The sequence below is a fragment of the Vicia villosa genome, linkage group LG2 (genome assembly GCF_029867415.1).
Source record: "Vicia villosa cultivar HV-30 ecotype Madison, WI linkage group LG2, Vvil1.0, whole genome shotgun sequence".
In the NCBI taxonomy this organism is placed as follows: Eukaryota; Viridiplantae; Streptophyta; class Magnoliopsida; order Fabales; family Fabaceae; genus Vicia; species Vicia villosa.
This window is the reverse complement of record NC_081181.1, coordinates 123,957,629-124,029,717: the sequence shown is the minus strand read 5'-3', so window position 1 is coordinate 124,029,717 and position 72,089 is coordinate 123,957,629. Positions and strand designations below refer to the sequence as shown.

The following is a 72,089-nucleotide window of genomic DNA, read 5'->3' as shown; positions in this document are numbered from 1 at the left end:
AGTCGCAATAACTTCAAAGCCACAGATACGGTAAAAATACTGAAGAATCCCCACATTTGCAAACCATTCCGAGTCACGACACTATAGCTCTCCCTAAACCTTTTCGCCTAATACTTACCCATTTTCATTCTAGCGCAATCACATTAAGCTCTTTACCTTAACATTCACATAGTAGGATAACCGATTAGCGACTATGATCCCTGTTTTATCGTTTTTGCAATTGAGGAGTTTTGGTGCGTAAGGTTTTCGACTCCTTTTATTTATCCGTTAACAAATTGCGGGGGATCGAACCGTAGTTCGCCCTACCAAGTTCAGCACCAGAGAAAACTGAACCAATCTGCAGCGGTTGAAATATTATCATGATTATTTTTTTTTACCGGAATCAACACTGTTGGGCTAAACAACCGGGTGAGGATCATCTAACTTAGTTAGGTGTTGCCGTTAGTTAATAAAGTTTAATTAATAGCTTAGGGATTATTCCCTTATATTCATCGGCTTCCTACGTAGTTCATGTCAAGATGGTGCCGACTGCTAAATAAACTACTCGGGGTAATTAAGAAGGTTCAAAGTCTAAGGTTTCGGTAAAGTGAATACTCAAAATGATTCAACAAGCGTGGGGTCCTAAAGTATTTGGACCGTACCTATCTTCAAGCGATTGGTAACTTAAGTACCCTTCGGGTGTTTAGATCTATGCATTTAAATTTTCAAAATTTTGTTATGGTTCAAATAAATGGGGAAGTTCGGACAAACACACGAAATTTGCATTATGAACTCGAAAGTACACAATTTTATTCAAGGGAAATTACGGGAAAGGGAAATTATGCCGGAAAATAAATCTACTAAGAAAAATAAAGGACATAAGGCATAAAATAGATTCTAACTCCCCTATGCTTATTCCAAGCATTGTCCTCAATGCTTATGCTACTGGTCGCCTTGGTCGGGAGGTGGTTGGATGTTAAAGTGATCATAAAGGCCATCCACCCGCATAGAAAGTGCATGCATTTGGTCGCTTAAATCCCACATACCGTCGTTGGTCCAATTGGCATAGTCATGTTGCTCTTGTTGTATTTGTTGTGTCATGTCGGTGTTGTGGCGTACCATTTCGTCGTACATAAAGTCGAGCGTCATGGAGATAGGCCTCATTCTTCCTCCTTGTGTATTTGAGGGACCAACTTGATCTTCGGGTGGCATTTGCATGTTGTCTTGGTTGTTACCACCTTGTTGTTCTAATTCCTCCTCCATTTCGTCCACAGCCACGTTGTCTTCTTGAATGATAGCTCCAGGAGCGGGTGCGTTTAAATCATAGAGCCAGTTATTCAAAAACCTTGGGTTGGTGCGTGCTCTATTTGGTAGTACGATACTTGGGACTTCTCTGTTGCCTACCATCAGCGTATATCCTCCAGCCACTCTGTTCTTAATTAAATGACCGGAACGACAATAGTTGATGTCAAGGAAGGTAGTTGTCAGTGCGGGCATTTCTTCTATAGCCTTCCACAGGTTCAGCTTGATGGCTATGGACGTAACAAGACGCCAATGCAAAATGGAGTAGTTTCGTCTCTTGAAATGAGGCTATGGATATGTTGGAAAATGAAGGAGCTAGCGTTTATCCTCAATTCTTGTGAAAAATAACAGTGCATGATAAACAACTCTCTTGCATTAACTTTGTTGTTGTTGGAACGAGCCATGATGGTGTTGGATAGAATGCGGTGAAAATACCGTATTGTCGGGTTATGAATTTTAGAAGCAAGTAGCTTATCCCATCCAGCAGGGCGTTCACCGGTTAGACTTTCCCATATTCTGAATCCCAATGCCATCCAATTCACGTCGGAGGGAATACAATAGTGTACACCTGGAGTTCGCGGGAAATGGAACATGTCGCTCAACTGCGCTTGAGATAAAGAATATTCATTGTTGAGCAATCGAAAATGGGCGACACCGGATAGGTACATACTGTCACCGGGAGGGGTGATGTATGAAAAGGAACTTAAAAACTCCAAAGTTAGAGATTCAGTGGTAGGGTGCCTCAAATTACAAATGTAATCCAAGTTAGACCACTGCAGCATATCTCCTATATCTTCATATATTCCCAGCCTGCGCATGCACGTCTCATCAGGATATCTCGTAGCAATAACGGAACGTTGGTAAAAGGCTAGGTATCTATCTCTCTGGAGCTCACCGTGTTCACCTTAGCGGAAAACAATTCCGGTGAGGTCCGGCTCTCCCCGATTTAGTTGGACACGTTGGTTTCCTCTTCTAGCCATGGATGTAATTCTTCAAGGTTGATTTGTATAAGGCCAAGGAGAAAAAGTAGGGAGAGTGTTTGAGAAATGAGAAAGTTTGAGAAGTGATGAAGTATTGTGAAGAGAGTAGGAGATATAAAAGGTTGTGGAAAATTAAATGGGGGAGGTTGAATTTTTAAAATTAAATTGGTATTTTGAATTTTGTGGTTTCAATGTTAATAAAAGTGGTGGTTTGAGTGCCATAAATTATAGAGAATCTTGGCAGAAAAGAGGAAAATGAATGGGCAAGTCTGTGATGCTTGTCTGCAAAGCAGACTGAGAAAAATGAAGACAGAAAAAGAAAGAAGAAAAAAAACAAGGGAGTGTCGTGGGGCACCCCACTTCCGAGTGGCAGTATGTCAAAAAAAAAGGGAAAAGTGCCGTTGGGCACTTAAATTAGGAGTGAGTGCCTATGGGCACTCTGATGTCCCTAAATTTTTTTTCTTTCTTTTATCCAGACAGACCAAAACAACAACGCACAACATCACCACATGCAGAACAAAACAATAAATTAACGCACATCATCATCACATGCTAGTTAACAGGTCTTCATGCATTTTTCAAATCATTCATTAATATCTATGCATGCCAAGATTCCAAATTAACTGGTATAGGGAAGAACAATGTCATGCATGCTATGACAAGTTTCAGTTTCAATGTTTGCTGCCAATTAATAGTTTGACCACTATATATGCATGCAATGTAATTGGACCAGTCAATTTAGAGTGAAATACCATATATATATATATATATATATATATATATATATATATATATATATATATATATATATATATATATATATGTATATATATATATATATATATATATATATATATATATAAGATAAAATTATACAGTTTCTTTATAAAAGATAAAAATTAATTAACACAGTATAATTTTACTCAAGTGAAAGGTAAAGAAATTCTCTTCTTTTTTTTCTTTCTGCTATAGTAGATAGTTATTATAATAATATGCATTGTAGTAGCAGGAATATAACAGAGCTATTAAGTCAAAACCACAAACACAAAATTAGCAGACATATGAAAAGTGCAAAATTCAAAATTAACAAAAGAAAAAAAAATTAAATAACTCTGAAAATTAATAATTGAAATAATTCTGAAAATAATTCTAAACTTCCAAAATAAGTACTAAAAACTTCAAAATAAATCCAAAATAGGAACTCCTAACTAAACTTAAAAATAAATAAACTTCATAATGAATCAAAAATAGGAAATCCTAACTAATTCTCCCCCCCCCCCCCCCCCCCCCCCCCCCCCCCCACGCTTAAACGGATAGTGTCCTCAATGTCAAAGCGCGGAAGTAAGAAAACCAAACATTATAAAAACAATCTTCAGCAACGATTAAGAGAGTGAAAATTTTGATTAAGATAATCGAGCTGCTCTGTCACCAAGTCCATAAAACCATGAAAATCCACACGTAGAGTATTAAGCTATCCACGTAAGCCAGTAATCTGATTTTCTAAATTCTGAATAGCAGTGGCAGTATCGAGAGGCGGGGGTCCAGCAACCACTGGAGCAGCAGACTCATGAGAAGGAGTAGGAGGATCAGGAGTCAGGAGGCGGTGCTCAGGAGAAGAAAAGTCATAATAGTGAGGAGGTGAAGTAGGATCGGATTCAGCGTCAGAGATATGATGCTCATAAATCTGGGGAGTCTCAGGTGAAGGAGGGGTAGGTGGATGATTCAGGTCAAACAACCAGTTAGCTCGGTTATGAAGACTTGTGATAAGGTTAGGTAAAACGAATTGGTGCACCACGTCATGGTTAATTAGCAGGTCAAACTCATGTGGTCCTAAACTTCCTATCAGGTGTGTGTTAAAGCAGAAACGGATATTCATAGGACGAATTCCGCCATAGAGGTTTAATCCTAGAAGTGGTTGTCGCATTCCTACGGCATTTGCTATCATGGTAACTAGGCCTCCCATAAGTAAAGGGGTATGATCAGTCTCAATGATACGGACAAAATTGGCGACCATAAAGGTACCAGCATTGACAGGACGATCTTGTGAAGCGCAAAACATAATGAAAAGCTCATCACGGGATACCAAGGAAATGTGTTGCTCTTTTCCAAATAGGGTATGGGCCAGGATCTTATGGAAATACCTAATAGCAGGGTTATGGATGCTCTTTGAGTACATATCTTCATGTTCAGGGTGGTAGTTACCAGTTATACTACCCCAGAAATAGTCAAGCTCATGGTGCTCGAGGAGCTCCTATTCGGTGACAGTGAAAACATCAGGGCCGCTAGGAAAACCTACAAGGTTAGCAAAGTCCCTATGGGTAAAGCGGTAGTCAATACCAAACAACCTAAATCGGATCAAGCCATGGTTAAATCCTAAACCATGGTTAGGCAGATAGTTCAAAGAACTAAGGAACTCAAGGGTAAGCCTACGGTAAGAGCTAAACCTCCTCCTAATGGGTGAAGTATCCCAACCTATCTGGTGCAGCCAGTATAAGACACTCTCTCTAATGCCTAAGGCATTCATAGCACGGTCATCAGCATAAATGGTAGGAGTCATCTCTCTATCCGCTAAAGCCTCAAACCTCCTCACCTGACCTCTTCCCCTGAAAGTGATACTCATGTAGTCTACTCTTTGCATGATGTGAGTAGGCAGTTAAAAGAAATTATCCTGAAAAAGTTTTTTGAGTAGATTTTCATATTAAGTCAGTTATGTTAGTCAGAAGCTGAAGAAGAATAGAATGATGTAGGGTAAAAAGAAAAGGATAAAAGTAAAAAAATAAATGAATTAATAAATAAAAATAAAAGTAATAAAATATAAATTTCAAAAACAGGAGAGAAGAAAAAAAAAGAATAAAATGAAATAAAATAAAGATAAAAATAAAATAAGAAATATGGGTTGCCTCCCACAAAGCGCTTTGTTTAATGTCGGTAGCTCGACACCAGTCAATGATGTTTAAGTGGTAAGCTGGGTGGGAAGTTCTACTAATTTCATACAGTTAGAATATTCTTTGTTATCTACGAAATAGTAGTGTTTTAACCGTTGTCCATTAACTATGAATGGTTCGCTAGATCTACTCTTAATTTCTACAGCTCCACTAGGTAGAACTTTGATTATTTCAAAGGGACCAGACCACCTAGATCTAAGTTTTCCTGGGAAGAGTTTAAGTCGATAATTAAATAAACGTACGATATCTCCTATATTAAATTCTTTTCTCGATATTCGCTTATCATGCCATTTTTTCGTTCTTTCTTTATAGATTCTAGCATTTTCATAAGCGTCTAATCTAAGCTCTTCTAATTCATGAATGTCTAAGATTCGTTTTTCACCAGCGGCAGTCTAATTTAGATTAAGGGTTTTAATGGCCCAATAAGTTTTATGTTCGAGTTCTACCGGGAGGTGACAGGATTTACCATAGACTAATTTAAAAGGTGTGGTTCCGATGGGTGTTTTAAAAGCAGTTCTATATGCCCAAAGGGCCTCAGGTAGCTTAGAAGACCAGTCTTTTCTAGACGTAGCGACCCTTTTTTCTAAAATCTGTTTAATTTCTCTATTTGATACTTCAACTTGTCCACTCGTTTGTGGATGATAAGGTGTCGCTACGCGGTGGCGAACTCCATATTTTAATAGAAGTTTTTCAAGGATTTTTGATATGAAATGTGAGCCACCGTCGCTAATCACTATTCTAGGGATGTCGAATCTAGGAAAGATGATGTTTTTAAAGAGTCGGATTACTACTCGCGTATCGTTTGTAGGAGAGGCGACAGCCTCAATCCATTTCGATACATAGTCCAAAACGACGAGTATGTATTTGTTACCAAATGAAGAAGGAAACCGTCCCATGAAGTCGATTCCCCACACATCAAAAACTTCGACTTCCAAAATGCCTTTCTGAGGCATCTCGTCTCGTCTCGATATATTGCCAGTGCGTTGGCACCGGTCGCAGTTTATAATGGCGACGTGGACGTCTTTCCATAGGGTTGGCCAAAAGAGACCAGCTTGTAAGATTTTAGCACAGGTTTTCGAGGTGCTTGCATGCCCTCCATAAGGGGCAGCATGACAGTGAGAAATTATACTTTCCACTTCCTCTTCAGGGACGCAACAACGGAAAATACCATCGGCTCCTCTCTTGAATAAAAGTGGTTCGTCCCAATAGTATTGTTTTATGTCATGGAAGAATTTCTTCTTTTACTGGTAAGTTAGATCTGGCGGTAATACTTTAGCAGCTAAGTAGTTAACGAAATTAGCGTACCAAGGTAATGTTGTGTTTGCTATAATTGCTTCTGCAATTTTTTCTACTTCGGTGGTATCTTCGTTTAGCGTTTGTTCAACTGAAGCGATGTCTAACTGGGCTAGAAGTATCTCATAAGGGAAATCATCATTGATAGGGACATTATCAGGTTGGATTCCTTCCATTCTCGACAAGTGATCAGCAACCACATTCTCGGTGCCCTTTTTGTCTTTAATTTCAAGATCGAACTCTTGTAAGAGCAGGATCCATCTAAGAAGTCTTGGTTTGGCATCCTTTTTGGTTAATAGGTACCTAACAGCAGCGTGGTCAGTATAGATAATAATTTTCGCTCCCACTAAGTAAGATCGAAATTTGTCTAACGCGAATACGACAGCTAAGAGTTCCTTCTCTGTAGTGGCGTAGTTCATCTGCGCAGGGTCTAAGGTTCTATTAGCGTAATAGATGGCATGAAGCTTCTTATCTTTCCTTTGTCCTAAGACAGCTCCTACGGCATAATCACTCGCGTCACACATTATTTCAAAGGGTTCATTCCAATCTGGTGGTTGCATGATTGGCGCAGATATTAATGCTTGTTTAAGAGTCTGAAAGGCTTCCAGAAATTTCTCATCAAATATGAATTCGGCGTCTTTCATTAATAGCTCAGTTAGGGGTTTGGTTATCTTAGAGAAATCTCTGATAAAACGTTGGTAAAAACCGGCGTGTCCTAAAAAACTTCGTATTTCTCTAACGGTTTTTAGGGGTTGAAGGTTTTCTATGATTTCGATCTTAACTTTATCAACTTCAATCCCTTTATCAGACACGATGTGTCCAAGTACGATTCCTTGTCTTACCATGAAATGGCATTTTTCCCAGTTCAGCACTAAATTGACACTTACGCATCGTTTAAGTACCAGTTCAAGGTTTGAAAGACATCCTTCGAAACTTTCTCCACACACGGAGAAATCATCCATAAATACTTCCATCATGCCGTCTAGAAAATCGGAAAAGATTGACATTATGCACCTTTGGAATGTCGCAGGTGCGTTACACAGTCCGAACGGCATTCGTCGATAAGCGAATGTGCCATAAGGACATGTGAATGTCGTCTTTTCTTGGTCATCAGGGTGGATAGGAATTTGGAAGAATCCTGAGTAACCGTCCAAGTAGCAGAAATGAGAGTGTTTCGCCAACCGTTCGAGCATTTGGTCTATAAATGGTAAAGGAAAATGGTCCTTACGAGTAGCTTTGTTTAGTTTTCTATAATCGATACACATTCGCCATCCAGTTTGAGTACGTTGTGCTATAGATTCGCCTTTAGGGGTTGTAATAACAGTGACACCTCCTTTCTTAGGTACGACATGTACAGGACTTACCCATTTACTGTCGGATATAGGGTATATGATTCCTGCTTCTAACAACTTTTGTACTTCCTTTTTCACTACATCGCTTAGAATTGGGTTAATCCGTCTCTGATGTTCTCTCGAGGTCTTACAGTCTTCCTCGAGCATAATGTGATGCATACAGATAGATGGACTTATTCCTTTTAGATCAGATATGTTATAGCCTAAAGCGGTTGGGTATTTTCTAAGAACATTGAGCAGCTTTTCAGTTTCAATTTGTCCAAGATTAGCGTTAACTATAACAGGTCGATCAAGTTCTTCATCTAGGAATTCATACCTTAAATCTTTGGGTAGTGTCTTAAGTTCTATGGCAGGTTTCTTCGGGCAAGGAATAGGATCAGGAGTTAATGCAAGGCATTCGCTCAGATTATTGTCTTGGTATTCCTCACGCCAGTTATCGTCCTAAAAAATAGGTGGCATTGGTATTTTCAACACTTCAGAACAGGTGTTTTGTTGTTTTTCCAATTCTTTAACGCATTCGTCAATAACGTCCAAGAAACAACACGAATCGTCTTTGGCTGGGGCTTTGAAGAACTGGGAGAGAATAAACTCTACTTTCTCTTCACCTACCTCAAAGTTAGCTTTCCTTTATTCACATCTATAATGGCTCCAGCAGTTGCTAGAAATGGTCTACCTAATATAATAGGGATATTAGAGTCTTCTTTAATGTCCATTATGATGAAGTCAGTGGGGATATAGAATTGTCCTATGCGAACAGGTACATTTTCGAGCATTCCTACGGGAAATTTAACAGATCGATCAGCTAATTGCAAAGATATCCTTGTCGGTCTCAATTCACCTAGTTTGAGTTTTTCACAAATGGATAAAGGCATTAAACTAACACTGGCTCCTAAATCACATAAGGCTTTGTCTATTACGAATTTCCCAATTACACAAGGTATAGAGAAACTACCAGGGTCTTTTAGTTTAGGAGGCATGTTGTTTTGAATTATAGCGCTACACTCAGCAGTTAGCGTAACAATTTCATTCTCTACTATCTTCTTCTTATTGGACAAGATCTCCTTGAGGAACTTAGCATATGAGGGCATTTGGGTAATAGCTTCTGTGAAAGGAATGGTAACATTTAGTTGCTTTAGAAGCTCTACGAATTTCTTAAATTGGCCCTCATTCTTAGACTTAGCAAGTCTTTGAGGATATGGAATCGGTGGTTTATATGGTGGGGGAGGCACATAAGGTTTCTCTTTTTCAGATGCCTCTTCATTCTCATCCTCCTTTTCAGTTTCAGGTTGTTCTCTTGGTTTTTCAGTCGCTTTATCAGGTTTCTGATACATGGTTGGGTTCTGAAGCCTTGGATCGATTGGTCCATCTAACTCAGTTCCACTTTGTAGTGTTATGGCATTAGCATGTCCTTTAGGATTGGGTTGTGGTTGCCCAGGAAATGATCCAATAGGTGCGGAAGTAGTTGCTTGTTGTTGGGCCACTTGAGAAATCTGAGTTTCTAACATCTTATTATGGGTCGCTAGGGCATCTACCCTAGTTGCTAATTGCTTCAGTTGTTCACCGGTGTGAACATTTTGGTTAAGGAAATCCTTATTTTGTTGAGCTTGGGTAGCAATGAAATTTTCCATCATAATTTCGAGGTTAGACTTTCTAGGAACATTAGGCATATTAGGGATGTTAGCAGCAAGTTTTTGATAGCCTGGCGGCACAGCGGGTGCTTGATTCGGTACAAATAGAGCGTTGTTATTTTTGTACGAAAAATTAGGATGATTCTTCCAGCCAGGGTTGTAAGTGTTGGAATACGGATTCCCTTGAGCGTAGTTAACTTGATCAACCGAGACTCCTGCCAAAATAGCACATTCGGGGGCAGCATGTCCAAGAACTCCACATAATTCGCAATTTGGAGTTACAGCAGCCACGGTGGCTGCGGGTGATAAGGTCAAGCTTTCTATCTTTTGGGTAAGGGCATCTACCTTAGCGTTCACTTTGTCTAGGCTACTAATTTCGTACATTCCGCCTTTTGTTTGAGATTTCTCCACAGGAGTTCTTTCGCTTCCCCATTGGTAATGATCTTGAGCCATGTTTTCGATCAGTTGATAAGCTTCGTCATACGGCTTATCCATAAGTGTGCCACCAGCAGCGACATCTATTGACAACCTCGTGTTGTACAACAGTCCATTGTAAAATGTGTGAATGACGAGCCAGTCTTCTAATCCGTGATGTAGGCACATTCGCATCATGTCCTTATATCGCTTCCATGCGTCGAAAAGAGATTCAGTGTCCTTTTGTCAGAATCCATTGATTTGGGCTCGTAATGCAGCTGTTTTGCTAGGAGGAAAATAACGTGCTAAGAAAACAGTCTTCAGTTCTTCCCACGTTGTGACAGAATTTTGTGGCAAGGATTGCAACCAAGCCCAAGCTCTATCTCTCAGGGAGAAAGGAAAAAGACGTAGTCTTATTGCATCGACAGTTACTCCATTGGCTATCACGGTATCAGCAAATTGGATGAACTTTGTCAAATGTTCGTTAGGATCATCGGGAGGAACACCGGAAAATTGACGTTGTTGAATAGCTGATATCAATGACGGCTTCAGCTCGAAATCGTTTCGGTTAATAGCAGGGTTAACGATGCTCTTGTGGGGCTCTAGTTGAGATGGGGTGGAATATTCTCTGAGTGGACGGTTTCGCGGTCCTTCAGCCATTTCTACTTTCGGCTTGAGTTCTTCTTTGGATTCTTGGTCGGAGTCAGATTCTGACTTAGCGGCTGATTCCTTTTCGGAATCTGAGAGGGGAAAGGGAATGTTGTGATCTGAACAGTATTTCCTGATAGCTCGTCTTACGTTAATAAGACGCTCAGGTTCGCTCGTCATTCGTACTAAGGTATCGCTTTTTGAGCGAGTACTTGGCATACAATCGACGTAAAAGGAAAAATAAAATTGGTTGCCTTAGTCTATCGCGCAACGGGTAAATCGCACTATTGACTAAAATCACTCCCCGGCAACGGCGCCAAAAACTTGATTGTGACTTTATATAAGTCAATCAGGATATCACTGCAAGTATACAACTTAGTCGTTAAGTTTTAAAAGATATCGAACCCACAAGGACTGAGGGTCAAATAATACGGTCTTTCGTTGCAATTGGCAGCTAAGGCTTTCAATATTCGTTGGTTTAGAAATGAAACTTAATTAAACTAAGGTAAACAATAATTAATTAATCAGGTGTTTAGACACCGGTGTGCAATAGTCCAACTTCCGGGTTTAGCAACTTAATGGCATATTTTAAATAAATGTAGTCACTTTTCAGAATAAGTTATTCGAGTTAAAAACCTTTACCTCACACTTTCATGTTTATTGACTCAGATTATACTACCAGTCCTAAAGTCCGCTCTCGCTAAATCTTTACAAACTGAAATAATTTTTGAAAGTCGAATAAAATATAATCGCGCTCTCGCTGTATTTAGCGTTGATGTTCGATGACCGCTATCCGGTAAAAAACTCACACTTTTGTTATTTTGATTTTAGACCTTAGGATGTGATTTACTTCCGTAAAAATACGACTCAATATTAAAATAGGAAATCAGAACCAAAGAAATGCTTTGTGGAAATTTAAGCCAAACAGTTACTAAACCTGTCCGTCTGAGACCTTACACACCGGTTCAATAATTTAGCCGGACATATTATATTCTTCAATCAAATAGGAAATAGAATATGAAGAAATTAACACAAGCATAGCAGTAGAATTATTAAACAATGTAAGCATGTAAAAGAAACCTGTAAACTGAATGATTAAACTGAGCTCTATGTTCCAAAGCTTCAAACAGGTTCAAGCAATTCTTCACGTAACAGTACAGCTTCGGAAATTAAATACTTAAACTAAAATAAGTGTAGCAATCCTTCAATGCAAAGAATTACTACTTTGGATGGTGAATTAAAAAGGGAACAAAGGTTCTGTGTGCAGAAATAACACTAGAAGCAAAAACTATAAAACTGAAATTCGGTGCGGAGACGAGAGAGACTTCAGTTGTGATATCTTCTCCTTTTATATGCTTCATAAAATCAGGTTAACTGGTATAATCAGTCTTCCACTTTCCTCATTTTTCGGATGCAGAACCGTCTCACGTTTTGCTGAGAAACAGGCGTAAAAATAGTGGAAAAGGGGTTTGTGCCTAGGGGCACACGTGAGTGCCTAGGGGCACACGTGAGTGCCTAGGGGCACACTTCACAAACTTACATCCAGTTCCGAGAGGCACACTCTGGGTGCCTAGGGGCACACGTGATGTTTTGGCTCCTTGGATCTTTGTTCTGGGCTTTGCACATGGGCTTGGAACTTTTTGTATTTTTTTCTTTTCTTCGTTTTCTTTTTCTTGTTACTAACACCCCTATTGCTCATTATTTCCAATACTCGAGATTTATTTAAAGTTCTTGAAACAAATAACAAAACATCATAAAACCATAATAAAATAAAATAATAACTAATTAAATGTTACGGATTGTGTCGTAATCGAGACTGATAATACGGTATAATTTCGTGTTATCAGTGGTGTTGCCGCCTAATCATTCAAATTTGCATGATGTGTTTCATGTGTCGCAACTTCGGAAGTATATTTCAGATCTGTCTCATATGACTCATATGGATGATATACAAGTATGGGATAATCTTACGGTGGAGACGATTCCTGCACGGATTACGGATCATGAAATGAAGACTCTAAGAGGCAAGGAGATTGCGTTGGTGAAAGTAGTCTGGTCAAGAGCTTCCAGAGAAAGCATGACGTGGGATTAGGAGAGCAAGATGCGGGAATCTTATTCCGAGTTGTTTGAATCAGGTAAATTTTTCGAGGACGAAAATATTCTAAGTGGGAGAGAGTTGTAATGCCCGTTAAATTAATTAATTATTTAATTATTTCAAATTAATTGTCGAAGTTGCAAAATACTGTTATTTGTTAAATAGTTGTTATTAGTATTTTAGTTGATTAATAATATGCTAATAATAATAATTGAGTGAAAGTTATTTAATAGTGGGCTATGTTTGGAGTGTTGACAGTAAAATTAAGGGGCGTGAAGTTAGGCCCAAACTAATATTAAGATAAGAGGTTTTAAGTTAAATAATTGAAATTAGGTTAGTGGTAGGTTTTAGTGGAAATAGCAAACGTGAGAAAGTTGCAGAGAAAGAAGCAAGGTTGATAGAAGAGGCAAAAAGGGTCAGGTTCGACCGGTAAATCATAGAGCGACCTTTAATCCAAGGTAAGGGTAAGGTTCTGACTATATAATGGGTTATATGATGAATAGTATGTAGGAATTAGGTTGTGTAAGAATTGTTGTTGTGTGTTTAATTATTGTTTCAGATTTTAGTTGTTTCAGATTTTGTTGTTTCAAATTTGTACCGATTCTCTGTGTTTCTATATCTGGTTATATTATGTTGTGAAGTGTTGTTCTGGAATGAATTGTGTTGACTGTTATGAAGTTGTGATGCTGTTAAAATATTTCAATTTACCAATTCGATAACAGGGCTGTTAGGAATTTTGTTAGGAAAAGAAAGATTGTAGTTAACCGACTCCAGTTATTATGTGTTGCCTGAGGTTGATGATCGATTGAAAAAAAAAATTAAGAACAAATAAGACTTTGAGTAAACTGGAGAATAATTAATGGGACTAAAATTGTGAGTGGCGAGAGCCACAAATGTAGGAGGCGTCTGCCTCATATAAGAAAAAAAAGAAATAGTGTGGGAGGCGACTGCCTCCACACACTTTAAGGAGGGAGGCGCAAGCCTCATTAGATGAGGCAGGTAGGAGGCGCAAGCCTCACCTCCAGAGAGGATGATCACCAAATTTGGTGAGTGCCTCTCATGAATTCTAGTGCTTTATGATAATATTTTATTATAGTACTTCCTGTACATGCCAATTAGTATACACCAATTCTAAATGAAGTATAATATGTTTACTAGTGGAAGTACACATGGGTAATTGAAAAACAAAATTAAATTATTGTATTCTACAGTAATAGTATTAGAAAATAATTAGTAGAAAAACATAACTGAAAGTAGTACAGTAAGTAGTAGCGAGAGTCAATAGGAAGTGGACTAGCAGAACAATAATAGCAGTAATATTAGGGAAATTCTAATAGCAGGAAAGAGAAGAAAACATCAGTAGTGTGTAGCAGAAAAATTAATTAGCAGAATATAGTTGAACTACCCGAATAATTATACTGAGCGGTTTACGAATATTTTGGTCGAGACCGTAAATTGTATAAGTTGTAGTACATGTATATTACTGCTGTAAATTGCGGGTGGGATGATTGTTGTTGTGTTTCCACTATTAATTGGCAAAGAAATCAAGTTGTAGACTTATGCCAAAGTCGAATCGTTGTTAAGTTGTTGTTGTTGCATTCATCTGTTGTCGCATTCATAACATAAAAGTTGGGAACTTATGCTCTGTGTCATACCCCAAAATTTGCCCTCCTTTTTATCAGGCTTAACGCTTCACAATCATTTGCACCATTTGAATTAATATTCATTTAGAAAATAAAAACATACATCACATGCTTATCTTTGGGCATTTTTGTTTGTTTTTACGATTTAATAATATTTTCAATTTACTAATCCTTTTTGGTTTACAATTTTAATTTCAATTCAATTTAGAATTAAAATTAATATATTATGTTACTCCTAATATTTCTTTTTATTTATAGGTGCAAATAATAAAGATGAGGTCCATTTCAATTCACTAAAGATTCCATTGGGCTCAAGTTGGCACAAGTCCATTGTCATTCTAACCTAATTTTTTGTTATAAATATACCAACAAAATAAACCCTAGAGGGAGAAGACCCTATTCATGTATATATCTACACCTAAAGGAACCCTTATTCCACAGACTGGCTTTCACGTAAAAACAAGAATCCTTATTTTCTAAAGTCAAACTTTTGTTCTCTGCACATATCCCTTACATACACAAAAAAAAACCTCCTTTTGATCGGCCACCATGCTTCATTATCGAGTATACATTAAGCAAACCTACAGCTTTTTCCATGGGATTGCAGCCTCTAGGTGTTGATAGAAGTTTCGAAAAATTCAAGAAAAGGTGAGGATCGGTTCTAGAATTCGGGAGTTTTTCACCAGGTTTTGAAGACAAAGCAACAGTCCTGGGAGTGTTCTGAAGCGAACGCAATCATCCCCCAGCCGTGGAGCATCCGGAATCGTCACCTACATCCACGGTTTGTATCTCGGTTCTGTTACAATTGGTTTCGATCATTTAACCATTACAAATTTGCTTTGAATCCATATTTATGTTAGTTTTGATGTTTGCAACGTACCTGTATAATTTAATTTGAGTTTTAACACATATATGGCAGTATGCCATTGTTGGGGTTTCGGTTGCTCAAAAGAGGGATTTCAATTAGAAACAATTTCATGTCAAATTGATGAGTTCAACGGGTCCGCGAGTTTCCTTTTAGTTAGTCTGGAATATTTTGTGTGTTTACTGATGTTGATGTATAGGTTGTGATGATGAGAGCCTATGGCTACACAGCGATAACCGTAGCCAAAAGTTCAGTTTCTGTTCAGAAGCTCAACGAAGAAGATGAGCATACCAAGGGCGCAGCGTTTTTTTTTAATTTTTTGGCTTATAACATTGTGTATATTACGCTATGAGTGGGTACAGTTGACATCAAGAGATGCTTGGCGTAGTGGAAAGACTGATGCGCTAAAGGCCATCACCTGGAGAGACTCTGGTTCGATCCTTGGCCATGGTCATTATTTTTTACAAATATTCACTGCAGATCTCATGCGGTGCTTACGCTAGTCCATCATATGCCTCATCATACAACCATCTGATCCTTCTCCCTCCAGATCAAAGGGCCCAGAACATGCCAGTCTATGGTGGACTCCCAGAGATCACCACACTGAATCAAGCTGAGTTTGTTTCTAATTTTCTTTTACTTTTAATTATAACTTATTCACTTTTCTGATTTACATATTGTTTTTTTAAAAGAAAAGTTCTTTTTTTTTCAAATATTTCTCTTTTCATGAAATTTGTTCTAATTTTCTTCTTTTTTTTTTTTTTTTTTTTTTTTCATAAAAACAAAAATGATAAATATTTATTTAATATCAATTATTAATAATGTCTTTTATTTGATTAAATGAATTAATTTAATCGCTGATTATTTAATCATCAAGGTTTTTATTAAATGATTAAAAATACATATTAGAGTTAGAGGATTTAATGGAAACCCTATTTTCTCCGATTTTATTAATTAGGTTGAAAACCAGTAATTAATTAATTCGAGTTTTATTTGTTCTATTAACCAGGGTTAATTTGTACTTAATCAGGGTTTGTGAGAATGTTGCCCTACACTAAAAAATATTTCTTTGTGTATTTTTTTTTCTTTCAGGGTTATCCTTCAAATGCCTTCCGAATACGCGCCTGATCCAAAATACGAAGTTAAGCACTCTGTTTAATTTAATTTAAATTCTATTTGGTTTATTTTTAGAATTAGGGTTTGTTCCGCTTTCATCCCTTCTGCCTTGCCTTTTCAGGGTCAACCCTAAAGGCGCCCTATCAATCGTATCAGATCAAATCAGAGCTAAGTACCGTTGCCTATTTTATTATTTCGGATTTAATTATTCTTTATTTTAGGGTTAATTCCATTTTGCCTCCGAACCGTTAATGCACTCACCCTTCTGTTTATTCTTTCTTTTCCAATTTCCAGGGTTCGTCGAATTGCCAGAGCTACGAGTATTGGTAACCCTAAACCCTGATCTATTTTATTTTATGTTTTTATCCCGCTGGTTACAATTCCCCTCTCCTCCGCTGGTTTCATTTTCCCCTCCCCTTTATTGCTTTATATACTGCGTGGTTAGTAATTTAGGGAGTGCAAATTTAAACTGGATTAGAGTCACTAATTACAAGATAAATAACTGAATTGAACCACATGATTGTTGCACACACGCACCCTTTTGGGGTAACCTCTCTGTTGCCTTGTTGCCTGTTGCCTTTGTGTTTGTTTTGCAGAATAAGCCATGTCCCTCGAATACGAGGATACCTCAGCCATGCTGCCTCGATACAAATAAAGGTCATAAGTCCCTAATGATGCTGCCTTCGATACACAAATATGACCTTGACCCTCGGAAGTTGCCTACGGAAAAAGGCTGAGGTATCTTCTGGCTGCCTACGAAAGATGGCTTATTCTGGTCCTTGCCTTAGACTACCTGCCCTTCTATGGCATGGGACAGTCTTATGGCAAAGGATGCTTCGATGACCCTTCAACCTCCAAACGAAAGGCTTCCTGCCCTCTTATGGCAAGGATAGACCCTTTCGTTCTGAAAGGCAAAAAGAGACCTATTATCTGAGTTTAAGGTAATTGCCCCTAACTGCCTTGCAATGCTCAAACCTTTTTATTATATTCTTTCTCATAATTTTTCAAAAGGATAATTTTTCAAAAGGGCAACGCTTATTCACAAGCTAAAGTCCCTATCTCTTTCGTCTACATTTTCTAAACAAACGAGCAAGCAAAGCAATTAAGAGCCCATGGAAAACCATGGATGCAAAGGGTGCCTTACACCTTCCCTTTGCATAAATTACCCCCCGAACTCAGATTTCTTTTAAAAGGTTTTTTCTGTTTCTTTTTGCCTTTCCGAATCTGTTTGGATAAAATAAAAGTCGGTGGCGACTCATGCTTAACCGCAACATTTTTCGATGATAAAAAGTCAGTTCACCGTGTTACAGAACTGGCGACTCTGCTGGGGATTTAATTCGATTAAGAGGGGTTACCTTAAAAGTTTAGGATTCACTTAAATGTTTTCTATTGTTTGTTTTGCTTGTTTTATCTTTGCAGGGCTGTTTTGGGTATTCTGTTGTGTGAAAGATCCTAACCCGGATCTGAGTACCTTAGGTATGTGGCATGAGATCAGGGAGACTGTACGACATGTATCGTTATGGTTGAACTGGTGGCCACCGTTAGTGTGACACTTTGGTTTGTCCTGATGGCCCTTGAATTTGATCGAGGAGACATTTGGCTACCGCGTGGTGTCATGAGCACTAATTCGCCCTTAGAACCTTAGTCGAACTTGACTCTGGCTTATAAGAAGTAGCGAGATGGCTGGCTTTGGATTCCTGACTAAAGTCGGTTGATACTCGATGCTACACTCATTGAGATTGGACTCAAGGGATGCTTTTGGCTGGCCGATTGAGTGCTATGTTGAGACAATGCCCACGAGAAAGATCAGGGATATGAGCATCATAGAACCTGGTTACGTTTTAGGACAGGTTGAACCAACTAAACGAAAGGAAGAAGGGTATATACCTATGAACTTCATGCAAGCCTACCCTTAAGGCAATTGTGTGACTTGTGTGACTTATTTGTGTTTGCTACTAACCTTCGTTTCCCCGCAGGTTTTGTTGAAAGGACTTGTTTGTCCTTACCATCTCACACTAAGTCTAACGAATTGCATTCGCATAACATTCATGACATCATGACATCATAAACATAACATGATTTAACTAACCTTTTCAAGGATCTTAGGGATTTAGGGCGCACAATTCCAGGTACTCTTATCAAGGACTAAATTCCTATCAAGGGGCAAGAGGATTTATTTTCCTCTGGCCACATACCTTCCAATTCAAAGACACAATACCAATCAAGGGGCAAGAGGATTTATTTTCCTCTAGCCATGCATTTTCAAATTCAAAAGTATCCCGAATCAGAGACGATGACCCACTCGATATGATAAGCTTGATTCTCAAAGAAGGACGTTCAAAAACAAAATTTAGAATCCTTCAAACAAAGACGTGACCAACTCATTTTCTAATGCTGCTAACTAGATTCCTAAAGGTCCTTGAAAACATTTCATTTGCATTCATAACATCGCATAACAGGTTTCCTATGATGGATTTCTCATCCTTCCTCGCTGTTTATTTCAGCATCATGAATCTCGAACAATCAGTTAAGGATCTCCAAGCTCAAAACACTGAGTTCCAAGCCTTGATTCTGAATTTGTCCAAGGGGCAAGAAGAGCTGAAAGCCATGCTGACTAAAAAGAAGAAAAAGAAGGGTAAGAAGACTCAGGTGAAAATGCTTAGACCGATCTTGCAACTCAGGGATGCTGAAGCCTCCGAAGAAAGTGATGAGGATGAGCAAGATGATGATGCTAGTATCAAAACCGATGCAAAAAGTAACCACGATTCTGCCAAACTCTCTGAAGAAGAAGAGGAATATTACCATGAGGACGAACATCCCGATGACAAATACAAGATGTTAGAAGAACGCCTGAGAAGCGTAGAAATTCAGAAGATACCTGGGCTGGATTTTGATGAGCTTGGACTTGTTCCTGGGGTCGTTATTCCTCCAAAATTCAAAACTCCCGCCTTTGCTAAGTATGATGGAGTCTCTTGTCCTAAACTACACTTGAGGTCTTATGTAAGGAAGATTCAACCTCACACTGCTGATAAGAGGCTCTGGATCCATTTCTTTCAAGAGAGTTTATCGGGAACTCAACTCGAATGGTATTATCAACTGGAAGGTGCTAGCATCCGTACTTGGGAAGATTTAGTTGTGGCATTCTACAAGCAATACCAATACAACTCTGATCTTGCACCGACTCGCATGCAACTACAAAGCATGTCCATGGGTCCTAAAGAAAGTTTCAAGGAGTATGCTCAAAAATGGAGAGATCTAGCTGGGAGAGTCCAACCTTCCTTGACTGATAGGGAATTGGTGGACATGTTCATGGGCACGCTAACTGGGCCGTTCTATAGTCACTTACTGGGAAGTTCTTCATCTGGATTTACTGATCTCATCTTAACTGGAGAACGTGTGGAGAATGGTATTCGAAGTGGAAAAATCCAAGTGGGTTCATCCTCTGGTACTACAAGGAAGCCATATCAAGGGAGAAATGAGTCTAATGCTATTCATAGTCAAAAGGGCCGTGGTAAGGATGATCAGAATCAGTCTGTTGGTGCCGTCCTCATCTCTGCACCAATATCTCAACAAGCTCCTAGACAAGATTACCAACGCAAGATTGATAAACCAAGGAGACAATTCACTAAGATCAACATTCCCTTATCTCAAGCCCTACAACATCTGCTGAAAGCCAATCTGATCGCCGTAAAGGATCCTCCGAAATTTCCCAACACTGCAAGCCCGTCTTACGATCCCAAAGCTACATGTGCTTACCACTCCAATGCTGCTGGGCATGATGCTGATAGTTGTTGGGCCCTGAGAAACAAAATTCAAGATATGATAGATGCTGGGGAGATCGAGTTCGAAGCTCCTGCAACTCCTAATGTGATCACTGCTCCCATGCCTAATCACAACAAGATTGCTAATACTATGAATGGCTAGAAGGATGAACTCTTTAGATCATTAGATTTACTTTCTCTTGCAATTTCTATTCTGTTTAAACACTCAAATTATGATAGACATTGTTTGTTTTAATAATCATCATCAGAGCATTGCATATGTTTGTCTTGAATAAATTATTTCGCTATCACTCATTTTAAATTATGTCTTTACTTTGCATGTGTTTTGTGATATTCAACTCCTGCTAAGTTGTAAGCCTTTTAAGGGAGGATGACGAGAACGATACCGCAACCTCATACAGTATGCTTTTGAGCGGACTATGCTGATGATGTACAGGCATTGTTTCAGTTCCTAAACAGTGGAGATATAAGGAGGATAATCCCTCGTCAACCCCTTTGAGCCTAAGAAGTAGAAGTTTCTTTCTTGTACTAATTAAAACCCTTGATCATAACCTGGGGCAGGGTAGTTCTCAGTTAATTTGGCTGTGCATTCTATTTTAAGAGAATCATTCAGTACACCTTTCAACAAAGGTTTCAATCACAAACGCTCAGCCGCACACATCAAAGAAGTGTCGGAAATGTCAATCAAAAGACAATGACGGTTCATCAATCATCCAAACAAGGCAGTCAATATCTTTCAAAAAAGAGAAAAAAATGGAAAAAAACATATATACAAAGAAAAGCCTGCTAAGTCAAAAATCAAAAAGAAGACTTAGGCAAAAATCAAGGCGTCCCGCTGACTGTTAACTCAAAAGAGACAGTTCAGGCAAAAGTTAGGGATATCAAAAAGATGAAAAAAGAAGTCAATAAATTCTTGAACAACTCAAAGTTGTGACTACCAAAAGGAAGAAGTGACTGCCATCTCAAAAGTTCTCTCTGCTTGTGAACCGTCATCATTATCAAAGGTGCAAATCCAAAAGTCTCTTGGAACCTGAATGCATAAGTTGAATTAACTGAGCTTAGGACTGAAGATCATCACGAAGAGGGGTGGGTACAATCAAATTTTGAGCCTTTATCCTTTGTTTCTTAAACCGTGAACCAAGCCACGTTACAACCCCTCGAAAGTCCTAACTGAAGCATGGTTAGTTCGAAAGCATACTCTCACCGAAAGGTATCCCGACTCCTTAAGGTTTACCAAAAATGCTGAGTTGATATTTCTTTTTTACAAACATCACATTGTTACAAATATCATGCTTTTACAAATGTCATGCTTTATTACATCCTGTTTTAAATGTTTCAAAAAAAAAAAACTCAAGACAAACGTATGCATTGCATCTCATGAATTCATTATTAAACATATTCTGCTACATAATTTCAAAAGTTAGCATCAGAAAAAACTTGCACAGGGTACAACTAATGACTGAAAGTTATCCCGATAGACAAAATTACTCCGAGAAGCGATGTCTCTACGTATACAAGGGGCATGGCCCGTTTTGCCCAATCAATTTGGGGCAATCAAGTCAAGAGTCGAAGAATCTCTCAAATGCCAAAAAGTCAAGAGGCATACATCGCAAGAGGGTTTCGAACTATGTCACGATCAAATCTGGGGCAATCAAGTCAAGATTCCGAGAATCTCTTATGGATACTCGAGCAATCAGGGGCGCGCATCCAAGTATACCTAAAGATACCCCCCAATCAACATGGGACATTGTCTTGAGCCTATGAGCGCTGGGAGCATATCACCCATAGTGTACCTTTCATAAAGTCCTCGCGAGGCGAATCTTACCAAAGTTCCTGCTAACTGGGGCAAATCTATGCAAGACCAATTTGACATCTTCGATCAACACTCATTGGCACGTTCTAATCAACACAGATCCAGGAATGACAAGTGCTATAATACTGGGGGCAACTCTCAAGACACCCATGTCCCCCCACAGAGCCAGGTTCATAAAATCACATCCCCGCAGAGCCAGGTTCATAAAATCACATCCCCAACAGAGTTGACATCTTCAACACCACCGACACTTTGTTCTTCTCCAACATGGCTTACTAATATCTTTCATCCCCAGTCAGGATCCATCAAATTACTATTCATCCCCAAGCAGAAATTATAAATTCCCAGCTGAGCATCTTCAAGACGAAATCCAAACTACAAAGACTTGGAGATTTATTTTCTCGACTAAATCATATTTGCATACCATATGACACAAACATATTCATACATCGCATACATCACTATATAACAAATCCATAACATACAAAGTTTCTCATTTATTTGTGAGAACTCCATCTCATTCATTACATACATCATGAACATTGCATAAAACTGACATTGTTACCAAGTGAATATTATCCGACAGGTACATTACAAAGATTCAAATCTTATTCAAAGCCTAACGCACGGCACTCCAGACATCTACGGATGCAAATTGGGTAGTCTAACGCACGACTTATCCATCAAAGCCTAACGCACGGCACTCCAGACATCTGAGGATGCAATTGAGAATAGTCTAACGCACGATTTATTCTTCGACCTAACGCACGGTCTTCCAGACATCTACGGATGCAAATTGGGTAGTCTAACGCACGATTTATCCATCAAAGCCTAACGCACGGTTTTCCAGACATCTGAGGATGCAATTAAGAATAATCTAACGCACGATTTATTCTTCGACCTAACGCACGGTCTTCCAGACATCTACGGATGCAAATTGGGTAGTCTAACGCACGACTTATCCATCAACCTAACGCACGGTTTTCCATACATCTGAGGATGCAATTAAGAATAATCTAACGCACGATTTATTCTTCGACCTAACGCACGGTTTTCCAGACATCTGAGGATGCAAATTGGATCTAATCTGACGTACGACACATCCTTCAGCCTAACGCACGGTTCTCTAGACATCTGCTGATGCAAACTAGACCCGGTCTAACGTGTGACTCAACCTAAGTCTATTCCTCAGAAACGGTCTAACGTACGACATATTCTGATTCTCAAAACTATCAAATTGGATGGCATCCTTAAGCCCATCTCCAATAAACTTTCTCTCAAAGCCTGGATGGCATCTTTAAGCCCATCTCCGACAAGAGTCCCTACTTCAGCTAGGGCAAATTTCTGGGTATTCTAGTGTTCAATTCTCTTCTACCTTCAGATTTCGACAGACACATATGCCAGTCTACATCTTCAGATATAAGAAAATTGAACAGGGGCAGCTGTCATACCCCAAAATTTGCCCTCCTTTTTATCAGGCTTAACGCTTCACAATCATTTGCACCATTTGAATTAATATTCATTTAGAAAATAAAAACATACATCACATGCTTATCTTTGGGCATTTTTGTTTGTTTTTACGATTTAATAATATTTTCAATTTACTAATCCTTTTTGGTTTACAATTTTAATTTCAATTCAATTTAGAATTAAAATTAATATATTATGTTACTCCTAATATTTCTTTTTATTTTATAGGTGCAAATAATAAAGATGAGGTCCATTTCAATTCACTAAAGATTCCATTGGGCTCAAGTTGGCACAAGTCCATTGTCATTCTAACCTAATTTTTTGTTATAAATATACCAACAAAATAAACCCTAGAGGGAGAAGACCCTATTCATGTATATATCTACACCTAAAGGAACCCTTATTCCACAGACTGGCTTTCACGTAAAAACAAGAATCCTTATTTTCTAAAGTCAAACTTTTGTTCTCTGCACATATCCCTTACATACACAAAAAAAAACCTCCTTTTGATCGGCCACCATGCTTCATTATCGAGTATACATTAAGCAAACCTACAGCTTTTTCCATGGGATTGCAGCCTCTAGGTGTTGATAGAAGTTTCGAAAAATTCAAGAAAAGGTGAGGATCGGTTCTAGAATTCGGGAGTTTTTCACCAGGTTTTGAAGACAAAGCAACAGTCCTGGGAGTGTTCTGAAGCGAACGCAATCATCCCCCAGCCGTGGAGCATCCGGAATCGTCACCTACATCCACGGTTTGTATCTCGGTTCTGTTACAATTGGTTTCGACCATTACAAATTTGCTTTGAATCCATATTTATGTTAGTTTTGATGTTTGCAACGTACCTGTATAATTTAATTTGAGTTTTAACACATATATGGCAGTATGCCATTGTTGGGGTTTCGGTTGCTCAAAAGAGGGATTTCAATTAGAAACAATTTCATGTCAAATTGATGAGTTCAACGGGTCCGCGAGTTTCCTTTTAGTTAGTCTGGAATATTTTGTGTGTTTACTGATGTTGATGTATAGGTTGTGATGATGAGAGCCTATGGCTACACAACGATAACCGTAGCCAAAAGTTCAGTTTCTGTTCAGAAGCTCAACGAAGAAGATGAGCATACCAAGGGCGCAGCGTTTTTTTTTAATTTTTTGGCTTATAACATTGTGTATATTACGCTATGAGTGGGTACAGTTGACATCAAGAGATGCTTGGCGTAGTGGAAAGACTGATGCGCTAAAGGCCATCACCTGGAGAGACTCTGGTTCGATCCTTGGCCATGGTCATTATTTTTTACAAATATTCACTGCAGATCTCATGCGGTGCTTACGCTAGTCCATCATATGCCTCATCATACAACCATCTGATCCTTCTCCCTCCAGATCAAAGGGCCCAGAACATGCCAGTCTATGGTGGACTCCCAGAGATCACCACACTGAATCAAGCTGAGTTTGTTTCTAATTTTCTTTTACTTTTAATTATAACTTATTCACTTTTCTGATTTACATATTGTTTTTTTAAAAGAAAAGTTCTTTTTTTTTCAAATATTTCTCTTTTCATGAAATTTGTTCTAATTTTCTTCTTTTTTTTTTTTTTTTTTTTTTTTTCATAAAAACAAAAATGATAAATATTTATTTAATATCAATTATTAATAATGTCTTTTATTTGATTAAATGAATTAATTTAATCGCTGATTATTTAATCATCAAGGTTTTTATTAAATGATTAAAAATACATATTAGAGTTAGAGGATTTAATGGAAACCCTATTTTCTCCGATTTTATTAATTAGGTTGAAAACCAGTAATTAATTAATTCGAGTTTTATTTGTTCTATTAACCAGGGTTAATTTGTACTTAATCAGGGTTTGCGAGAATGTTGCCCTACACTAAAAAATATTTCTTTGTGTATTTTTTTTTCTTTCAGGGTTATCCTTCAAATGCCTTCCGAATACGCGCCTGATCCAAAATACGAAGTTAAGCACTCTGTTTAATTTAATTTAAATTCTATTTGGTTTATTTTTAGAATTAGGGTTTGTTCCGCTTTCATCCCTTCTGCCTTGCCTTTTCAGGGTCAACCCTAAAGGCGCCCTATCAATCGTATCAGATCAAATCAGAGCTAAGTACCGTTGCCTATTTTATTATTTCGGATTTAATTATTCTTTATTTTAGGGTTAATTCCATTTTGCCTCCGAACCGTTAATGCACTCACCCTTCTGTTTATTCTTTCTTTTCCAATTTCCAGGGTTCGTCGAATTGCCAGAGCTACGAGTATTGGTAACCCTAAACCCTGATCTATTTTATTTTATGTTTTTATCCCGCTGGTTACAATTCCCCTCTCCTCCGCTGGTTTCATTTTCCCCTCCCCTTTATTGCTTTATATACTGCGTGGTTAGTAATTTAGGGAGTGCAAATTTAAACTGGATTAGAGTCACTAATTACAAGATAAATAACTGAATTGAACCACATGATTGTTGCACACACGCACCCTTTTGGGGTAACCTCTCTGTTGCCTTGTTGCCTGTTGCCTTTGTGTTTGTTTTGCAGAATAAGCCATGTCCCTCGAATACGAGGATACCTCAGCCATGCTGCCTCGATACAAATAAAGGTCATAAGTCCCTAATGATGCTGCCTTCGATACACAAATATGACCTTGACCCTCGGAAGTTGCCTACGGAAAAAGGCTGAGGTATCTTCTGGCTGCCTACGAAAGATGGCTTATTCTGGTCCTTGCCTTAGACTACCTGCCCTTCTATGGCATGGGACAGTCTTATGGCAAAGGATGCTTCGATGACCCTTCAACCTCCAAACGAAAGGCTTCCTGCCCTCTTATGGCAAGGATAGACCCTTTCGTTCTGAAAGGCAAAAAGAGACCTATTATCTGAGTTTAAGGTAATTGCCCCTAACTGCCTTGCAATGCTCAAACCTTTTTATTATATTCTTTCTCATAATTTTTCAAAAGGATAATTTTTCAAAAGGGCAACGCTTATTCACAAGCTAAAGTCCCTATCTCTTTCGTCTACATTTTCTAAACAAACGAGCAAGCAAAGCAATTAAGAGCCCATGGAAAACCATGGATGCAAAGGGTGCCTTACACCTTCCCTTTGCATAAATTACCCCCCGAACTCAGATTTCTTTTAAAAGGTTTTTTCTGTTTCTTTTTGCCTTTCCGAATCTGTTTGGATAAAATAAAAGTCGGTGGCGACTCATGCTTAACCGCAACATTTTTCGATGATAAAAAGTCAGTTCACCGTGTTACACTCTGTAAGTTGGCTTGGACTGGGAAAAGTTGTAAGTTGAAGGCTTATGCCTTGGTGATGCCTCTATTAATTGACAATTATTAAGTTGGAGGCTTTGCTCTATTGGTACCACATGCATGTGCATCGTACGAATCACATTCCAAGTCGCATTTTGAGTTGTTGTGATGATAAAATAGTTGTTATATTTTGTTGTGTTAAACATTGTTTAAAAGTTGCGAAGCGGGGATTTGCATGAACTAATTCTAGTATAGTATTTATCATACATCCAATTATATTGTTTGATATCTCACCCCTTCTATTTGAATGTTACCCCTATGTTGGTAACATGCAGGTAATCCAGAATGAAGGATGTCTACCTTCATTAGTTCGAGTCGGTGTCTTTGCTCTGATACGTAACACTCGGGGGGATAAACGCTTTTGCTCTATTATCGACGTTGTTTCAGTTGTTGCATTTTAGGTTGATTTATTAAAGTACTTAGTTGTTTTTAAAGTTGTTTTGGTTGGATAAAGATGTTACATCATTTGAAGTTGAAGACTTTGATTCCGCTGGGTATTAATTAAAATTTGTTTTATTTTGGAGAGTAAATTAAGTTAACAGTTCATCCGAAAGTTTAACATGTTATGTATCTTTTTGCATGCGATAGTTGCCGTTGTTTTAAGTAGTAAATGTGGCATCTCGATTATATGTTGGAATTTTTGTAACTTTGATTTTGAATATATTCGTCGGATAAAATGGGGTGTTACACATGTTCCATGTCATTTTGGAGTTGTTAAACCAGTTTTGATTATTGTGCAATTGGTGAGACTTCTATGTCAAACCTCTATGTTTTCCCGCAGCGTATTTCAAAAGACTATGTTTTTTGGTTTTTATGATTGGTGGATCATGCGTGACACTCTAATTGGTTGAGTTTATTATTGAATTTTATTATTTTATGTCGAGTTGGGAATTAGGGTGTTACAAGTACCTTGGAATATTTGGTTCTCATGAAAAGTCGTGCCACATCCATCTCAAAACAAGCTATAGTGTTGTCGTCTACACATAAATATTCTCTCATACCTCCTACCAAAGATAGAAAAAACTCATGATTCCAAGCTTGAGCATGTATACCATAGAAACATATCCATGTGACTCTTTCAACGTCAACATTTGATGGTTTCCATGGCCCAACTTGTCTGAACCATAGTTTCAGTCAATCTTTCCCTTCTTTCACCAAAATTTCCAGCTTACCTTCTACCATATCTTCTAAAAGACAAAGGTTGACGCCTATAGGGGTGACTTAAATTGAAAATATCCTTCAATATTGAACGTCTCCTGCATATTGTAAGAGGATCTTGGGTTTTCCACAAACCCAACATAAGCCTTGCAAAGCCTACTCATATCGCTTTCCTCCACGTGAAGGTTGAAAAATCTCCTAGCTTCAGAACCTGAAACATCAACCTTTACTCTCAATTTGACCACATCTGCATATGTATTAGATGTCTTTGGTTTCATTACTTCCTTGAAAGTTCTATCTAAATCTTGATTTAATCCCATATTATCTATGTTTCTTTGAAAGTGATTTATTTGGAAACGGGGGGAGTTTACATAGATTTTTCTTTTTTCAATGATTATGTTGTCCATTATTAACATAAGGATGTCCTCGTCCCTAATGCCGAAAAACCTTACGAAACCATAGTGACTGCCTCTGATGTCCCTTTTGAAGGGGATGGCAACTTCATAAATGTCGCAAAAGCTTCGGAATTCCTCATACATATCTTTAGCGTCATAGTTTTCCAAAAAAGAGATGAAGTAAAACAACGATCTCCTTATTATTTCATTCTTTTCGTGATTATGGTTAAACCTTTCTACGTTATCCTAATATATCTTCTTAATCCTATGCCACCTTACTTGCCATTACTGCTGATGAATTTTTTCATGATAGGTGAAAGTCTTGGGTGAATGCAAAAGAAGAAGGATGTTAGAGAGAGGTTGAAGTCTCTCTGACATATTTTGATATGATCTAATGTTTTAAAATTTGAGGCAAATCAATGATGTAACACATCCTCTTGCAAGGTAACCAAATCTCTTTCCATATCTTTAATAACATTCCAACCTACATTAGAAACATTATAAAATGCCACAGCCACCTTTTTTAGCATAGTTTTAAAAACCGGACCGGACCGGTCGAACCGGGAACCGGCCAGGTAACCGGTCTAGTTCAATAGTTGGATCGGGTATGCCATCAAACCGGTGGGAACCGGTGAAAACCGGAAAAACCGGGAAAACCGGCGGTTTAATTGCTTCTTTTTTTTTAAAACTTTTTTTAAAACTTTTTTTTTTATTTTTTTTAAACTTTTTTTTTTTTAACATTTCTTTTTAACTTTTTTTTTAAAACTTTTTTTTAATATATTTAGTAGTGTATTACTTAAATAGCATTCTCACATAATTTTTTTCGTTAGTGACAAATTAAAAACTTTATTGTCTTTGCTAAAAAAAAAACTTTATTGTCTATTTGTTATCTTTGCTAATAAATTTTCTTAAATAGCATAAACATATTAAACTTTATTTGATTTTCTTTTTAGGAGGATCCTATTTTGAATTAAATTTGGTACACCTTAGAGTTATTTTGTTATAAACTATTCATAAATTAGATTTTGTTTGCAATTAGAATTTGTAATTTTTTACTATTTTGTTATGTGTGATAACTTTGTTTAAAATTTGAATTTAAGTTATGAAATTGTGAATTTATGATATGATATTTTTAAAAAATTTAAAAGCTAGTTATATTTTTTTAGAGACTGAATCATCTGGTTCGACCGGTTTTATACCTATATAATGACAGATCTATTCAACCGAGTTATCCGGTTTAATCCGGTTTGCTCGTGCGGTTCGACCAGTGACCCAGTGGTTCGACCGATAAACCAGTGGCCCAGTACCCTCACCGGTTCGATGACCGGTCCGGTTTTTAAAACACTGTTTTTTAGAAAAAAAAAATAAAAATAAAAATATTGTGGAAATTTGTTATAACAGTTAAAATATCATTTTTATCCTTTGAAAAAAAAAGTATTTACAACTTCAATGCTAGATCCAAGCCTCTTACCCGTTCGGAATACAAATCCGCCAAAACGGTGACTAGAGGACCATTCCGAAACGGCAGCGTTTTTTCCTCGCCTTGACATCCGCGGCGGTGTGAGATCCATTTCACCACCGGCGATCTCACATTCACCGGTGGTTCCCGCGTTTAAATCTCTTCTACCTCATACTCGTGCAATACAAGGTACACTCAATCATGGAGAATCTCTATATTATTCAACATTCTCCTAATTCAATTACTTTGCTAGATTTGTATTAACTTCTAATTCAATCACGCATCACAATATTTCGGAGAGAAGATTCAATCGGCACGAAAACTGAGCTCTGCTTTTGTTTATCTATTCTGGTGAAAGCTCGAAAGATTGGTTCCATATTATGTATGGAACATTTTGGAGTTGAATTTCAAGTAATTTAAAATTGTTAATGTTTGGATTTGTAGTTTAATTAGTAAGTGAATTATGATTGAAAGTTTTGAAATGATTCAATCTATAAGATATCAAGAAGTTTTATCATGATTGCAAGCTCTATTGAAATTTTCAATCTGTATTGCTTATAATAGATTCATGGCTATTAGGTGTTCAATTGCAGCTTATGCTGGTAAAGCGTGTGACACAAGAAGTTGATGGCATCTGGTGAAGATGAAACTGGTGGAATGATGGAGATTCCCGCGGAAGATTCCTCTAGAACGGAGGAGCATTTGTCTGATTCTGATACGAATCATCAAAACAAGGATGGAAGTAATATAAATCTAGTAATGGAAAATGGCTTATCTGATGGCAATGAACGTCAGGCTGATACTTATGATCAGCTTCTACAAATGGTTGTTGACCTGAAATTTCAGAATGAATTTTTGAAGTCTCAGTTTGAGGGGTTTAGCAACGTTAACAGTGTAAGTAGTGACTCTAGTATACAGAAAGGAGCTGGTGGAGTGGAAGATGGGGAATCTGACATTGTGAAAGAGCTCCGGGAAAGGATAGAATCGTTGAATAAAGAATTTCTGGAAGAGAAACAAACGAGAATTGCATCCGAAGAAGCTTTGAAGCACCTTCAAATTTTGTATTCAGATGCAGAAGCTAAAGCCAAAGATCTCTCTGAACAGCTTGTAGAAGGTGTGGTTATGTTTGAGGGCACATGTTTAATAATGAAAGTCAGATATTAATCATGAATGAAAAATTCAACTCATTAAATAACATTTTACCCTGTATATTGTTACTTGTTTGGTAGCTAGTTTTACTTCCAAAACTAATTCTTACTATGCATTTAGTGATGATGAAGCCATACTAACGTAAGGGAATTAATGCTGTTGAAGAAAATTTTATCTTCCTTAGAATGAAAGCATTGTTTTACTTTCTTGTGTAGCTCAAAATAAGTCAGAACGTGAAATAAAAGATCGCGATGAGAAGTACTCTGAACTTGATGCTAAGTTAAATAGGCTTCACAAAAGGGCAAAACAACGCATTCAAGAGGTTCAAAAGGTGAAATATTGCTATATTCTTTTCTGTCTCGTTAATATGTTTTTAAGTTGATATTGTCCTCGTTTCTTTGAAGTAATGCTACTTGCACAATCTCTTATAATAAATTGTGCTCAAACTTCTAATCAAGTGGGCTGCTTAAACTTCTCTAACCCTAGGTCATGTATCGGCATCATTAGTTTATGTGAATGGTAGACTTTTTTTACCTTTGCTTTCTTATATGATTGGAATTTTGATATGGGACTGAACTATTTGCTTATAATGATGAACCCTGCCCCCCAAAATTATTATATTATCACAAATAAAAGTAAGGATGTTCTTGTTTAGTGCTTCAACAAAACCTCTCGAAGCAATTTACCGAGGCACTTAACTGGATTATTTTCTATGTGCTTATATGTAAGTGAGTTCATATCTTGGTTTGAGAAAATTTCATTTGCAGGAAAAAGATGATCTTGAGGCACGATTCTCCGAGGTAAATGAATCTGCCGAGCGAGCATCATCCCAACAGTCAGCATTGCAACAAGAGTTAGAGCGCACAAGGAAACAAGCAAATGAGGCATTGAAAGCGATGGATAATGATAGGCAACAGCTAAGAAGTGCAAACAACAAGTAAATACACTAATTCACTTTTCATCATATTGATTGATAAATAAACACATTCGTTAATTGAAAATTTGTGCATCTTTAGGTGTGTCAGGAGAAGCTATATTCTGTTTTATTTTATACTATATGATCTATTTGTGTATTAATAAGATATGCTTATGATAGGAGTTTACCCAAGCATTACTGTTATTTGCTTCGCAAGGATCAGATCACACCTAAAACTATCACATTCCCTTTTATTCCATCTCTTCTTTATTCGTGTGTAACATGTTGCACTTCTTTTTTCACGGAGCATACTGTCAATTTTGTCCTCCTAAGATTAAGGTGTCACCACAGTAGTGCTCTAAATTTTTTTGCATCAGATCAATCTCCTTAAAGATTATTGTGTCACCACAATAATCCTTTAAAGAATTTTTCAACAAATTAGTGCCATAGAGACAAAGTTGTAAGCAGACTCATACATAGAAAAGCTGAGACAAAGGGACATATTTAGGAAAAACTTAGTATCTTATAAGGATAGATTTGGTGAAATAATTCTGTGAAATACCAATATGGTGACACTTTAATCTTTGAAGGGCTAATTTAATAAGTAATGACAAAAATATTTAGAAAACAAATATTACGATAACCTAATTTTCAGAGGAACAAATTAAGGCTTTATTCTTTTTTAAATTATGAAATATGGAGTAACACACCACAGGAGAATTTTTGTATTAGGGATTGTGTCTCTGCATGTATTATATAAATATACTTTCAAAAGAAATTCCAATCTCTCCTGTTTGTGGAGAAAGCTAATGATTTTGCTCCAAATAGCACATTAACTCCTGATTTCAACTGACTGTGCTATGTGGGAATCATTAGAAAGCAACCTTATCTTAAATTGATATTGAATTTTTTCCTTGAAGGTTTCTTGAAATCTGCCTATCGGCTAACAAAACGTTTTTGATGTGTCTAAATAAACTAATTCTATATTTTTATGGAAAGGGTTGAATTCAAAGCACTCATCCCTATTTGTAATAATAATTATTGGTTAAAAAATGTGTTTCCCAGACTTCGAGATACCATTGAGGAATTACGGCGTTCATTGGAACCTAAAGAGAATGCTCTTGAGGCATTGCAGTTGTCACTTGCAGAAAAAGAACAGGTACGTACAAATTATCCATTTATTTTAATTGGGGAAGTGTTTATATGATTTGGATCTCCTGTATGTATATTATGTGTAGTTATTCAGTCTTACTGGTAACAGATTATAACTTATGTCTTTGTATCTTGTGTACGTTTGCATCTTTAACTTGACTCATACACTATTTATAGCTGTAAACAAAATAATCGATGCTTTACATTTTATTAAATAATATTTGGTAAACATGCTGTTTTACCCAACTTATTTTTGCTGCCTCTGCCCAACCACAACTTTGTATTTAGGTTGTAGTCAATAGAGACTTTAGCAGCCGCCAATTTTATAACATTAATAGTTGGGTATCATAAAATTTGACAACTCAGATGCTGGAAGATTCAAAAGGATTGCTTCAAGCTTCCGATGAAAAAAGGCAAGTTGCACTAACTGAGCTCTCTGCTAAGCATCAAAAGGTATGTGTGTGTATTTTTTTGTTTCTCTTTTAGGATGACTGTGTAACCTTTCATCAAATTCCTTATTTTTTCTGAAAAGAAAGTGATATTCTTAATCTCTACTATGAAGTTTGTATACTGTTGCACCTTGGCTTCAATTCAGTGTTTGTTTCCTGCAGAATATAGAGAGTTTGGAGGCTCAACTCAATGATGCTTTGTCTGATAGAAGTAAGGCAGATGAATCCATTTCTTCACTGCAGGTGAATTTTATGATCATGAGCTTTATTTCTTCACTAGGGGTGAAGAGTGTTGATAAACCATATGCTAGGAAATAGCCACACGTGGCTTTATTTTTCATTTCATGCTTAGCTTCCTTAGTGAATAGCTCTATTTTTACATAGAGGTCTACAAAAGCTAGACAACCGGACCATTTATAGGCAAGCCTGGGCCTGAAAACTAACAGTCAATTTAGATTTGGTAAAGTCAGACTATACTTTCAAAAAAACCTGCTAAGCCTTGAATTTATTTGACTTTGAAGAATGAGCTCCACAAGCTGAAGGGTTCCTTATTTCTAGACATTCCATTCATGTGCTTGTCATACTTGCATATTTGACTTACATTTAACTTCTTTCTGATTGTTAAATATAGAATCCCTGGACTCATTTTACTGGCAGAAGTTATATTAATTGTAATAAGATAATATATTTTTTCCTGAATTAATTAGTGGTGCCAATATTTTATCCAAAAATAATATGGTACAACTTACTCCTTATATATGAATGCATGTGTTCTTGGACATGTCTGAAGTTTCTGGCTGATGGGTTGATCATGCTTAATCGACTAATGCCTTCAGGTTCTAGTGGCAGAAAAAGAATCTAGAATTGCAGAGATGGAGGCAGCATCAACTGGGGAAGTAGCACGACTCAGAGCAGCCATGGAAAGCGTGAAGGGGGAGATTTCTCACTTAAAACAGGAACATGTATGATTCTGGATTTCAATATGTATAAATTAGTATTTCATTGTGTTTTGGAGCTTTCTTCCTCTTTCCTCTTCTCCCTGAGCAAGAGAGTTTGTTTTGCCGTGATATTATGTAGTATGTACGCCTGGCATAGTTTTGGGTTTTGATGTTTGAGCCACTAAATGAGTTCATAAAGCATAAATCCAATTTTAAAATTAAAATGAATTTAAATTGTCTGTCTGTACAATGACTTGTCCTCCTATTCAATAAGGCTGTCTCAGTGATTAGGGTGGAGGAGTTAAAGAGTGGACTGGTAAGGAGGTTGAACTTTCTATCCCCACCCATAACATAACGCCAACATACTAACATTTTCCATTACAAAAAAATAAAAATCCCATCATGCGTAACTTACTGTTACGCAATTATTGTGCATAATTTTCTGTCTTGATTACAGAACTTTTACCTGGAGATTTCCAGAGCTGCAATTGATTGATTATAAGTGATCATGTGACACCTATATGCAAATTTAGATGATGCATTGACTTCTACATTACATGTTTGAGATGGAAGAATGAGTTACTTAAATAATGATTGAGCTATCCCTTTAAGATATACATGTAAAATCAGGAATGAAATCATCCCCAATGCGTTGACTTGTTTGAAGTCTGTTAACAGAAGTGCATGCCTTAGATGATTAAATCACAATTAAATTCTTATACAATTTATCTTGCAGAAGATGTTTTGAATTTTATCTTGTACAATTTTTCTTGTACGATAAAATCAGGACTAAAATCACCTGCAATGCCGTTGACTTGTTTGAAATTTATTAACAGAAATGCATGCCTTAGATGATTAAATCACAGTTAAATTGTTGTGAGATTTTTCTTGCAGTAGATGTTTTGAATTTTTCCTTTTGTTAAGTTAATGTTAGCATTGTTATAAATCTTACCTTTATTTGTGAAAGAAAATTATGGTATATCCAGGTTTAGATGCCTTTTGCTGTAGTCATTTTTTTGCATAGGTGATAAATATGTGTATTTAAAGAGAACTTGGAATATTTAGAAACTTGGAGGTCTTAATGTTACACACTTATTGGTTGCTTTAATCAATGATTTGGTGTGTTCAGGAAAAAGAAAGGGAAAGCTGGGAGGCTGCATCTCAGGCACTTAAAGCGAAGCTTCAAATTGCTGAGAGCAACTGTATACGTGCAGAAGTTGAAGTGGCAAAAATACGAAGTACATATTTATCCTTCTATAAACTTTTTCATATTCATTTTAAAATAGATTTTTATGTTTTTGGCAATGGCCAGGTCAGCTTGAATCAGAGGTATCTGCACAAGCCAAGATCCTCACTATGAGAGATGCTGAACTGTTAGCTGCCAAAGAAGAGGTTCTAATTAATCTTTTGTTAGACTTCTCATATGACTTGTAATAGAACAATAAAACTCAGATAACAAATGAACACAGAAAATAATGGAAAAGCTCTGTAACAGTATTGTATAGATGGACAATTACAGAAAAATATAAAGTATGAAAGGTTCCCTTACAAAGTGAAATTCATGATCTCACCCCTTTACCAAAATAACAGAACCAGTATATTTTCTCACTCATTTTTCCACTATATACTAACAGAATCATGCTTCCCCCCCCTGCCACCTCATCATTCATTATTCAAGTTCCTATCAGTCTAAGCAATTATGTTTTTAAGTAGCAATTATTATTATAATATTAAGAGTGGTTAGTGGGGAATTATTATGTTATTAGGAGCAATTACATTTTATTAATTATGTAGGTTTATGTTTAGAATAAATAGGGGAAGATAGATGGGTGTTCATTATCGTAGAATTTGACAGGAAAAGGGCCATTTTGGCATTTGGGTAGGTGCATACCCTTGAAGTTCTACGGTATCATTCTATAGGTCAAAGGGATTTTCCTATTTTCTTATATATCAGTTGGTTTTTATCATCTTTATTACAAGTTAGCTCGTAGAAAACTAAACACATTGAATTGTGTTGATTTGTAGTTTGTCTATATATCTTAAAGAATGCTGATAGTTTTTGTCTTATCTCTGGAGTTGGGTAAGAATTACTAAAGTGTTATTTGTCAGAAAAATACACTCTGAGGAGAAAACTTTAGTTATGATGATATACACACTTTTATGTTAATGCAAGACTGCATTGAAGGTCAACTTGAGCCCCTATCTTCTCTAATCCTACTCTCTCTTTAATTACCACAACTTATTTATTGATTATTTCGTATATATCTCAGCGTCATATTTGTGAAAACCCAAGTTAAGAGAATATCCTGTCGGCAGCATCAATTTTATCTTGAAGGTGAAAATTGGTTTAATTACAAGCAATAACAAGAAAATAGAGAGGATGTAAATCATAGGATTGCTGCGGGGTGAATTTAATGGAGGAGTGCATTGTGTTTTATTTGCTTAATTATAGTGAAGTACTATTTAAATTTTAAGGAGGAATTCTATCACACAATTATACTATTTGTAATGTGTTAGACCTCTCATTAGGTAGCCGTTGCTAATTACTTACAAGTGACATGGTTTAATTATCTTGGGATCATTGTACAAAATAACAAGAAAGTAGAGGATGTAAATCATAGGATTGCTGCGGGGTGAATTTAATGGAGCAGTGTATTGTGTTTTATTTGCTACAGAAAAGTAGTGAATTACTATTTAAATTTTAAGGAGAAATTCTATCATACAATTATACTATTTGTAATGTATTAGACCCTCTCATTAGGTAGCAGTTGCTAATTACTATCATAATGTTGTATACAACTGAACAATGGGTAGAGAAACCAAGAAAAGATGCTAAAGGTTGGTGAGATGAGAATGTTATGATGAATGAGACAATGAGTGGACTTGCCAAACAAGATAGGATGCACCTATTGAGGAAAAAGTTGTAGAATCTCGCCTTAAATAGTTTAGGCATGTACTGAGAAATGCTGTAGAGGACCTAGTAAGGAAAGTACATTCACATGAAGGGTAGTCTAACAGTAAAGTAGAAGGAAGTCAATAAAAACTACAGTAGTATAGGACAAACCATTAAGGATCTAGATTTAAATGGTTTGTCCTTAGACATGATTTGTGATATGACAATATTGGTATGCTCCAGGAAGGCAGGGAGCCAGTCCTACTTAATGAAAAAGTGCTTTTGTTATTGTAATTGTTGACTTTGTCGGTCATATAGCATTGCAGTTTTGGGAGAGGACCCCCTTTCTAAGCTGTATCCGGTATTCTTCTGTAATAGGTTATAGGTTACAATATAGTCATTGCTCCACTGAACCTGCTATTTTTATCACTTCATATATATTTCATTACAATACAGCCTTTCATGGACAGGTGTTCATGGAAATATGGCTTGTACTCAAACCTTGCTCTTGAGTGGCTGTTGATTTGACCCTTAGCTACATAACGTGTGAAGATTAGACACTTGATTTACATTGCATGGCTGATATATGATGCGTTTTGCACCTCTGCAGATCAGCAGTCTTGAGAGGGATTTTTCTTCATACAAGGCTCGTGCACATGCACTTCTTCTAAAGAAGGATGCAGACCTGGTTGCAGCTAAAGACTCTGAACAACTCAAAGCTCTTGAGGAGGCTCTTAAAGTACATGTTTATCATAGTCTTATGAAGAGGACATTGTTCGACTAAAATATATACATTTGCCAATCACATTCTCTATTGTCTACAGGAGGCTGAAAATGAAGTATCATCAATAACAGAAGAAAGGGATAGAGTTCTTCAAGATCTTCAATCGGCCATGGCCAATAATGAGAAAGAACTTGCAGAAAGGTATCATTATTATTGATAAATCAATAAATCATTGAATATTAACTCCCTTGTATTATTATTATTATTGTTATTATTGTTATTATTATTAATATTAATATTAATATTAATATTAATATTATTATTATTATTATTATTATTATTATTATTATTATTATTATTATTATTATTATAATTTTAATAATTATTATTATCTTATATGTCGCCTTAAAGACTATAAAGATGACAAACATACAACTGGAAACAAAAGCCAGATCACAAGTACCAGATGTTTTGAAAATCTTGCTTTTTGCCATTGATTTGTGCTATGGTTTGGGGATTAATACTAGTTACCTTTTTGCTGTTCAGTGTGGAGTACTCACAACCTCTCATTTTATTAATTTCAGAGACACTGCCATTGAAAGTGTCAAGCAACAGATAAGGAGTTTAGAAATAAAGCTCGACTCAGTTACTGCTCAGCACCTTAAAGAGAAAGAGGAATGGGGACTAAGCCTTAAAAATGTAGAAGAAACATGGAGAGGTAATACACACTGATAGTTGGTTAAAAGTTGTTTATGATTTAAATTTTTTGGATTTGCTTGTGCATATGGATTTAGCATTAAAAAGCTACCTTAACTTGAACTTTGCAGTCAGATGCGAGGCAATGAAGGCCGAAAATGAAGCAGCTGCTGCAGAAGATATGCAAAAGGAATTGGAAGATCTCAAACAGAGATGTAAAAAATTGAAGGTAATGTGTAAATTGTTAAACCTGTGCTTGGACTTGATTCCTGCCTCCGTTAGTGTTTTTGCCCATCTTTTTTATTTGGGTGCTAACTGAATCTATAACCTGTAGGAAGAACATGCTTCATTTCATGATCTTGCTGATAGAATGATTGAGGACAAAGATAGTGAAATATCCAGACTTCTAGATGAAAATAAGAATCTCCGCCAGTCTCTTCAATCAAGACCACGTGTATGTTTCTTATTTATTTATGTATTTTCTCAATATCATACAGATCAAAGCATTTGGTATATACTAAACATTTCCATGGTCTTGCATTTTTATTCTTCTGATGCCGCAATGCTCTGATATGATATCAGGCCAGTCAGAATGATCATTACAACACAGGTATTAATTCAATTATAGTATGACAGTATATTTTCCATATGCAGAGTTTCCTTTAAGTTTTTCCTCGAGGTGATGATTAGTTGTTTATATTGTTGTTAGTGTAATCGTAAAGTCTATCATTTAGCGGTGATGTTTGACACTCTTTCTTCAACTGTTATGTACAGCCTTGCATCAATTGGATTCAAGTAATTTAAGTCCCTCAGATGCTGAACATCAAATTCTGGTATAGCATTCTGTAATTGCAGTTTTTTGTTTAATTCTATTTATCTCTAATACCTTTTTGAGATAGTTTTTAAGTATCCAGTTAGAAATTTGTGTATGGCAATTCGGTGAACTATGAGGAAGAAGATGCTAATCTCTTAGTTGCCTTAGTTACAGGACTCTGTTTCCTCCATTCTTTTTATTTGTTTTGGCCTTTAGGGGTGGGGGTGATGAAACTGGAAGAGATATTTTTTATTCAAGATATATAAGAAAATTTCTTTCATACCATATCTTCTCGCATCTATTCAGCACACTTTGGGGAATCCATTCCTGAGTTTTTGTTTTGATGTTTGTCACAATTTCAGATTTTGGCTAGACAACAGGCCCAAAGAGAGGAAGAGCTAGCACAGTCGCAGCGCCATATTTTAGCTCTTCAAGTACGTCTAAGTTTTTTTAAAGAATATTAGTCTCTAATTGTCCCCCATCCCTTTTCTTCTGTAATACTATATAATATATTACTGCTAATTCAGGAAGAAATTGAGGAGCTTGAACATGAAAATCGTCTCCACAGCCAACAGGTATATATGTCTTGCTGGAGTTTACTAAGATTTATTTGTATTTCCATTTGAAGAAATGAAAAGAGCAGCTGTACAAGGTCAATGTTTGTTTCTTTGATTGGAATACTGATTTCCTAGTTTAAATTAAAACTGAAGTTTCACAGTTGTACTTGTTTGTACTGTAACTTTCTCACAGGAAAAATATTATCATGCTACATAATTTTTAAACTTGTGACTTTTTGAAAAATGAATAAATGATCATTCTTTGGATTTGTGATTCAATTAATTTAGTTACATGTGTAAGCATACATCAACCTGCACATGAATTTTCAAATATTATGACTGTAGGAGGCAATGTTGAAGTCTGAGCTTCGCAACATGGAAAGAGCGAAGAAAAGGGAAGGTGTAGATATGACATATTTAAAAAATATTATCTTAAAGCTTCTAGAGACAGGTATTAATTTATCTTAAAAAATAAGTAAAGGTGTCCCCTTTTTGTTTTTTATCTCCTTTGCGTTTTCTAACTAATATTATGAAGCAAACTTAATCGATAGAAAATTTTTCTGTGGTCAGGTGAAGTGGAAGTATTACTACCAGTTATTGGAATGCTGCTTCAGTTTAGTCCAGAAGAGGTAATGTTGTCATCATCTACCTTTGCATCTAAACTCTTGGTAGAGAGATAGGAATGGAAATTTATGGGAGAAGTCATATATTTTGCAAATGATAATGGTGCTCCTTTTGCAATGCCCATCTCCAAAATTATCTTTAAGGGCTTCTATTAAGAATCAGTTTCATGTAACGTTAAGTTGCAAAAATCATTTGGCTAATACTAAATATCCTCCAGTGTAGGCTCATCAGTGGGCACTACACTTGTTACAATATGTGAAACATATCTCAATATTTTAACAACCCTGAAAGAATCTTCAAATATTTACTATAAATGCGGGCTTCTGTATAATAGGAGTTTCAAGTATACTCTCAAGTATTCAATTGGATAGTTAGTAATTTTGTTCAAAACAGTATCTTTCAAGTTTCAAAAGTTTTTCCTTATGTATCTTTTGTCTCCGATTATCCTGATATCATCTAAAATATTACCCTAATTTTTCCTTGATTTTTTTACATATCATCTAAAATGTTTACCCCATTTTTTCCTTAATTTTTTTACATATCATCTAAAATGTTTACCCCTTAGAATATAATATTTTAACCAAAAGTTCAGTTATGTTGATGAGTGAAAAGGAAACAATTTTCTGTTTATTGATGGTGAACGCAGATACAGAAATGTCAACAGACATATCAAAACTCAACAGATGCTGCGCCAACTCCTGCAAGTGAAACATCAGGATCTGGGCTCTCTCTTTTCTCAAGATTCTCATTTTCCTAATGGCATAAATGGGAGTGATGGAGAATTCTTTTGTTGACATTAGAGTATCCAGCTTTAGTGGAGTATGTTTGCTTACACACTGTTTGCTGAGAAAGCAGGTTTGTATTTGTAAATTAGAAAATATATCTTGGTTACAAAAGCAATGGTGCAATGCAATAATTTGGTAGCTGACAGCCTGTAAAGAAACATTGAGGATTATATACAACAAATATCACAATGGGGAGGGAGAATGCACATGATGTTTTGCTTATCCATCTTTTTTTGGGTAAAATGCTTGTTATCTGGCCTAGGGAGCTACGATATAATTCATTTTTAACGATTGATTGTGTTGAGTCAAAGCTTTTTAGCTAGAAAGTTGTATCATATTTCTTGATATATGAATTTTCAACATGACAGTGCCAATGGCATGAGAATTTTCATTTTTTGATATATGAAAGTTGTATCATATTTGATGTCATAACTACAAGGCAGTTTTAGTATCATTGAAATTTCCCGAAGAAATGCTTGTTCATCGGTACATTAGACATTATGTTTATTGCATTTTGAGTCGGAATTGTATCATTATTATAGGTCAGCTGGGACTTTTTAACTGCTTATCTGAGCTTTTGCAAGAGGTTGATGCTGCAGGCACTTGAACTGCTGCTTGGCAAGTAAATGTTGTTTGGTATTATAAGCACTTGATTTCCATGTAGAAAGGATCACATGTATGTCAATTTTGTGATATGGTGGAAACCAGAGTTGAAAGGGAACATGTGCACAATTAGCTACTCGCTTTTAACTATAATAAAATATGGAGTTCAAAAGAGTATATTAGCGATGAGTAAAAATGGTGTGCATGCTGTTAATAACAAATTTCAAGGGCATTTAGCTTTTCTGCATTCTGTGCATTGAAGCTAAACATCGTTCCTTTGTCTCTAAATTGTTTTACGTATAAATACTTCAAGCTGTCGTTTGAATGGTTGATATGCTGTCACTTGTTCCTACAGATAAATCATGAAACCTAATTCACAATTACAATCATTAAGAATACCCATCCACAAAGAAATGGCATAAAATCATACATAGATGATGTTTGTTATATGGTGAGATCAAGTGGCATTATCTCAAGAAACTCGGAATCTAAAGCCCTCTAGTTTTTTTCTCTTTTTACTCAATTACACGTACAACTCAATTACACCTGACTGATTGCTTGACATGGTCACCAACCCACTCTGAGAAGAGTTGCGAACAAAGAAATTAGAATTACTTAGGAAAAAAGAAATACATAATTAGATTCTACACACTAATTATATTTTATTATTCATTGTCAAGATGTTAAATTTGACTCAATTATCTGTAAATAACTATTGAAAAAGTAAATAGGTCTTAGTCCAATCTAGAGCAAAATTAAATGATAAAATTAAAAATAATTACAAGATATAAGAGCATGAATATCGATAAATTTTTATTGTTCTTTCACATATCCCTTAGTAATTGTTTGTACCGTGCTTTAGTTTGCAAGTGTCTTTGCACAACAATGCATTTGCACTTAAATTGGGGTAAAGAAAATGGAATCATTACAGACTTTTTGATATATTGTATGAATATTTAAAAAATATAGAGGAGTTTAAATAATTGAGAAGTATGAAATAATATAAAATATTTAGTAGAATTTTATTTAAAAAACTCAAATAATTTTTTTTGGATGTGGGTGCCTAAGTGAACTATTACAAGTTGCGTATAATATTGATTATATACACAAATTCAAAAATAAATGAATTATTTAATTACACAAGCTGAGAAAGCCATATTACTCCTAAAATAGTACTAGTACGAGGGAACTATGTGAAGAATATGACAAAATAAATACAATGTTAGGTGATCAGCTTTGTTTTTTTTTGTTGGTATAAAAACAAACTTTGCATGCTTTTGTCCTTTTTTTTCTTTCATCCACGTGCTTGTATTTTTAATCTCGAATTTGTATAAATTAATTCGTATGACAATTTCGTACTATATGACCCATGTAAACAAAATCAAGTCCATCATTGAAAGTTCTGATTGTTTCAATAAACAACTTGCCACAACCAGAATAAGAACTGATACATGGTTTTCAATGATACATGAGTCTATTAAAACATCTACACACCAAGAACCTGGGTGCCACAATCAACAGAATCACAACTTGCACCATGTTTATTTATCCACAAGAACTATTCCTTTCCTCGGACTCTTTTCTAGTATACATCAAGGTATTTGCAGTTTGTACATAATTTACCATAATACTTCAAATCCATACAAACTTGTGTAGATAATGAAAACACTAGTTCAACCCAACCCGATTTGAATATCAAAACATGGCATAGACAAGGTAAAAAAACCAAAGAAACCATAAGAAAAAGACCAAAAAAAAAAAAGGGACAAAGACCTATTTTAATCAGCAGAAAAAAACAAACACAAAAAGCTGGTAAATGCAAGTGTTTGTTCTAGACATAATAGTATGAATTAAGATCCTCATCTAAGCATGCTTGGCCTGAAAATCTTTCATGAAAGCAACCAACTTCTCAACTCCAGCCATCGTCATAGCATTATATATAGAAGCTCTCATACCACCAACAGACCTATGTCCCTTAAGTTGAACCATCTTTTCCTTAGCAGCTTCCTTAACAAACTCACCCTCCAATTCCTGTTTCTCCAAAGTAAACGGCACATTCATCAAAGACCTCACAGATTTCTCCACAGGACACCTATAAAACCCCTTACTCTCATCAATAGCATCAAACAGAATCTGAGCTTTCCTCTTGTTATTCTTCTCAACCTCCTTCAAACCACCTTGTTTCAAAAGATCCTCAAAAACCAAACCACACATGTAAATACCATAACAAGGAGGAGTGTTATAAAGTGAACTGTTTTCATCATGTATCTTGTAATCAAGCATCACAGGAGTAAAACTTTGAGCATTCCCAATCAAATCTTTTCTTATGATCACAATTGTTACACCAGAGGGTCCTACATTTTTCTGAGCCCCAGCATAAATAACTCCAAATTTAGATACATCAACAGGCTTTGAACAGAAATTTGAAGACATATCAGCAACCAAAATCCCAGTAGCATTTTCAGGGTTAGGGTAATTACTATCCTTAAACTCAACTCCATGAATAGTTTCATTTGCGCATATATGCAAATATCTAGCATCTGGGTTTTGTTGAAAATCATGAAAAGACGGAATTTTTGTATACTTTTCGGATTTCCCAGACCAGATTACTTTGGGGTTACAATACTTTTGTGCTTCCTTAACTGCTTTGTCACCCCAGGAGCCGGTAACGATGTAATCAACGGTGTCCTTTGGGGTGCAGAGGTTTAAAGGCAAGGCGGCGAATTGGGTGGTGGCGCCGCCTTGGAGGAATAGGACGGAGTAATCAGATGGGATCTGTAAAAGGGTACGTAGATCTGATTCGGCTTTTTGGATTATGGAGAGAAACTCTTTGCCTCTGTGACTCATTTCCATGACGCTCATGCCGGATCCGTTCCAGTTGTAGAGCTCGGATTGGGCTTTGAGGAGGACGTTTTCGGGTAAGGTGGCGGGGCCGGCGGCGAAGTTGAAGACGCGGTCATGTTGGGGTTGGGTGTGGAGAGATGGAGGGTGGGTGGCGTGGGATTGGGTGGCGCAGATGGGTTTGAAGGAGAAAGAGAGAAGCTTGTTGTTGTTGTTTTTGGTGGGGTGGTTGAAGATGGTGGTGTTGTGGAGGAGACGAGTGTGAGGTGAGGTTGCCATTGATATACTCATGATGATGGTAACGTTGAAAATGGAGATGATTGGGAAGAAGAAGAATGTCTAAAAGGATGTATATATATAGTGAAAGTGAAGTGCTACGAAGACGGACCCATAGTACCGGGTACACCGGTTTGAAATTTGATGCCACATGAAATGAAATTCCATAAAGTTTATTAAACAATTTATGAAATTAATATAAGGTTGATTATTTTATTCAAAGCTTACATTAAATGATCTTGATTCTTGAAAAATGATGAATCTAACCTATATACCTCTTTTTTTTTTTCATACTAGAATAAGAGTATAATACTAGTCTTCTTAATATGATTATATTAAATTGTAGAGACATGAAATTGAACCTGCAACATCTACTTATACAAATTTAAAGTAAAATTTCTGTCATTAGAGTCTTTGAAAAAAAAAATTAAAGTCTAGTTACTGAAGAATTAAAAAGATGGATTAAAAAATAAATTGCGAAATTAATAAAATAAAATAAAATAAAAATACAATTAAGTACAATAAAAGTTTGGTTCCAAAAACAATTTAAACTAAGAAATTTAAAAAATAAACAAATAGTGAGACGACAACCATGAGTTTGTGATCTTATTGATAATGATGACCTTGGAGTGTGGAGGAAGGAAGTTATTATGGAAAAGTTTTCGCAGGAGGAGGCCAAGAGGATTGTGAACATTTCACTTACTAGGCTGCCTATAAAAGACGAACTTATTTGGCATTTCGAAAAGAGAGGGGGATTTTTAGTCAAAACAGCTTATCACGGTATGCGCTCACAAGGAGTCTCTCCTTCCGGGCCCCTCTAGTCAGCCTAACCTGAAATTGTGGCAACTGATTTGGAGAGCTCCTATTTGACTAGACAGAGGAATTTCCTTTGGCGTGTCGCGAAGGATATCTTGCCCATTAGAGGTAATCTTTTAAAGAAAGGTATCTCTCTTGATCCTGTGTGTCCGTTTTGTTCTGCTGAGATTGAGACAGTTCATCATCTTTTGATGGAATGCATTTTTTCGAAACAAGTTCTGTTTGTGTCGCCTCTTAGTTACCATATTCCTGCAAATGTTTGTGTGAATCAATGGTTGCAGTCGATGCTGGCTTGTGGTGATGTTAGCAGTGCCCAAATTATTTGTTCCTGTCAATTCAAAATTTGGGCCGCTAGAAATTTGGTGGTTTTTCAGAATAAAAGATGTTGTCCCATTTCTGTGGCCGGTGGTGCTGTTGAGTGTATGCAGGAATTTCGAAGGTCTAATCCTAATCATGGCAGGAAAGGTTCCACGCCTGCTGTGCGGCCCGGCGAGACCTTCCCACTCGATGTTCACATCGCTCGGGTTGATGCTGGTTTCACAAGGGATGGTGCTGTTGTGTTTGGTTGTATTTTTAAAAGCTACTCTATGGCTTTTTTGCTCGCTGCAAGTAAGAAGGACTACATTGAAGTGGAGGCGAGTCTCGCAGAGCTATTGGCTATTCGATGGTGTATCCAACTGGTAGTGGAGATAAAACTTAATAAAGTTGTCTTTCAATTGGATGCACAAGTAGTGGTTGATTGTATTAATTCGATCGTCTGTAATGCTGCCCTCGAGCCCATAACGTGTAGGGTGTTATTACGTAGTTTCACTTTTGGTTCTGTTATCTTTATTCCTAGGCTTTGTAATTCTGATGCGCACAATATGGTGTCGCTAGGAAAGTTGTATGGTTCAAGGACATGGTTAAGTGGTCTTCCGGTGGTGGACTCGTTTGTTCCTGGAGAATCGACTTCTCTACTTTAATGAAAGTATTATTTTACCGTAAAAAAAAAGTTACTTGATGTAATCTTATCAGAGAAATTATGGGCCCGTTTGTTTCAGCTTTAAAAAAATGGATTTTTTCTTTATATTTTTGAAAATAGATTCTTCAAAACCGTTTTTTTCAAAATATTATTCGTTTTTTCTAAAATAAAACATTAATTTTGAAATCTTATAACATAAACGTACATTATTGAAGACCAAAACTTAGTCAAAATCACAATTTTTTCAAAAAATTATATTTCAAAATGATTTTTATGAAAATCTATTTTAAATAACTTCAAAATTAAGTGATTTTTTGAAATTTTGATATCTAAATTTTTTTCCATAAATAGATGAAATACCTAAAATCACATTTTAAGAATAACTATTCAAACAAAATTTTCATTTGAAGCTTTTATAAAAAAATATTTTGTAAAATATTTTTTCACAAAATTATGTAACACTATAAAAATTATTTTTTTTAAAATCAAAACAAACGGGTCCTATATCATACACCAAATTTATACACTTATATCAAATATACTGTTCACAAATACGTGATTTATAGTGTTTTTATTTATTTTAATTTTTTGAACTATTTTTTATTTTATTTTTCAAATTATTTTGGTTAATGAATAGTTAATATGTAGAGTTTGGTTATTGATTATTCTGACATCAAATATTAAATTTTACGTAATAAACTAACTTTGATTAATATTATGTATAAAATTGGTTAATACAATTCATAACTTGCTTAATGAATTCTAAAAAAAAAATAAATAATAAAATAAAGTTTATTAATGAAGTGTAAAAGTTGGTTAATACATTTATAATTTAGTGTTAAAACATAGTTAATAATATGTATTTAATTGATTAATAAAGTAATAAAAGTGATTAATAAATTATAAGTAAAATAAGTAATTAATAATATATATTTTTACAGTTAATATAATTATAAAGTTGATTAATAACATATCCTTATATTATAAATAATATTTTGATGTCAAAATAACATTACTGATCTTATAATCTTATCTTGTATGTATAAAAAAATCACATAGTAATATTTTCTTCGTATTTTGTAATTTAATTTAATAACTTGTATAAATAATTTCTTTTGGAGTTATAAACACTTTGATGGTAGAGTCATACTCCATCCACTAACAACAAATAACTTTAAAAAGAATCGATGCAAAAGTTGTCAAAAAATAATTTTACAAATATTATCTCTCTTTATAAGAAAGGTCGCAATCTCTTCATTTTCCCTTAAAAGAAAAGAAGGTGAAAATGGTATCTAGGAGCATGGAAATGCAATCTAGCAAAGAGTGTGGTTGGTGGAACAGAGTTGGTGTGTGGACTGCACGTCTTTATAATTGTTGAGTAGGAGTGAGTGAGTGAGCAGTTTGTTTCTTGCTTCATCATTTTAAATTAAGTTGTACTGTACTTACTAGTATTATTCTTGTTTTTTGGACTTCAATTATGCATTTTCCAAATCTGGCGGCGTACCACCAACCCCGGAAAACATTGTTGGTACTTGGTAGAATGAATTGAAGAGGTAGTATGAGAAAATAAAACTAAGGCTCCGATTAATTTATCAAAAATATATTTTTTTTTATTTTATATATATATATATATATATATATATATATATATATATATATATATATATATATATATATATATATATATATATATATATATATATATATATATATTGTTCTGGACTGGGCCAAGATTAAGCCCCAATCTACTTTCGGCCCACTTAGCCTTATAGGCCCAAACCACTCTGTGCTCCATAATTGGGCTTATAATGCTCGTCTCCACTATGCCCGACATAATGCTCCTCGCGAGCTGTCTGACGCCCGGCATGGATGCTCCCCGCGAGCATCCTCTCTGCCGAGGACCCTGCTCCTCGTAGGGCTCCTTCATATTCAACCCCCCGAATAACGCGGAGTCCACGTGGTCCCTAAAAGACCGCGTCTCCCATGAACTTCGGAGCAGTTAACCAGGACAAAGGGTACTCACGCACCTCCGATATTTCCGCCTAGGAAACCTGGCAGTCTCCTAATTGGGCCTGGGCATCCAACCCAAATAGCGAGATCATGGCCAAGCGCTGGGGGCTATAAATACCCTATTTCACTAGAGGGTCAGGTATTCACTTCTTTCTAACCTTTAGCTGGTACTTGCACTCCTTTGCTCGTCTTCTTACCTTGGCATCGGAGTACCTTGCAAGTATACCCCCCCTTCACTCTTCGAAGATCCAATTCCGAGCAGCCCGTGACGATCCTTCTGATCAGGTACGATCAGTGGCGCCGTCTGTGGGAATGTAGCTTCCCCTTCTTTAACAAACAAAGATCAAAGCTAATCCATCCTACGATCGTCATGGCTGGCAACAACAACAACGTCAACGACCCAAATCCTGATCCCTTCCACCTGGACGATCTCATTCAAGGTTCCGCCCCCGACGGGACGAATCGACATCGGCGGGAGGAACAACAGCTTACCGCTGACGGGCAAGGAAGACCGAGGCATGAGACCTCGCAACCTAGTAGAAGACAACAACCTCAAAACGTCGAGCAAGCTCAAAACGGTGGCAACGAGCAACTTCAAATTAACAGAAACGAGCTCGCTCTAGTTCAGAACAACGAAACCGACACAAGAGACGGGCAACCCGCCTCCTCCTTCACTCATACCTCCCAGAGGCGGAGAAACTAGCAGGATGACGACCAGGAGCAAGTCGACATCCCCGAAGATGCCGACTCCACCACCGTCCTTTTGCTTGCCGCCCTCAAGAAGACCAATCACCTCATCCGACAACAAAGCGAGCGGATCGACAGGCTGGAAAGGAAGCGACGATCACGATCTCCACCAATGAGACACTACCGATCACGTTCCTACTCGTCCCCCCGTTCCCCGCCAAGGAGCTATCGCCGACGCTCACCATCTTCTTCGCGCTCCCCGCCTAAGAGGTACCGTCGTCAAAGGTCCTACTCCCGCTCTCCTCGGCGAAAAAGGTAGGAAGAACCAGGCCTCCGATGAAGTAAAGACGGGTAGCCCATCGCCCAAACAAGATCGCCGAGGCTCCACCAAGGCTGTACCAAAACCCCACGAACGTCCCTCCCCCGAGGACAATCGTAGGACATCTGGGAAATCACAAGGGAAACCTCGACGAAAACACAATAACCGCGGAGGACATTCGACCTCCCCCGGACCAAGTGACGAGGAAGACTTCCGCAGCCCTCTGTCAGAGGAGATTGGCGAGCCCGCCTGCCCCGAGGAATGGAGAAACCTCCAACCCTGGACCTTTACGACGGGACCACAGACCCCGACGATCATATTCGGAGCATCGAGGCCGTCATGGACTACCACGTGGTCCGAGGGTCCATCAAATGTCGGATCTTTCCGACCACCCTCAAAAAGGGAGCAATGACCTGGTACAGAAATCTTCCTCCCAACTCCATCCACTCTTGGGCAGAACTCAAGAAGCTCTTCTCCAACCACTTCACGGCCTCTCGCCGACAACCAAAATCTGAAGCGACACTCGAAGCTGTCATCCAGGGTACCGACGAACCTCTCCGAGAGTATCTCGATAGGTTCAACAAAGAAGCCGTCCAAGTCCAGACGACTGACCATATGAAAAGGTATCTCCTCGAACAAGGACTCCTCCCGGGGAGCGACTTCAAGAAGGCGATCAAAATTGAGTAAGTCCGCACCATGGACGCCCTCCTCATCAAAGCCCAAGCTTACATTGATTTCGAGGAAGGCGAAGCTTCCGTGAAGAAGGCTTCAAGAGGCAACGACACCGCCCGCAGCGCGATGGTCATCTCCAACGGCGGGGATCCGGGGTCACTCACGATCAGCTCAGTGAAAAGAAAGTTTGACGAGCTGATCACAACCAACTCAGATCTCGGCCCAACCCTCCAGAAGTTCAGAGGCAAATCAGATCCAATCACTTTCTATCTAGAAGAGCTCCCCGGCGGAGCCCCAAACGCCACGACCCCCCTGCTCGTTCGAGCAAGGATGGAAAATTTTAACGTCCGATGAGTCTTGATTGACGAGGGGAGCTCGGTCGACATCATGTACTCCCATCTCTTCAAAACCCTCAAGTTGGACGACTCCCACATCACTCTATATGTAGGCTCCGACCTCCAAGGCTTCAACGGGGCGACCACCAAACCCTGGGGATACGTCGAACTGATTGTCACTTTCGGGGAAGGAGAAGCTTCTAGACAGGTCAAGACGCGGTTTATAGTGATCGACTGCAAGATCCTCTACAACTGTATCATCGTACATCCTACTCTAGCTGAACTCACGGCCGTCCCCTTGACCGTGCACCTAAAGATGAAGTTCTACACGAAAAGAGGACGAGTAGCCACCATCAACGCTGACATTGAAGCAGCCAGGAGGATATTCGATGCGTCGATGAAGGGCTTACAGCTAATCGCTCCTCCCTCCAACTCCAACAAGAAACCAAGAGCCGACGACAAGCCTCCTTAAGAAGATCTCTAGCAACCATCCCACGTCAGCTCGGTCGACCTCGACGCCCGCTTCACGAAAGAAGAACTGAAGAACGGCGAAGAACCACAGCCTAAGACAGCTCACCCCGTCTGACCTATCCCGGACGGCGACTTTGAGCTCGTCCCGCTTGGCGACAACCCTGACAAGGACGTGAAGATCGGCAAGGACATCCCAGATCTGTCGAGGAAACAACTCGTAGCTTGTCTTCGCGCCAACGCAGACCTGTTCGCTTGGAGCGCTGCTGAAATGCCCGGACTCAACCTTGAGGTCGCCTGCCACCTTCTCTCCATTGATCCAGCCGCGAAGGCAGTAGTTCAACGTAGGCATCGGCAGTCTCCCGAGAAAGCGGAGGCTGCCGAGAAAGCTGTAAAAGACCTCCTAGCGGAAAATTTTATTTCCGAGGCCAAGTATTCAACTTGGCTCTCAAACGTTGTACTAGTTAAAAAATCTAATGGAAAATAGAGAATGTGCGTTGATTATACTGATGTTAACCGGGCTTGTCCCAAAGATACTTACCCATTACCTAACATTGACAGACTGGTCGACAACTCGGCCGGTTATAAATTATTGTTTTTTATGGATGCTTATTCAGGTTACAACCAAATCCCCATAGCAAGGTGCGACAAGCAGAGCGCAGCTTTTATGACTGAGTCGGGCAATTACTACTATAACGTAATGCCCTTCGGACTCAAAAACGCTGGAGCCACTTACCAGCGGATGATGAACAAGGTATTCCGAGGAGAGATAGGTGACACCCTCGAGGTATACATGGACGACATGATCGTCAAATCCCGAGAAGACACCGACCACACCATGCATCTCGAACGAGTTCGAGCAAGCCAGGTCCTACAGGATGCGCTTCAACCCGGAGAAGTGCACCTTCGGCGTCCGAGCAGGCAAGTTCCTCGGTTTCTACTTAACCGAAAGAGGAATAGAGGCCAACCCGGATAAATGCCGAGCATTCTCGGAACTCCCCACACCTAACAATAAGAAATCCATCCAAGTCCTAAACGGGATGCTCATGGCACTGTCCCGCTTCGTCGCGAAGTCCGTCCAACACGCCCTCCCATTCTTTAAATTACTACGCAAGGAAGCAACCTTCGAATGGTCCGAGGAATGAGAGCAGGAACTATCCCACCTCAAACGAGTCCTCTCGGAGCCACCCGTCCTCTCCCGGCCGGAAAACAACGAGATCCTATACCTTTACCTAGCCGTCTCTAACGAAGCAGTTAGCGCAGCATTGATTCGGGAAGCCGAAGACCGGCAGAAACCCGTGTACTTCACAAGCAAAGCCCTACAAAGACCCGAGGTGCGATACCAACAAATCGAGAAAGTCGCACTGGCACTAATAATAGCCGCCCGTAGACTAAGGTACTACTTTCTCGCCCATACCATCATTGTTCGAACTGACTAACCGATCAAACAACTACTCGGCCGACCAGATATGGCCGGGAGGATGTTGAAGTGGTCCCTCGAGCTATCCAAGTTCGACGTCCAGTACGAAAACAGGAAAGCGCTGAAAGCCCAGGCACTTGCCGATTTCGTAGCCGAGATGACCGCTATCACCAACTCCCCTCCCCCTATCGAGAATAAATGGACCATCTACGTAGATGGCGCCTCCAGCATCTCGGGAAGCGGAGCCGGCGTCATCCTGGAAAACAACGAAGGACTCATCATTGAAGTATCATTAGTTTTATCTTTCACCACGTCGAACAACCAGGCCGAATACGAAGCCTTCCTGGCGGGCCTTCGACTCGCCGAGGATGTAGGCGCGCGAGAGGTAAAGATCTACACCGATTCCCAACTCGTCGCATCCCAAGTCAACAGCGATTACCAAGCAAAAAATGACGTGCTCGTCGAATACCTCGCACTAGTCAAAAATAAAATGCGAAGCTTTGCAAAGGCTGAGGTCGAGCACATACCTCGGGAGCATAATTCCTGAGCCGACGTCTTGTCCAAACTCGCAAGCACCAGGAAGAAGGGCGGAAACAAATCGGTAATCCAAGAAATCTTGTCAAGGCCAAGTGTAGATAAGAGTGCACCCCACTTACTAGTGCTCGCCATAGGTGACGATCATTGCTGGATGACCCCGGTGTGCAACTTCCTTACGAAAAACGAACTGCCGACCGACGCGAAGGAGGCTTTGGCAATCAAAAGGCGAGCCTGCTCGTACACTATCGTCGAGAACAAGCTGTACCGGCGAGGATTTTCCATTCCTCTCCTCAAATGTGTCGACGCATCGCAAGCGCTCGAGATACTGCAGGAGCTTCACGAGGGGATCAGCGGCCAACACCTCGGCGGCCGATCATTGGAAAGAAAGGCTCTTAGGGCCGGGTATTATTGGCCAACCATGCAAAAAGACGCCAAAGAGCATGCCTAGAAATGCGATAAATGTCAGCGTCATGCCGACGTGCACCTGGCTCCTCCAAACGAGCTTAAGTCTCTATCGTCGCCCTAACCCTTCTCCACCTGGGGAATGGACCTCCTCGGACCATTCCCTGTCGGATCATACCAAAACAAATACCTAGTGGTCGCTGTAGACTACTTCACTAAATGGGTAGAAGCCGAAGCGCTCGCCAAGATCACAGCCCAAAACGTGCTCCGTTTTTACAAACAGAACGTACTCGCTCGGTTCGGGGTACCACAGGCGATAATAACCGACAATGGCACCCAATTCAGTGATAGGAAATTCCAAGAGTTCGTAGCCAATCTCGGCACCAAACAACATTTCACCTTAGTAGAACACCCCCAAACAAACGGGCAGGCCGAAGCAGCCAACGAAGTCATCCTCCGAGGATTGAAACGGAGACTCGGCGAGGCTAAGAAAGCTTGGGTCGAGGAACTACACAGTGTACTCTAGGCATATAGGACGACGCCTCATTCGAGCACTGGCGAAACCCCGTTTAGATTAACCTACGGCACCGAAGCCGTGATCCCCGTGGAAATCCGAGAACCTTCTCGGCGGACCGAGTTACCTCTCGAGGAAGAACTCAACGATGAAGCTATGAGGGAAGAACTCGACATGGTCGAAGAGATCCGAGCAGGGTCTTCCCTCCGAGAAGCCAAATTAAAACAACAAATAGCTCTGCGCCATAACGCCAAAGTTATCAAACGCGAGTTCGAAGTCGGCGCCCTAGTGCTTCGCAAAAACATGAAGGACTCACGCGAGGGCAAACTTGCCCCAAACTGGGAAGGCCCGTACCAAGTTTACGATAAAACCGAGAACGACAGTTATTATCTCGAGAACCTCCTCGGAGAAAAACTTGCTCGACCTTGGAACGCTGAAAAACTCAGACGCTATTATAGCTAGAAATAGCTAACACTCCCTGGTCGCTCCCTCCGAACACGAAGGGCCGACTGAGCACGGACTCGCGTCATGGTACGAACGCGAACACTCCACGACATCAACAGTCGGAACTCACAGCCGAGAGATAAAACCGACCACACGGAGAACACTACACCTAGGCCCCTGTGGTAGTACCTGCACGGCAGAACCCCAGCTCGCGATGGGACCATTCACGCTGCGAGCACGTGGCCCCAACCGTGGTCTCGTACTCGCTCATTGCACACACCTGCTCTGCGCACCCGGGCCGTACCCCGCATGCCCGGTAGCTCAAACCAAGGCCGAGCATAGTCCAATGACAAAATACTTCTAAGTATGACCACTCGCCCGGATTGCGAAACGCAACCCAATCGCATATCCCCTGCAGCAACGAAGATTCTAAACGCAAAAAGAAAAGTTAAAACATAAACAGAACTTGCAAAAGTAAAGCATTAAAAGCCGGCCAAATTGGCCGGCGATATCCGAATATTAGAAAATATGACGGGCACGCAGACCCCAAAAATTATCCGGGCATAACCCAACATACAAACATCAAAGGCGCGCAGGTCAATAAAAGCGCGGGCACGCAGGCCCAAACTAACAAAACTAAGATTCTTCTTCACCATCGGGAGACTCGGGCACCAGCATCCCGTCCACAATCTTTGACGAGAGCCCAATGTTGTCCTCCTTTAAACCCGGGTTCAGAAGCTTCAACTTCCCAACTGCACAGTTGAACCCAGCTTCAGCCATCTCAACAAGGTTTAGCTTCAGCCCATCTATCTTTTCGACAAACTCGGCTCTGGACTTCAGCACAGCCACATCTGCAAACTCCTCGAACGAGGGTGCCCATTCCCGTTGAAGCTCGGCAACCTTTTTCTTCTCCGCCTCAATCTCCTCGTCCTTCTGCTTCAAAACCCCATCAATCTTCTTCTTCAGCTTTTCCCGGTCGGCTTTTAACGTTTTAACCTCATCCTCGTCAAGCTTTCTGCCCGACTCCGCTTTTTTCAAAGCCTCGGCAAAAACCGGGCTACTCCTAGCCAACACTTGAACCATCCCCAAAACCCTCATAACGGTAGCACCATCACTCGCTAGCTGCTTGAGGAGAGCAGGGGATCCCATCTTTTATACCCGGCGGGCTTCGTCCGGAGAGGTTGCCAGAGGAAATTTTTCAATGTAACCTCCGTCTTTGAAGCAAGGAGGAAGCACAAAGGCACGGTCAGGCCCCAGGCTCGACGTCTCTTCACGAGCCGTTTCTGCATGACGAGCCTTCTTTGGAGTCCTTTCAGCGTCCAAGTTCACCCGGGGCGAACCGGCCGAGCCTGTGTTGTCGCCAACACCCCCCGGGCTTTCTTCTCTCGAAGCTTCCTCGCATCTTGGGTTATCATCTTCAAGAGCTTATCTTCCTTCATCGGCATGGTCTCTGAAAAAGAAAACAAACGAGTTAACAATAACATCAGACAAAAGAAGCAAACAAGATAGATAGCCCAAGTATAACCTAACAACGCATGGGCTTCCTCGGGGGTCCGACACGATTACAGGGCCTTCGTATTGATTGCCCGCGGCTCTACCCTCGGCACACCATTCTCGTCCAAGACGGGCTCCCCGGTGTGGACCTCCGATTTTTTTTTAATACCGGGCCATACCTCTGATCTGTAGAGATACGTGAACTGACTCTTTTTTGTCGCTTAATGCTTTCGCATTTTTGAAAATTCACAGAGTCGCCACCAACCTTTTATTTTATCCAATTAAGGAAAGGTTTATAAAAGAAACAGAAAAAAGACCTTTAAGAAATTCTGGGTAAGGGGGTAGGTTATACAAAGGGAAGGTGTTAGCACCCTTTGTATCCATGGTTATCCATGGGCTCTTAAGTTTGCTTAGCTCACTTGTTTTTCGATCACTTTTCAATTGCTCTGAAATTGCTCATATGTGGTTTCAAATACTTTTGTAATTTGAATTTTGTAATGATCCGTGTGTGGATGTATACAAAATGCTTGTTTATCTTTCGAAAGATGTTTTGAAAAGAACGTTAACTTTGTAATAATCCGTGTTTGGATGTATACAAAGTATTGTCTTTTTTTGAAAGTTTTGAAAAATCAACAGTGTATGAGAATTTTGTTTGTTTTGATTTGAGCAAGCAAACTAGGAGGTCTACCCTGAGTTGTAAGGTCTTTATCCTATTTCCTTTAAAAATCTATCCTTTCACCGGATATAAAAGCAAGGTTCGATTTTGTACTCAAAACAGTTGAATTTGACTTTGATTTTGAAAGATTGTAAAAGGGATTACCTGAAGAGGTGCAAGTGTGATTGTGATTGGATTCAGATATTTTATCTTTGAAGTTAGTGATCTAACGGTTCAATTTTATCTTTGACATACACGCAGTTTATATTTGCTGGAAATTAAAGTGCGGAAATGTAAAGTGCGGAAAGTAAATCTACGCTATTACATCGATTGTGCGGGAAATGTAAACTAGCCTATTTACATGAATTTGACATCCTATACATTTATCTAGGAATTTTAAATTGCAAGAAAAATAAAAGGCATGTTTTTGGATTTTTTTTTTATGGTTTGATTTTAATTAATTAATGCATGATTAATTAAATTAAAATGAAGAAAAAGATGAAAATTGATTTAAACCTAGAAATTAAGTTAAATATGTACAAAATATTTGTCAATTAATTTTAAAACAAAACTAATTTTTTTGGAATTTTTGGAATTGATTTGAAATTGATTTAAGCTAATTAAAACATAATTATGCAAATAATTATACAAATAATTAAAACTTAAAAAGAAAATTATTCAAAATATGTACAAAATTAGCTTATAATATATAAACAATATTTAACATGAAGAACAATTTTTTATGATTTTTTTTGATTGGTTAGAATAATTAAAAAGCCAATATATAAATATATACTAATTAATTATGCAAAATATTGAAATTATGAAGAAAAATAAAATATTTTTATTTTCGAAAATAATATATTATTTAAGAAGTCTAAAAATATTTTTTGTGTATTTTTTGGATTTTTAAAACTATTTTAAATTAATTTAACAAAGAAATTAAAATAAAATAGAAAATAAAATAGAAAATAAAAGGATACTGATCCTGTGTGGTAATCAGTGAGGGCGCATGGTGGGGAAGAGTGATCTGGCGCGTTGAATCATTCATTAAATGAGATCAGATGGTCCAGAAATTGAGGCACGTGGTGATCAGTACACCTGCAAAGCACTGGATTAGTGGAAAGTTTAAAAACACGCGCGCGCTTCTGGACCAATGAGGGGGAGACACCTCATCGTCTTCAACCTTCAGACAAGGCCTTTTACAGCGCTTTTGTAAAAAAGCGCTATTGTAAGTGAACCCTAAATCTGCAAAATAACGAATAGGGTCAAACAAGCATAGAAATCAAGCGCGATGGTACCATTGGATTCGTCTTGTTCCACTGAATGTAACCCTGCCCTTAATTTGTTTTAATTTTGGCCCTAATGAAGAACCCTAATTTTGAGCTAAGAAAACCCTAAAATGGTATATGCTACAAACATCCATTAAAATCCAATTGAAGCTCCAGAAACGACCAGAGCTTCAAACCAAACACAATTATGCATCTACATCTTGTTAAATATGCGTGTGTTATGAGATATAAGTTGGTTTTAGTTTGAACAAACCGTGGCCTATATAGCTCGATTCAGTGATGTTTAGGACTTGCAATTGATTGGAATAGTTTCAGTGAAGCTCAGAGATGATGTTTGAATGCTTAGTTTTTATTGAAATGGACTGAAATTAAAAACTCGAATTTGAATTTTCTTTGAATTTTTTTAAGTGATTACAAGTGTATATGAGCAAGGCTTTGTTTCTGATTCGTGTCCCCTTATTACTGAAGTGCTATAGCCTATTTATAAGCATTAGAGTGCTTAGAAACTAAGCCAAAAGCATTGATGAGTTTTTTTGGAATCTTGACTTTTTCAACATTGGTAGCTTTGCCTTTAAGCCACCATGGCTTGATTTTCTTCTTCTCCTCTGCTGTACTTTGCTTTGGGACAGAGTTGAATGAGTCATGCTTGGAATACAAGCTATTCTTTATCCATTTCATTTTCTTTTTTTTTTTTAATTTTAATCTTAAAATAAGATAAAATTATGCCAAAAATGGATAAAAAATGATGTGGGCTTAGTCTTGGTCGTGGGAGGCCCATATCATCATGGAAATGATGTTTGAATGCTGAAAACTTGGCCCCATTTGGAAAAAACACATTTTTGAGCAATGTTGATTTCATGCATTTTCCCAAAATTTAGCCAACTTCAACAAGGTGTAAATCCTTCAATTTTTGTCATATGAAGGAGATCTTGCACTTTTTAGAAACCTCAAAGAGTCCTCTAACCAATGTCTTTGGTTTCATGTCAAAATGATTTTTGAAGCTCCTTGTGTGTCCTTTTGAAAAAAGTGTCTTTTTGTTGACTTTGAAAATGACCTGTAATGTCTTTGATCATATTTTTCAAATGGTGAATCCAATGACCATGGGATCAATGGCATTTGAAAGATAATTGAATTTCCTTCAAAACAAGCTTTGGTTTGAATTTTTTGGATGAAGGATGAGAGAGTTATGATCAGTCAAAGTTGAGTTGACTTTTCAGGCAAAAACCCTAATTTTGAATCTTAGGGTTTTGTTGATTTTTGATCTTTCCTTGATGAATTATGATCATCCAATGATCAAATGATGAATCCTTTGACAAAATATGGACTTTGACAAAAAATTTCATTTTTGACTGTCTGTTGACTTTTTTGGTCAAACGGGTCGTCTGTTGACTGTTTGAGCTGCTGACGGTGCGTCTGAGTGAATTGAAGTTTGAAAATTTGTATGATGGTACTTTGAGATATATGGATGTGTATGAAATCCATTTGAGCTCTCAAAAACTTGTTGCTCCTGTAAAAACAAGAAGAACCCTGATTAGGGACTGTTTGTGTAGGAGACAGTTAAGCGTACCTGATTTTTGTGCAGTGTTGAGTCTCTGCTAATCGCGTGATATTCAGAGGACTTCTAGCACAAAAGATCTTGGAATTTTGAATTGTGAAAGATTGATTTGATTGATGGTACAAAACACTGAGAATTGTACTGCCAGCAGTTTGGCTGTCAACTGACTGTCCAGGTATTGATGCAGCAGTTAGAGTGAAAAATCAACAGTCAAAGTTAATTTTATTTTTTGTTATTTTTGTTTTTTTGTTTTATGTGAAAAATGAAAGTTTATTTACATGACTTGTTAAAAAAACATAGACATAATAAATAACTAATATTTACGGTATGCGGGCAAAATTACCGATAATAACCCTGAAAATCATTTAATGCACAGAAATAGGAATATTTGACTGGCAGAAAACACACAAAATATTATCTTAGTAATTAAGCAATATTATGACAAATAGTACAACATTTAATACTGACAGTAAAATATCACATACTATATTGAACAGTACGATGAATAAACGGTACATTTAAGAAATAAGAAATACGGCAAATTTTAAGAATGACGATTAATGACCCATGCTATGAACAATAACATGTAGATGATTGGGAGTGCAACCATTGCAGGTCCACACTCTTCAGGACTATGCAGGCAGAAGAAAGTCATGATCACCGTAGCAATGGTGATGACTGTAAGAAATAGTGTCTCTATCCACTTTGCCATTCTTGTTAGGGAAGAAGAGAAAATAGATATGAGGTAGGAATTTGAAAGATGAGTTGGAATTTGATGTGAGATTTTATGGAAGAAAATGAGAGGTATTTATAGAATGGAAAGAAGGAAAGAGACGTTGGGGAATGATGTGATTCCGTACAAAAGGAAAATTTGAGTGGAAGTAAGATTTGAAAGAAAGAGTATGATAGTGTTGGGAAAAAGAGAGATTTGATTTTTGAAAAAGAGATTTGAAAAGATTTTTGCAAATATTGGAATATAGTACAAAAACTAGCGGGAAACAAAAGATAATAATAATCTACTTGTTACCAGTACAGTCTGAGTTTCCTGATTCTGCGCCTGCAAAAAGATTTAACTCTGTACCAATTGTGTCAGTACCATTTATCTGTAAATAAATAAATAGCATGTGTGAAGTAATAAACAGTATTTGGCGTTTGCGTACGAATAAATTCAACTGCAAGCCAAATTACTGTATAAGAAAAATTCTAAAAACTAAGTATTTCATATGTCAGGATATTTGTTGAAATAAAAATCCATGATTATATGAGACTCTTAATTTTCAGATTGGAGTTTTCTTGAAAAATATGTGGGCAAATTTTGGGGTATAACACCCGGTCCTCGTCACCCACCAGGACATTGTGAAACTCTCCACATATTTAAAAAGAACCGAGTACGAGGCTGAATCCTGCTCGTCCAGTTCCTCGTCTTCCCAATCATAATTTTTAGGAGGAGCCGAGAAGTGGCCCTTCCACCAAAAGAATGGGAGCGAGGTACATAACTCCTTCACTACCTACCCATTCTCGTCCCTCTCCGGGGCACCAGCTTCATCTCGCACCTCCACTAAATCCGACAAAGCAGAGTAAGCCGCCGGGCTGTGTGGACGGACGAGGAAGTAACGGTCTTTGAAATCTTTCACTGAGTCAGTATACATCTTGAAAAGTTTTCTGTCAGCATTCCTAAACGAGACCCAACTGTAACGCCCATCCGCCGTCTGCCTTTGGACTCGGAAGCAGCGGCCGAACAAAGCTGTCGTGGCGCCAATATCCAAATAATTACAGACAATCTCGAATGCCCGCATGAAAGCAGAGGCGTTCGGATGCAGTTGAGATGGCTCTAGGGCGAGAAACGCCAGCAAGGAAGTTTGAAAACCAGAAAAGGGCAGACAAAAACCGAGCTCCTTAAACACGTATTCATACATGGCAAAACTATCCCCGTCGAAATGAGAACACACGCGCTCGTCACGAGACGGGAAACCTACTTGAAAATTCAACTCGTCACTGTCTCCCCGGGCCTCGATTTCACTAATTGCCCCGCTTAAAGATTCGGTATATCGGGAGACAACCGACATAGGCTCATCGGCCACCCAATCAAGCTCGACCGCGCATTCATAGCTAAAAAGCGGCATCGGAGAAACGCCCCCCTCGGCGTCAGAGCTGGGTGAATCCTCGTGGACCTCCTCGGCTATGGCCCCGAGAGGCGTACTTTCCACCTCAATTGCTTCAACATCAGAGCTACTTGCTTCCGTGTTATCTGAGCCACCGGCCCAGGAGCCAGATTCCGAGCTGGATCCCGAACTAGACCCCGAATCAGATTCACCTGCATGCAGAAGGAAAAAATAAATTCGAAGGTTCATCAAATCCACCCTTCCACCGCAACACAAGTGAAAGGGTAGAGCAGGAGCGGCAGAGCCCTCGGCTAAACCCCTCATCGAGGACACGCCCGTCCGTCAGCCGAGGACTCACGCCAGAACTTAACAAAGGGGGACATGAATACGGCGATCGAACCCAGGAAGTCACCAAGCATCAACCGGAAATATTGTCCATCCCACAAACTGACCCCCGGGCATCGCTTGGATAACCTGAGGAGAAAGTGACGACTGCAAATAAGGCACAGCCGACGTAGACGGCGAAAACAGCGAAAGTGCGCAATCGCGAGTTCCCGAAACCCTACGGAAAAGGCATGAAACTACAAGCAGATTCGTAAGCATACCTGACGATGACATAGCAAGAATGACGGGAATGAGTTCCTCGGCGGACGGCGGCGCTTTCTGCGAACGGTAGAACGACCAGCTACTCCCGAAGATCACTTATATGGAGCCGAGCGCGCGAACAGAGAGCAAAAAACGCCTAAATGTGGGGGACTCACCCCTTTTTATAGGGAAAAGCTCGGAATGCGAAACGTCACGTCGCCTGACACTGTCTCCCAAGCGTCGCCATCTAGACCCTAGGCAATCATTGCCTATGCCACGTCAGCGCGTGCTATACATTCGCGATCTTTTGCTTTAACCTACGAGCCACTCCATCCGAGCATATCCAATCGACGAGGACCCGTCCTACCGGAGCCGAGCATCATCAAAGTCACAGCTTCTTGACCAGAAAACTCCAACTTGGGGGACTCCTGTTATGGACTGGGCCAAGATGAGGCTCAATCTACTTTCGGCCCACTTAGCCTTATAGGCCTAAACCACTCTGTGCTCCATAATTAGGCTTAGAATGCTCGTCTCCACTATGCCCAGTATAATGCTCCTCGCGAGCTGTCTGACGCCCGGCATGGATGCTCCCCGCGAGCATCCTCTCTGCCGAGGACCCTGCTCCTCGTAGGGCTCCTTCATATTCAATCCTCCGAATAACGCGGAGTCCACGTGGTCCCTAAAAGACCGCGTCTCCCATGAACTTCGGAGCAGTTAACCAGGACAGAGGGCACTCACGCACCTCCGATATTTCCGCCTAGGAAACCTGGCAGTCTCCTAGTTGGGCCTGAGCATCCAACCCAAATAGCGAGATCATGGCCTAGCGCTGGGGGCTATAAATACCCTCTTTCACTAGAGGGTCAGGTATTCACTTCTTTCTAACCTTTAGCTGGTACTTGCACTCCTTTGCTCATCTTCTTACTTTGGCATCGAAGTACCTTGCAGGTACACCCCCCTTCACTCTTTGAAGATCCAGTTCCAAGCAGCCCGTGACGATCCTTCCGATCAGGTACGATTATATATATATATATATATATATATATATATATATATATGAGAAAAAGGAATATATACTGACAATGTAAAATATTTTTACACTGCCAACCAATCACAATCATGTATCCAATTAAAACACAATGTTAATTTTAAAAAACTAATATGACATGGCAAATGTAAGAATTTTGATTGGTTGTATGTGTAAAGTTAGTTTACACTGTCAGTGCACTACCTTTAAACTATATATATATATATATATATATATATATATATATATATATATATATATATATATATATATATATATATATATATATATATATATATACACTGAAAGTGTAAAATAATTTTACACTGTTAACCAATCACGACTATGTTAAGTGTCAAGTCACACTGTTATTTTTAAAAAAGTTATGTGATATGGCTGATTGATGAATCCTAATTGGATGACAGTGTAAAATTATTTTACATGCACTACCTTTAACTTCATGGGTCTTGCTAACCAGTGTCCTCAGAGCAATGGTTAAGCAATCTAAAAAAAGAAAATATTTTATAGAAAGTTTAATATTTCAATTTTCAAGGCATTAAAAATACGCAAATTACCGAGATATATTTACTAGTTTGTAATCTTAACGATCACCAATATTTAAAATAAATTATATTACTGTGTTAAAATTTTAATAATTAAAGCAAGAAAAAAATTCCGGAAATAATATCTTTTTTATGAAAAATTTAAATTCTGAGCATAATAGATAAAAAGAAAATACTGTACTATTTATATGGAACTAATAAATATTATGAGTGATAAATATGATTAAAATATTGTTTATTCATTCATAAGATTAAAATATATTTATCACCAACATTTTAATCTTATTTGATAAAAAAAAGCACATAAATTTTAATCTTATTATTCACTCATAAGATTTATTAATTCCATACAAATAATAATAGTATTAGTAAAAAAATTATGACAACATTTAAATATTAAGCATAAAAATTCTAAAAAAGATTCTCTTATTTTGATAATATTTTAATAATTAAAGAAATAAAAATATTCTTTTGAAAATATATTTTATTTATGGAATTTTTAAATATCAATCATAATTGATAAAAATTCAGTAAGGCGTTCTTAATATGGAGTCAATAAATCTTAAACGTTAATTAAATCTTATGGCTGATATCAATAGTTCTCATTTCTCATAAAAGATATCAGTTCTCACCGGATATGTTATATATATATATATATATATATATATATATATATATATATATATATATATATAACTTCAAAAAACTTTTTACTTGTAGTGAAACGATTAAGTTAATTCTTAAATATTCAATTTTTTTTAATATACTTTGGATCCTCAAATTAAATGGTTTTAATTTTTTATCCTTCTATTTTAAAACTCATTTTTTGATCATGAATTTTTTTTTTATTTGTTGATTTTGTGAATTTTTTTAATTAACTAAGTATTTCAAAAAAATTACATAAATAACTAACATTTCAAAATATCTATAGAAATGATCATTTTTTATTATATTTTGCACATTGTCGCCACCCCCATTGGCGAACACGCCTAATTTGGGGGCAAGTCGCCACTCACATTGGCGACATCATTGAAATATGGGGCAAGTCGTCAATCAATATGGCGAAAACATTGTTTTGGAAATTTTTTCCCCTTATAAATACAAGATTATTCCTCAACTAAAATTCACTCATTTCTTCACCAATTTTCTCTTTTTCTCTGCACATTAAATTTTGGAACATCCATTCCTTTGACCAACTCAAGAGGACTCTGATGTATTTTTTAGAGGGGGAGTACAAACCCGACAAAGTCATCAGAAGGATCTAGAGGTTTAGAACAAGGACCTCGTCTGAGACTGGAGAAAAGGAACGTTGGTGGGATGACATAAAGGCGACATTGATTCCGTTTTAATGATGCATGAATCAGATGACATTGTTTTGTCTGTTGTAATTTCTTAGATTTTAATCGTTGTTGTGCTGTTGTTTTAGTCTTTGTGCTGTTGTTTTAATCGTTGATTTTAGATGACATTTTTTTTTGTTATTGTTTAGGTCTTGTAGCCGTTTGCCATGTATGTTGTAACTCATCTGACTAATGAAAAAAAATCCATTTCATTGGTAAAATAAATTACAAAGAGCAGTGAACCTAAAAACTATGTTGTGGAACTAGATCCACAATTGGGACACTTGTTCTTATTATGCCCGACTTGACGACATATACTACACTTCCTTTACATTTTATTAGTGGCGTCCATTTCAGTTCTAATACGCTTGTTGTTTGGTCGACCGTTTTTATTCCGACGCATTAAATTGTTGTGCCAAACAGTTTCCCCGTCATACACCGACTAATATGCCTCCATTGCTACCTGTAACAACCTGCCCTAAAAATTAAAGGTTTAGAGTCGCCACCTATTCTGAAGGGCGAATAGGAAACCCTACGCAGATACGAGATTCGGGGTAAGTTATTATAATCAGGTTGAGGGAAGGTATTAGGCACCCTCAACCCTTTCCTAAAGGCTGCATTGTAAAGTTAAAGGTTTATGGCAATATTTACGAGGTTTATAGCTAATGAAATGAAAAGGGTAAAAAATTGAGATTTAAAAATGAATTGAAATTATAAGGGGGGAGACTCGCCTTGTTACCAAGTGCCTAGGTATCTCCTTATGGAGAATCAGAGTCAACGTAGTTCGGGCACAAGGTTGTACGCCTTAGAATTAGAATTTGTGGTTTGAAATTGTTTAAAGGCTTTTTGAGTGGCCTATCGCAGTTTTGAATTTGATTTGAAGATGAAAAAAGTTTTGAGGTTTGGCATACAACCCTGATTTGCTATGTTACCGTTAGATGCGATGATCAATAGATTTGATCAGTATAGCTAACGGATTAATGGGGCATTGCTGGTTACTCGGATCGATAGATTCGATCATCGCGGGCAGCAAATTAAATGTGTTTTAAATTTTATGTATTTTTTATCTCTCGTCTAATGCGACTAATGGATTTAGTCGGGTCGAGGAGAGAATTAAGTTAGAATCAATTATATTATTATTCACAAATAAATTAAGTTAATCAAAATTATTTCTCGCCTAATGCGACTAATAGGTATAGTCGGTTTGGGGAGAAAATTAGCTTTGAATTACCAAGAAAAGAGTAATTAAACAATTAAACCTTTTTTTACAAAAAAATCAATTAGTTAAAAATTATATATTTTTTAATTATGTTGCGTGGGGGGTGTATTTTTTCCATTTGTTAAGTAATTTGGGGTGTGTAAATATTCAAAGGCTAGGCCCACCAAGGCCTTTAACCCGTATGATCAGGTGTGGCGAGAGTACGCAATCTGCAGTGAGATGGGGAGATCTACGCCGTAGATCTAAATCCAATAGCCTGCGTACACCCTAAGGTGAGGGTGCACAAGGAAGGAAGAACACTGGATCATGTCCAGATGTACCAACGAGCGACCATAGCTTGGCCACGCGTCTCCCACCCAGGCTACACCCTTCGTCTATATAAGCTCACTTCTGAGCCAAGGGTTCATTTTTTCTTTCCTTTTCTCTCTCTTCGTTTGTTTCTCTCCCTAACGCTCTCTCCTTCCTTGAATCAAACCTAGAAAACCTCCGTCCACCACCATAAACCACCCCTTTATCTGCCGCGTAACCCAGGTTTCCGGTTGATATTCAACCGGAACCTTTAAACATTCATCTTTTCCAAACCCAGAACCCCTGATTCGCCCAGAATGACGAACCCTAACCCCCAAATTTAACCCAGATCCCAATAATAGTCCCAAATTCAAATAATAAACAACGATTCAAGCCAAACAAACACCACACGAACATGCAATCATATCAATCTTAAGCTAAGTCCCGATGAAGGTTACCTTATAGTCTTGATTTCTGGATCGTGTAAGCTCCCCCAAGTGCTAATCCCTTTTGTCTCTCTGTGTATCTTGCAGGTTCGAACGAAACTCGACGAAAAAAGCTTGAAAATCTTAAGGTTCGTTCGCGGCGGCTCCAAGGGTTTCTCTCTAGAAAATTCCAATCCCTTTCATCTGATTTCTCCCTTTTCTTTTATAGCCTAGGGTTTATTTTAATTTAGGTTAGATTAGATTTAGATTCAATTAGGTTTGATTATAAGATTTGATTCGTTCTTTAATAAAAATCAGATTTCGATTTGTTTACCCTTAGTCGCGATTTTTATTTCTGTTGATTTGATTTACTTGTTAAGATTAGATTTTTGATTTTGTTAATGTTTGATTGTTATTGATCTTGCTATGGGCCTGGGTTGGGGCGAATTAGGGTTTGCGTTTGATGAAGCAGCGGCTACGCAGAGATGGAGCTAGGGTTTGCGTGAGGGTTTCGGAGGTTGAAGAAAGTGAACAGGATCCGGGTCGGTTATGACCCGGTCCAAACCTGATCCAACCTGGCACCTGTGTGACCCAAATCCGGCCCACTTTGCTGTTGACACATTTTTTGGCCCAAACGAAAATTACTCCATTATCCCCTTAATTGATTAATCACCTAATACACTTATATTAAAGATAATAATAATAATTGCTAATACTTATCTAATATTAATAATAACAATTAATAATACTAACACTAATAACAACATGATTAATAGTAATAATATTAAAAAAGATAGTAAAATGTTAAAATCAATATGATAACCTTAAAAATGATTAATATTAACATATTAATTTTAAAAAAACTTTAAATAAATATTAACTTTCTTTTTTTTTTTTAGAAAAAAAAATCAATATTTATAAAAGGCTTTAAAGAATGTGAATGGGCCTAGTGTTATTAAGAAAGATTTGCTATTCATGCCCTTATTTTATTTTAAACCAATTTATACGGGAATTTTATAGGAGAGCGAGTTTAATAATAGGTATATTAAACCCTATGGCTCCTAATTTTTAACGCCCTTAATAAATTAAAACGGGAATCGCATCAGGTAAATTTTGGGGTATGACAGCTGCCCCTATTTAATTATCTTGGATCGAGTGGCGTGAGAACCCGCAGGTCTCACGCTTATCGGATCTAAGAGTTATTAAATAAATGTAAGACCCCTAAATTTACCTTATACCGAGTTGTGATGTTCTGCTAAAGCCTGGAGACTCACATAGCGAGGACTTGTAAGAGGGATCACTTGTTATGATTATAACAAGCTTACCTGCACTAATAGGATCATTTGCTAGGATTATAGCAAACTCACCTGCACCAATAGGATCGTTTGCTAGGGTTATAGCAAACTCAGCTACACCAATAGGATCATTTGCTAGGGTTATAGCAAACTCACCTGCACCAATAGGATCATTTGCTAGGGTTATAGCAAACTCACCTGCACCAATAGGACCATTTGCTACGGTTATAGCAAAATCACCTGCACCAATAGGATCGTTTGCTAGGGTTATAACAAACTCACCTGCACCAATAGGATCATTTGCTAGGGTTATAGCAAACTCACCTGCACCAATAGGATCATTTGCTAGGGTTATAGCAAACTCACCTGCACCAATAGGATCATTTGCTACGGTTATAGCAAAATCACCTGCACCAATAGGATCGTTTGCTAGGGTTATAGCAAACTCACCTGCACCATTTGAATCATTTGTCCTAGTTCGGACAAATTTCACCAGCACCATTTGGATCATTTGTCCTAGTTCGGACAAATTTCACCTGCACCATTGGATCGCTTACCCTGGTTCGGGCAAGTTCACCTGCGTAAAAGTTTGTTTTGTAAATGCGTATGCATCATGCTTATGCATTATGCACATGCATATGCCCCTGTTGTTTTTATAATGTATATATATGAATGTTTACACACGTAAATGTTGCGTGTATGCCAATAAGCATGTATGATAACCCCAACGCCTTATCTCCTTATCATCCATTGACTTTGTTTAACCCCTTTTGAAATGTTCATGAAACCTAGTTCGGATTGTATTTGAATGATCCATTGATATTATCCTTCGTGAAAGAGTTGTATTAGATCAGAATGATCGCAGCTTAGGGCGTATGTAGCCTTCCGGAGATTTCGTAGTTTTATCTTATTGCTTTCGTATTGAAAGTTTGTAAGTTTCTCATATTAAATCCAAGTTAAAGCTTATGAAAATAATTCATCTTTTGCAAATGGTATTGAAATGAGAGAGAAAGCATAGTATGCAAGAAAAGAAACTTTTATTGATATTGCCTTGAATTGGAGAGTGTACAAAAATGCGAGAAAAGAAAATGACAAATAGAAATGATATTAATACTGTCGTTGCTCCTTTGTTATCGAGGGTCCCGGTAATCCTTCGACCTTAGAAGTAGATGATTGCATGAATCCTTATCCTTCGTAGTTTGCCTTTGGCTTATAGCCAGTAATCCTGCCTTTGCTAGGCGTAATACTTCTTGACCGCATCAGAGTTGATTGGGTGCGGTAGCTCATCCCCATCCATTGTAGTGAGAACCAATGCTCCTTCCGAGAACACCGTTTTTACAATATATGGACCTTTGTAGTTAGGTGTCCATTTTCCACGGGCGTCCAGTCGAGGACGGACCTTTTTATCGAACGCCTTTTTCATCCTTTTCTGATAGAGTTGCCCGTGACACAAAGCCGTCAGTCGCTTTTCTTCAATGAGATTAAGCTGATCAAAATGAGTTTTTACCCATTTTGATTCTTCTAACTTTGTGTCAGCTAGGACCCTTAATGAAGGAATCTCCACTTCGATAGGGAATACTGCTTCCATACCGTAAACCAAGGAGAATGGTGTTGCTCCTGTAGATGTGCGCACCGAGGTTCTGTAACCGTGTAGGGCGAAGGGAAGCATTTCGTGCCAATCCTTGTATGTTTTCACCATTTTCTGTATTATCTTTTTGATATTCTTATTTGCAGCTTCGACATCGCCATTCATCTTAGGCCTGTATGGTGAAGAATTGTGGTGTTCGATTTTGAACTCCTCGCACAACTCCTTCATCATTTTGTTGTTTAAATTCGACCCATTGTCAGTGATAATTCTGCTTGGAACCCCATACCGACATATGATGTTATGCTTGATGAACCGGGTGACCATTTGTCTCGTCACGTTGGTGTAAGAAGCAGCTTCAACCCATTTGGTGAAATAATCTCTGGAAACCAATATGAATCGGTGTCCATTAGAAGCTTTCGGTTCGATCATCCCTATCATTTCAATTCCCCACATTACAAATGGCCACGGTGAACTCAAAACGTTCAACGGATTTGGCGGTACATGTACTTTGTCAGCGTATCTTTGGCATTTGTGACATGTTCTTGCATATTGGAAGCAATCTGCTTCCATTGTTAACCAGTAATACCCTGCTCGTAGTATTTTTCTCGCCATTGAGTGTCCATTTGCATGAGTTCCGAAGGTTCCTTTGTGTACTTCTCTGATAATCTCATTGGCCTCGTTTTTATCCACACACCTTAGTAACACCGAATCGTAATTTCCTTTGTATAGGATATTTCTTCTCAGGAAGAACTTGGCTTCCAATCTCCTTAGTGTCTTTTTATCAATTTTAGAGGCGTTCTCCGGGTATTCTTGTTTCTCCAAGTACTTTTTGATATCGTGGTACAATTGTAACACCCCAAATCTACCCCACAAACAACAGGAATATCAGAGTACAAAATTTCAAGCTAATAGAACATAACGATTCGAAGCGTCACATATTAAACAACAAAATCACATACATATATCATGCCCAATTACTTAGATACATAACACTCATATAGGAGAACAATATCAAAATCATTAATCGTTGTCAGCCAATCAAGTACTTGCATCGCAGCGGAAAATCATATGTCAACAACCATACAATTCATAATATCACGGCCAAACACGGCACGATACATCTAAAAAGTCTCAGCATAACATAAGGACGAAGTTTAACAAGGATAAACACAAGAAGCCAAAACATAAACAAGTAATCTAACGTTCCCCGAGTGCTACGTATCAGAGCATCGACACATCGACTCGAGCTATAGCTACCAACTACTCCTCGTCATTACCTGCACGTTACCAACGGAGGGTAACATTCAAACAAAAAGGGTGAGATATCAATCATTATAAAAAGCGTATGATAACATTCAAAGCGGAGAAATAATCATACATCGGTCACCACTTCTCAACATATATCACTTACTACTATTCACATCATTCAACATCTTACCGACAACAATGATATCAAACTCAATTAAGGCATACATAGTCATTTATCACATATGCTCAACGAAACAACCATCAAATCGACACAAGATAACACTCATGTTATGCACACACAAATATTCAAATACGACTCATCATACGACTTTACTTATGCAACTCGAACAATGCAAATGCATGTGGTACCATTAGAGTAAAACTCCCGTCTCAAACAATTGCCATTGGGCCGTCTCAAACATTCGCCACAAGGGCCGTCTCAAACAATTGCCACTAGGGCCGTCTCAAACAATGCAATGAATGTGACTCAATGATGCACATTCACAATCACACTTAACGACATAATCGACTCAAACAACATAATCTACGTATACGACATGATCAACTTAAACGACATAATCAATTCCGGATATCCAATGTCAATAAAATCCAATTCAAGGAGATTCCAAGAGTTTCCAAAGTTATACAAAGCACATTCTACGACAATACATCAATTAGGGCTTCACGTAGGATCAAACGACACTTAAAAAGGAGTTACGGTTCAAAAGATACAGCATTTCAAAGTTTAGAAAAAGTTCTGCAAAACAGGGT

The 72,089-nt window shown here is 38.0% G+C and overlaps 3 protein-coding genes across 7 annotated transcripts; 2 read left to right on the top strand and 1 right to left on the bottom strand.

Annotated features, from left to right (window-relative positions):
• Nucleotides 1–29,635: 29,635 nt before the first annotated feature.
• Nucleotides 29,636–42,123, top strand: LOC131651970 (protein GRIP). 5 transcript variants are annotated; one of them, XR_009298526.1, is made up of 23 exons: nucleotides 29,636–29,835; nucleotides 30,226–30,760; nucleotides 31,011–31,126; nucleotides 31,563–31,732; nucleotides 32,777–32,870; nucleotides 33,230–33,316; nucleotides 33,475–33,555; nucleotides 34,149–34,274; nucleotides 35,380–35,488; nucleotides 35,563–35,642; nucleotides 37,754–37,882; nucleotides 37,968–38,068; nucleotides 38,452–38,585; nucleotides 38,695–38,792; nucleotides 38,898–39,017; nucleotides 39,146–39,173; nucleotides 39,338–39,396; nucleotides 39,740–39,811; nucleotides 39,905–39,952; nucleotides 40,280–40,385; nucleotides 40,505–40,563; nucleotides 41,205–41,413; nucleotides 41,886–42,123. XR_009298526.1 is itself a non-coding variant. In XM_058921719.1 (23 exons), the coding sequence occupies exons 3-23, from the start codon at nucleotides 30,274–30,276 to the stop codon at nucleotides 41,313–41,315; spliced, it is 2,415 nt and encodes an 804-aa protein (XP_058777702.1). In that variant the 5' UTR covers nucleotides 29,636–29,835; nucleotides 29,951–30,057; nucleotides 30,240–30,273; the 3' UTR covers nucleotides 41,316–41,775. The 5 variants fall into 5 exon arrangements, 4 of the variants coding, with proteins under 4 accessions (XP_058777702.1, XP_058777701.1, XP_058777700.1 ...); XM_058921719.1 differs by lacking the exon at nucleotides 41,886–42,123 and adding an exon at nucleotides 29,951–30,057 and having other exon boundaries at nucleotides 30,240–30,760; nucleotides 41,205–41,775; XM_058921718.1 differs by lacking the exon at nucleotides 41,886–42,123 and adding an exon at nucleotides 29,951–30,057 and having other exon boundaries at nucleotides 41,205–41,775.
• A 1,193-nt stretch (nucleotides 42,124–43,316) lies between these two features.
• Nucleotides 43,317–45,192, bottom strand: LOC131646728 (phosphoserine aminotransferase 2, chloroplastic-like). Its single transcript, XM_058916698.1, has one exon. The coding sequence runs from the start codon at nucleotides 45,076–45,078 to the stop codon at nucleotides 43,810–43,812; it is 1,269 nt and encodes a 422-aa protein (XP_058772681.1). The 5' UTR covers nucleotides 45,079–45,192; the 3' UTR covers nucleotides 43,317–43,809.
• Nucleotides 45,193–50,117: 4,925 nt separating this feature from the next.
• On the top strand, nucleotides 50,118–50,543 carry LOC131649926 (uncharacterized). The gene has a single exon (XM_058919664.1). The coding sequence runs from the start codon at nucleotides 50,118–50,120 to the stop codon at nucleotides 50,541–50,543; it is 426 nt and encodes a 141-aa protein (XP_058775647.1).
• The last annotated feature ends 21,546 nt before the right edge of the window (nucleotides 50,544–72,089 follow it).

What these genes read in the sequence shown, in the direction of transcription:
- LOC131646728 (XM_058916698.1), bottom strand. Translation starts at nt 45,078, where the DNA reads ATGAGTATATCAATGGCAACCTCACCTCACACTCGTCTCCTCCACAAC.
- LOC131651970 (XM_058921717.1), top strand. Translation starts at nt 30,274, where the DNA reads ATGGCATCTGGTGAAGATGAAACTGGTGGAATGATGGAGATTCCCGCG. An exon ending in CTCACTTAAAACAGGAACAT is followed by an intron (nt 34,275 to 35,379) that starts GTATGATTCTGG and finishes TGGTGTGTTCAG; the next exon opens with GAAAAAGAAAGGGAAAGCTG. An exon ending in CTCTTCAATCAAGACCACGT is followed by an intron (nt 39,018 to 39,145) that starts GTATGTTTCTTA and finishes ATATGATATCAG; the next exon opens with GCCAGTCAGAATGATCATTA.
- LOC131649926 (XM_058919664.1), top strand. Translation starts at nt 50,118, where the DNA reads ATGGAGAAACCTCCAACCCTGGACCTTTACGACGGGACCACAGACCCC.